We start from the raw sequence: 72,089 nt of genomic DNA on the forward strand, positions 1-72,089 counted from the left end.
GGATTGAAATAGCTTTCGAATCAAGTTTTCTAGTCGACTCCACATGAATGTTATTAGTTTTCCCAGCTTGATTGAGTAAGGAATAAAAAAATTGCTCTGTGTGTGCTTTAACCTCATCTAAATTCTCAATAAGATTATTATTTTTGTCTCTGCATTTGCTGATACGGTTAACAGCCCTTCGAGTAGCAATTGAAGCATAGAAAAATTTAGTATTGGAATCTCCTAGTGTAAGCCAATGCTGTCGAGACTTCTGCTTTACAAAACTTTCCTCCTGTTTTAAGGCTTGCATGAAGTTATTTCTGGCTTCTGTCTCTTTGTAGATAATATTCTCATCATTTGGCTGAAGTTGCAGCTCATGTTGCAATGACATTAGTTCCTTCCTGCAAAATTGAACTGTGGTGGTAATATTGCCAAAGGTATTTGTATTCCACTCCTTTAGTGCTGCTTTACCGGCTTTGAGCTTTTGACATAAGATGTAAGGGGGGGATCCATGCAAATTAACATTCCAAGCAGATCTGATAACATCAAGAAATTGAGGATGAGTACTCCACATGTTAAAGAATCTAAACGGTTTCTTGCCTCTTGGTGTCGCTTTGTCTGCGTGTATATACATTAAAGAATGGTCAGAAAACAAAGGAGCACCATACTCAAGAAGTGAATCTGGGTAAACTGTTAACCATTCATGATTAATCAAACACCTATCAAGTCGAGCCATTATTTTTCTGTTAGCAGCACCTTGATTACTCCAGGAGAGCCAATTACCCACAGATTTCATATCAAACAAAGCTGCAGTGTCAATGTAATCATTAAAACTTTGAAGCTGGCTTTCTGAAAGTTGTCTACCCCCCTCTTTTTCATTTGTGTACCGAACAGTATTAAAGTCTCCCAGAACAATCCAAGGTACATTGAGACAGCCATTTGCAATATTAGTTAGGTCAGACCAAAGAGTATTTCTTTCTTGTATACTATTTGAAGCATATATACCAATGAAATTGAATTGACAGCCATTCTTTTTGTCCTCTACCTTAAGTTGAATGAATTGATCAGTAGCAGAAATAAACCAAGCATTAATAGAGTTAGGATGCCATAAGACCCATATTCTACCAAAAGTTTCATTTGAGTCATTGGTAAACAGTTCTGCATCTGGCCATATTAAATATTTTTGAGCTTGAACGCGCGATTATTTAATTTTTGTTTCTACTAGAATAACAATATCAAATGCGGCAGACTTGATTATTCTGTTGAGCTCCCGACATTTCTCCGGCTTATTAAGTCCGCGAACATTCCAACATGTTATCTTCATCAGTAATAAAGAAATGAAAAGGTGGTAAGGTATTCATCCTACGACTTTGGATGGATTGTACCATCCTTTTTCTTATCCTTCGGTTTTGTATTTTCCTCCCGCACAATATCCTTACCTTTTATGGCTTTATTTCTATATTTATCCACTTCATCTACAGCTTGCAGATTTTTAAACTTTAAAATACCTTGAATCATGTGGTCTTGATTGGCAGGGTTTGTTGAAGCATGATAAGATTGTTGCAGCACAATTTCCTGGATAGTACTTGTTGGAGTAGCTTGGCTAGAGAGGTTTGTTGGGGCATGAGTTTGTTGAGACAGAATATCCTTGTTGGCGATGTTTGTTGTGGCCTGAGTTTGTTGAGGAAGAATATCCTTGCTGGCAAGATTTGTTTGGGCCTGAGTTTCTTGAGTTATTGTGGACGGATCCAATGATATTGGAAGAGATGAAGTTCCTGACTTATGTTTCTCCTGTCCACTAGTACCAAGGGAAACCTCTGTTGTGGAAGGCTCCGACATTATAGGAAGAGATATAATTTTGGATTTGTCCTTCTGTCTGCGATGCTGTCCTTGCGAGTCGGAATGCTCAATAGTCTTCGCCACCATCGGTGCTACTGCCATTAGAGAAGACTCGCTTTGTTGCGGAGGCGCTTGACGTGGTCGATAGACCTTTGTGATTTGTTTTGGAGTTTGCTGACAAGCTCCATTTGCATGACCAAAAGATAAGCAATGTTGACATCGTTGTGGCTTCCAGGAATATGAGACATGTACCTTCCGAGTGTTCCCGTCAAGATCACGATAGAAAACCTCATTTGGAAGATCTTCGTCAGAAGAAACCAGTACACATGCTCGTGCAAATGCTAATCTCGTCTGAGCAGCTGTTGCTTTGTCGATGTAGAGTGGCTGTCCCAGAGTGCTGCATAACTTTGCAATAAAACATCGACTCCAAAGATGTAGAGGAAGACCTTGAAAGGATACCCATAATGGAATAGACTGTAGGCTATCTAACTCCAAACGGACATCAGGAGACCAGCGTCGTAGGATCATTGGATGGCCGCGAATAGTCCAGAATCCTTCGAGGACTCGTTGTAAATCTTCTTCAGAGTATAGCTTGCAAACAAAGAATCCGTTCTCCAGCATATGAAGATCAAATGATGATATTCCCCATCGAGTTTTGATAAATGAGGATAGTGGGAAATAAGATGTTTTGAGACCTACCACATAGCCAACAATTGCCATAGACCATGTCTCAATAAGCTCTGCTGAATCAGCAGTCTCGTATACATCAATCTTCTTATCAGCCTGAACTTCTGGAGTAAAGAATTCCAAGCTTAGATCCGGACTTCCAACCGGAGCCTTGAAGAGGCTAGTCCAAGGCCTAGGGTCATTGGAAATGAGGGCAGGCTGCCGCGATCTAGAGCGCAACCTACTTCGATGCTGTTTCGTCGAAGGAGTTTCTCTCTAGAGAGGATATGGAGGAGGAGCCAATTGAGGGGTAACGGTAGGGAGTCTTACCATCGTATCAACCCTCCCGCCACCGTCGCCAGCCCTAGGGGCCGTCGCTGCCATGTTTGATCCCTCTTCTGGTCGCGGTTATAGAATCATCTCCATAGGGAAAAGCCACCATCGCAGTATATCAGATCGCCGCTACAGTATCATCGCCCTAGGGAGATCTGGTCGCCGCTATAGTATCGTCGCCCTTGGGGAGAAGCCGACGCTGCAGGAGATCCGATCACCACTGTAGTAAGGGAGATCAGATCGTTGCTATACTATCGTCGCCCGTGGGAGAAAGCCAACGCTGCAGGAGTCAGATCGCCCTAGGGAGATCTCGTCGCCGCTACAGTGTCTTTGCCGCTACAGTACCGTCGCTGCTACAGTGTCGTCGCCGCCGCTACAGTACGTTGCCCTTGGGAAACAATCAACGCTGTAGGAAATTAGATCGCCGCTATAGCGTCATCGCCTGTCGCCCGTGGGAGAAAGCCAACGCTACAGGAGTTAGATCGCCCTAGGGAGATCTGGCCGCCGCTACAGTGGTCACCCTAGATCTGTTCGCCGCTACAGTGGTCGCCCTAGAACTGGTCGCCGCTACAGTGTCGTCGCCGCTGTAGGAGTCAGATCGCCCTAGGGAGATATGGCCGCCGCTATAGTGTCGTCGCCGCTACAGTGGTCGCCCTAGATCTGGCCGCCGCTACAGTGTCGTCGCTGCTACAATGGTCGCCCTCCTGCTTTGACTTCCAGTGGCCGCTACAGTGGTCGCCCTAAATCCAACCACTTTGACTTCCATTGCTGATAATAAAGAATGCTTTCTGCTCAATGCGTCAGCAACGACATTTTGAACACCAGATTTGTGCTTGATTGTAAAGTTGTAAGATTGTAAGAACTCCACCCAAGCTGCATGGCTCTTGTTTAGCTTGTGCTGGTGATTAATGAACTTTAATGCCTCATGATCAGAATATAGAACAAATGGCTTGGCGAGAAGATATTGACTCCAATGAGACAAAGCTCAATAAATCGCATAAAACTCCTTATCATAAGTAGAGTATTTCTTTCTTGTTTCATTCAGCTTTTCACTAAAAAATGCAATGGGCCTTCCGTCTTGACTCAAAACAGCACCAATTCCCACATTAGATGCATCACATTCAACTTCAAACACATTATCAAAATTTGGTAGAACTAAGATAGGAGCCTCAGTAACCTTTCTTTTCAAAAGCTCAAAAGCATCGTTAGCCTCACTTGTCCAATTGAATTTGCACATTTCAGACATTCGGTGATTGGAGCGACAATAGAGCTGAAACCCTTGATAAATCTTCTGTAAAACGAAGTTAAGCCATGGAAACTCCTCACATCATGCAACGAAGTAGGTGTTGGCCAACTGAGAATAGCCTCTACCTTACTTTGATCCATCATGATTCCATTTTTTGAAACAACATAACCCAGAAACACCACACTAGAAGTAAAGAAATCACACTTCTTTAGATTAGCATAAAGCTTTTGATGCCTCAAAATAAGAAAGATCTCTTTTAGATGATTCATATGCTCCTCTTCGCTCTTGCTGTACACCAATATATCGTCAAAATAAACTACAACAAATATTCCAATGCATGGCTTAAGTATGTGATTCATAAATCTCATGAAGGTGCTAGGAGCATTAGATAGCCCAAATGGCATAACCAACCATTCATATAAGCCTTCTCTAGTTTTAAATGATGTTTTCCACTCATCTCCGGGCCTCATTCTTATCTGATGATAGTCACTCCTCAAATCAATTTTTGAGAAAATACAAGCACCACACAATTGATCAAGTAAATCATCTAACCTTGGAATAGGAAAGCGATAGTCCACTGTGATTTTGTTGATAGTGCGACTGTCCACGCACATTCTCCAAGAACCATCCTTCTTAGGCACTAACAAAGCAGGAACTGCACAAGGACGCATGCTCTCCCGGATTAACCCTTTTTTAACCAATTCAACTTGCCTTTGAAGTTCTTCATGCTCCCTGGGACTCATTCTATATGCTGCCTTATTAGGTAAAACAGCCCCCGGAATAAGATCAATGTGATGCTGGATATCTCTCAAGGGTGGAAGGCCATGTGGAATCTCTTATGGTATAACATCTTCAAACTCTTCCAAGATTTGTTTCATGATTTCTGGTGTCTCCTTGTGTTGTTCATTTTCTTCAACTACTAGTAGAGCCATAACATGACCACCCTTGTCTAATTCATCTTTGCATTCACCATAGGACATAAAAGTGCTAACTTTCTTTTTTGGTGCACTGATTTTGGATGGTTGTAATGGAGCTAAAATAATTTTCTTTTCATTCACCTTAAAAGAATAAGTATGTTTGTAGCCGTAATACAACACCCTTCTATCATAATGCCAAGGTCTTCCCAATAGCAAATGACAAGCATCCATAGGAGCAACATCACACCATACTTCATCTTTATAATACTTGCCAATAGAAAATGAAACTAAACATCTTTTGGTTACATTGATGTCATTTCCTTTTTGCAGCCAACATAACTGGTATGGATGCGGATGAGGGATGGTGTCCAACTTTAGCTTCTGTACCATCTCCAAAGATACCACATTCTCAAAGCTGCCGCTGTCGATGATTACCAAGCATACTTTGCCAAGAGAAGTGCATTTAGTGTGAAACACATTTTTTCTCACCCAACTTTCATCGTCGGCCACATATGACACTTGTAAACTACGTTGTAGTACAATAGACAAACCATGATCAGTATAAGTAATCTCTTCCTCATCATAATCGTATTTTGGTTCGTCATCTGTTTCATCTTCTCCTCCATCACTATGATCTTCAACCAAAGTTACAATCCTCCTATTTGGACAATCTAATGCGATATGCCCAAAACCATGACATTTGAAGCATTTTCGGCCACTTGGGGTAGAAGAATTAGGTGTTTTTTTGTTGCCAGCAGATTCTTCACCCTTTTCTTGCACCTTTGATATCACCTTGCTTTGGGCAATAGGCTTGGAACTTCCTCCTTTTGTGTAGCCTTCTTTTGAGCCATACCGAAAACTCTTTTCAAACTTCTGTTGCTTTTCAACTTTTAATGCCAACTTGCTCACATCATTCAATGACCAATATGGCTATAGCTGAATAACTTTAGCAATCTCATACGGTAGACCTCCCAAGTATCTTGCAATTGTTTGCTCTTCCGGCTCCACAAGTTCTCCTTTTAACATCAAATTATCAAATTCTGCAATATACTCCTCCACACTAAGATCTTTTTGCGTGAAATCATGTATTTTGAGAAAGATCTCTTGCCTATAATTATGAGGTAAATATTTTCTCTTTAGCTCCCTTTTCATTTTCTCCCATGTAACGATCTTACTATTCCCCTCACGTTCTCTTTGTTTCTTCAGATTTTCCCACCCAAAAGATGCATTCCGCCTAAAATTGAGTGTCACAAGTTTGACCTTCTTTTATTCTGGTGGTTCATGAAAATTGAAAATTCTTTCTACTGTATTAAGCCAATCGATAAAGTCATCAACATTTATTTTGCCTTCAAATTCTAGAATATCAAATCTAGGGTTATATTTATTCTGTCACTCGTCTTGGACTTCATTTCTTCTCCGACATCTTCTCGACTCCCTTGGAAGAGGTGTATCATCATCAGGAGTAAACTCTCGAGCTTCATTTTCATGTTTGTTATATCTACTTTAAAGTTCATTGATTATCTCATTTTTTTCTTGTAGGCTATGCAGTAATTTTCGTAGCTACAGCCTCAACGACTCAGCGTCAAATTCGTGGTCGCTACCTTCACCAACTACATCTTTTCCATTCCGCCTTGCCATGATCTCTAGCCTTTAGCTCTGATACCAAACTGATACCGGGGAGGGTAAAAATGCAGATGGATTTCGAAAGAACACCAATCGAATAGTTGTACAGATAGAAAATATCACAGAAGGCAATGAACGAACTCTTGAAGAAACTTCGGTAAAACGAAAAATAGCTCACCACCAAGTTTAAAATCAAAAGGGATACATAAAGATCACCACCCTAATGACAATAAACAAGGATACAGAATTGAAAGCAAAAGACTCACCACTCAAGGACACATCCAAGAGATACAGAGTTCAAAAGAGCACTCCAAGAGAGCTTCTGCCAATATTCTTAGTTTTCTAAAATCTTTTCTAAACCCTAAACCCTAAAATAAATACTAGTGCATGAAACAACCATTCATGCATAGGAAATTTCGAAATTAAGTGCTTTACAGCTGCCAACCAACTCCATTAATGAATTCCTTAGCCATGAAGAAAAGCACCATGATACAACTTTACAACTGCCAACCATCTTCATTAATGTATTCCTTTGTGCTGGGAATATGCTGATGAGATGTCTTATCTGAGTTGGCTGAGTTGAAGATTATGTAGCAATATTGTTGGCTGAACAAAATATCATATTATCAGTATGATCCATATAAGCATATTATAGCAAATTAGATACTCCCGTGTCATGATCATTCAATCAAGAAAGTCCGAAAATTAATTTTAACAAGTTCAATCATTCGGACATATTTTTGCCATAGTTTTTCAAATACAATCATGAAGATAAGACATGCTCATCATCATGGTAGTACGATAGCAAGTTTACAATATACAAGCTAGCAAAAAATTTTCAACATTTTAAGACACTCAAGCTAGCAATTTTCTCTTTGAGATATGCACATTAGCAACTCTTTCTCCCCTTATGTCATTGGCAAAAAGAAGGGAAGACCCTTTACATTAATTTCTAAATCATGACAAAGGTAGGTTTCAATCTTATTTGTGCATCATTATGTTTTCAAATTCGAATATGCACAACTTCAAAAACCTTATATTTCATTCATGCATGATATTGAATAAATCAATCAATATTATGAGCATATTATACATGATAATTAAATTTTTAACTATTTATCAATATTTTGATCATGATACCAAACATTCATCATTTAGAGTATTCATGACATTAAATCAACATTTATAATACATCATTTTAGAAACAACTCATAGCATTTTAAATCATGATTTACATCATATGCAATACATTACATCATAATTAAAAAGCTCAAGTATTGCATGCATCATTGCAAATCATAAATGCTTCATATCATGATGGTATCAATTTTGTCAAATTATATCCTACCAAGCATGATCATAACTTTTCATTTGTATACATCAAAATAAATTAATGAATATTTCATGTATTCATATCATCACATAAGGAATATCAAGAAGAATTGGTAATGAGATTTACGAATCATGTAGACAAATTATGAATATTAATAGACATATTATGATTCTTTTTAGATAACTCAAATAGCAAAAATAAAGAATCATAGTAAGTTATTTTGATTTATAAAAAGAATTCTTAAGTTATAATTCCAAGAAATCACGATTCATTTCAATAAATTTCAATAAGAACACAAAGTAGGTGATCTTGATTCATAAATGATTTCAAGTTATAAATCATGGGAAATTAATATCATGATTTCGATAAAACCCATTAAATTCAAATCATCAAAATCTCAACATTACTTTCAAGAGATTCAAAATGGCATAGATAATTTTATTAATCTCTTAGTGAAAAAGTCAATAAGGTAGAGAAAAATAAATTTTCAAGAAAAATACTTTTCTCTTTTTAGTTGTTTTAATTCATATGATTTTATTTCATCTATGCCAAACATGTAGCATGTTTTAAAATCGAAAGTGCAAGTTTTATTATGACAAAGATCAATAAGGCACTTTCATTACCGTGAAAATAAAAAATCGCAAGATTCATCATCCATAATTATAAAACCAATAAACACGATTTTTTAAAATCTCATACATAGAATAAAATCATGGTATCAAAACATCATTATATCATCAAGCATGATTTCATATTTTCAATCAAAATCATTTTGTTTGTTTATCATAAAATATGTATTTTTCATGATTATTATCAGAACTACTAGCATGATCATAAATTTTGTATTTTCATCATATATATATATATATTTTTTTTAAACATGTAATTTTCAAAAATTAATTCTATACTAAAAAAGAAAATGCATTATGAAGAGCATCATGTAATTTCGAAATAAATTAAGGGGGTTTTGATTACCTCATCGTTGAATGTCGTTAAGGCGTAGTTTGCCACCTCGTCTTTCTTGATTTTCTCCTCGTATTCGGAGGTGCTCGATACATCCCACTTTATGTTCTTCTTCTTTGGCCTCTTCCTTCGTTCAAGTTTATTATTTATTTTAAATTTTTGTTTAATAAACTTATTAAGATTTAGTGTTCGAAGTTCGAGTTCATCATTGTCCTTATCACTTGAGTCATCGCTCAAGTGGTATTCATTTGTCCGGAGTTCCAAATCCTTCCTGTTCTTTGGAAGGTGATTTTGTTCATCATGTTCATCATGTGCATTGTGCACTCATTTCATATGTCATCAAAGAATCAATTAGTTCTTCAAGTGGTAAGTTGTTTAAGATTTTAGCTTCTTGTATTGTAGTTACTTTTGAATCCCACTTCTTAGAAAGAGAACGCAAAATCTTGTTTACGAGTTCAAAATCCGAAAAATATTTTCCAAGAGCTCTTAAACTATTGACGACATCCGTGAAATGGGTGTACATGTCGCCTATAGTTTCGCTTGGTTGCATTCGAAAAAGCTCAAAATCATGCAATAAAATGTTAACTTTCGAGTCTTTGACTCTACTAGTTCCCTCGTGCGTGATTTCAAGTGTTTGCCAAATGTCAAAAGCCGTTTCGCACGTAGAAATCCGATTGAACTCATTTTTGTCCAAAGCGTAAAATAAGGCATTCATAGCCTTTGCGTTTAAAGAAAAATACTTCTTCTCCAAATCCGACCATTCGTTCATCGGTTTAGAGGGAAGTTGAAAACCATTTTCAACGATATTCGATAAATCCAAATTCATAGAAATCAAGAAAACTCTTATTCGAGTTTTCCAATAAGTGTAGTCTGTCCCATTAAACATGGGTGGACGTGTAATAGAATGACCCTCTTGGTTTCCGGCATATGCCATCTCTCTTGGGTTTTAATCCGTTTGAGAGTTAACCCCGCTCTGATACCAATTGTTAGGATCAAGAGCACTAAGAGGGGGGGGGGTTTGAATTAGTGCAGCGGAAAACCTTCTGTGATTAAAATCGAAAACTGCTTTCGTTCTATAGAAGTGATTTTGGTAAGAAAGTCGATTCATAAATCACTTCAACTTTTGACAAGGAGAGATGCAGCAAAGATATGAACACAGTTTGCAGTTATGATGGAAATCAGAATATAAGCGCAAACTGAAATACGACGTTCGTACGATAAAACTGATTTACGTCTTAAACCTCGATTCGGAAAGCACTAAACTTTGAAACATGTTCATAAAAACAAAGAAGGCAGTAAGCTATTGAGGAGGTTTGCAGTAAAGATAAGATACTCAAAGTAAATGCAAACCGAGATTTAGAGTGGTTCGGTCAATCTTGACCTACTCCACTTTTGGCTTCCTCCACCGACGAGGTCACCGACGTCAACTAGAGGCCTTCCTTCAATAGGCGAAGGCCAACCACCCTTTTACAGTTTCACTCCTTTTGACGGGCTTAGGAGACAACCCTTACAGAATTTTCTTTCCTCTCTTTATAGCTCAGAACTTAGAAGAAAAGAGGGAGAAGGACTTTTGGCCTTTACAACAATTTTGAGCTCTAAAAATCACAGAACAAGATCAAGATTTCGGAGTGTATTCTGTGTTCTTTCAATGCTGAATGGGTGGGGTATTTATAGGCCCCAACCCAGTTCAAATTTGGAGCTCAAAACTGTCAATTCCCGGAATTCCGGGATCAGGCGGTTGCACCTCCTGACTGGAGCGGTTGCACCGCTTGGCAGAGCTCGAAGACTGAGCCTCTGGGTGGTGCTACCTCCTGTCAGGGGCGGTTGCACCTCCTGCCAGAGCTCGAAGACTGAGCTCAGGCGGTGCCACCACCTGACTGAGGCGGTTGCACCTCCTGCCAGAGCTCGAAGACCGAGCTCAGGCGGTGCCACCTCCTATCAGGGGAGGTTGCACCGCCTAGTCTCGCTCGGAGACTGAGCCCAAGCGGTGCCACCTCCCGGCTAGGGCGGTTGCACCGCCCAGTCTCACTTGGGGACTTAGCCCAAGCGGTGCCACCTCCTGGCTTGGGCGGTTGCACCTCTCAACAGAAATCAGGGTACGAATGGGTTGATCCATTCGGCCCAATTTAGGTTTTTCAGGGGCCCAATTGCCCCAAGATTAAGTTAATGGGATCACCTCCCATTTCCAACTTAATCATTGTGCTAACTATGATTTTTCCTAAGACATTTACTGTAACTTGCTTCGGTGCGACGATCCACTTAGCGAGTTCCGACGAGCTGCTTTGGCAAGCTCATGGACTTCTCGGATTTGTTCCCGCAGAACCTCCGACGACTATCTGAACTTCCGTCGAACTCTCGAACTCCCAACGTGATCATTGTCTTGACTCCGTCGCAACTCTTGTTGCATGTCTTTCTTCCATCGTAGTTAATCCTGCACACTTAAAACAAAATTTCGATCGAGACAATTAATCCTAAGCAATTAACCAAGTTGTCCGGCATGTCATTGGTCCCTCGACGCTTCATCCGATTCTTCGGCGCATCATCCTCTCCTGCAGCCTATTGCCCAATCGGCTAGTTGACTCCGCAACTCCGATATCCTTGGCACAATACCCGCTCTTCTTGGCCCGATGCCCAAGTCCACAGCCCGAAGCCTTCTGTCAATACGTCGACCGATCTACCGGCCCGACGTCCAATCTTCTGACATGTTCCTCCGGCACAACATGATTTTTCTGCTTTAATTGTCTCATCCTGATCGAAGCATCTTGCGTTACTCAAAACGCAGATTAAATCATAAACATATATCAAGTAGTTTCATCATCAAAATACGAGATTCAACAGCAGCTTGGGTGGAGTTTTTACAATCTTACAACTTTACAATCAGGCACAAATCTGGTGTTCAAAATGTAGTTGTTGACGCATTGAGCAGAAAGCATTCTTTATTATCAGCAATGGAAGTCAAAGTAGTTGGATTTGAAACATTCAAAGATCTATATGAGAATGATGTGGATTTTGGTTCGATATGGCAGAATTGTAAATCAGGTTCCTTTCAATAATTTTTTTATCTTTGATGGTTTTATTTTTCGAGCTAATGCTTTGTGTGTTCCATCTTGTTCTTTGAAACAAGTAATTCTAGCTGAAGCTCATGGTGGTGTTTTGGGAGGACATTTTGGTCGGGACAAGACTGTAGCTCTTGTTCAATCAACTTTCTACTGGCCTAAAATGTTCAGAGATATGGATAGACATGTGAAGCAATGCTGATTGTGTCATTTGGCAAAAACAAAAAGTCAAAATTCTGGTTTGTACACTCCATTGCCAGTGACAAATGCTCCATGGGAGGATGTGAGTCTTGATTTCGTTTTGGGACTGCGAAGAACTCAAAGGAACAAGGATTCTATCATGGTTGTTGTTGATAGATTTTCAAAAATGTCTCACTTTGTTCCATGCAATAAATCAAATGATGCATCTCATATTACTGCTTCATATTTTAAAGAGATTGTTAAATTGCATGGTATTCCAAGAACTATGGTGTCTGATCGAGATTCAAAATTTGTTAGTCATTTTTGGAGAACTCTTTGGAGGAAGCTGGGTACTTCTTTGAATTTCAGCAGCTTGCATCATCCACAAACCGATGGGAAAACTGAGGTAACAAACCGAAGCTTGGGAAATTTGCTTAGAAGCAATGTTGGCAAGAATATTAAGCAATGGGATGCCATTCTTCCACAAATTGAGTTTGCCTACAATCGTTCTATGCATCATAGTATTGGTAAGTGTCCTTTTGAGGTAGTTTATGGTGCTAATCCTGCTGGTCCTTTGGACTTAATCCCTCCTTCTACAACAAAGCAATTTAGTGGAGATGTTGATGAAAGAGCTAAGCAGATAAAGAAGCTGCATGAGGGTGTGAAAGCAACCATTGAGACACAAAATAAGAGGTACGGGCAAGCTGCTAACAAACACAGAAAACTTGTGGAGTTTAATGCAGGTGATTTGGTCTGGATTCATCTAAGGAAGGAGAGGTTTCCGCCGAGAAAATTTGGAAAACTGAAACCTAAGGCTGATGGTCCATTCTAGGTGCTTAAGAGAATTGACAAAAATGCTTATGAGATTGAGCTACCTAAAGATTACGGAGTATCCCCAACATTTAATGTGGCTGATTTAAGTCCTTTTTATAATCATGATGACGAAACAAACAAGAACTTGAGGACAAGTCTTTTTCAACCAGGGGAGATTGACACGGGAGTGTCTAATTAGCTACAATCTTCTCATATGGACCATACTGATAATATGATATTTTTTTCAGCCAACAATATTGCTACATAATCTTCAACTCAACCTACTCATATAAGACAGCTCATCAACATATTCCCTGCACAAAGGAGTACATTAATAGAGTTGGTTGGCAGCTGTAAAGCTGTATCATGGTGCTTTTCTTCATGGCTTAGGAATACATTAATGAAGTTGGTTGGTAGCTGTAAAGCACTTAATTTCGAAATTTCCTATGCATGAAGGGTTGTTTCATGCACTAGTATTTATTTTGGGGTTTAGGGCTTTGAAAAGACTTTAGAAAACTGAGGATATTGGCAAAAGCTCTCTTGGAGTGCTCTTTTGAACTCTGTATCTCTTGGATGTATCCTTGAGTGGTGAGTCTTTTGCTTTCAGTTCTGTATCCTTGTTTATTGTCATTAGGGTTGTGATCTTTCTGTTCCCTTTTGATTTTAAACTTGGTGGTGAGCTATTTTTTGTTTTATCGAAGTTTCTTCAAGAGTTCGTTCATTGCCTTCTATGATATTTTCTATCTATACAACTATTCTATTGGTGTTTTTTCGAAATCCATTCTGCATTTTTACCCTCCCCGTTATCACTAACTCCTAATAGGATTCTTACTCAAGACTCCTACTTCTAACCAACTCCTAATAGGACTACTACTTAAGACTCCTATTCCCTTACAACTCCTAATTCTTCTCTAAGAAATAACCTCTTAACCCTAGCCGGCCTCTTCACCTCTTTAATAAGAGTCGGCTTAGGTAGGTTTTACATGAATGTCCCTCTCAATTAGGACTCTCCTAGCTAGAGTCCTAACAGGCTCACTAGTTATAGGAAGAGGAGTATACAATCCATGAGGCATTACTTTAGATTTCGCTTGTTTACAAGTAATGCATTTCTCACATAATCTCTCAACATCTTTTTTGATGTGCGGCCAAAAGAAATGATCTTTTTTTTATAAGTAAAATAAATTGATTTTGTGTAAAGTTTCTACAAATAGCTTTGTCTATATAAGTTATAGACGAAGCTAGGTAACTCGTAGAGTACTCATGCGGTAGTTATGACTACACATGCTGTAGACTATAACTCTTAACTGTGGCCAACAAAAAAAATTTAAAGTCCAGATATGCCAAGATTTCCTGTGGGTATAGCTTTTGACATCATGCCCAAGATCTTTAGCTAATAGCAAAATTGAATTTGATAAAAATATATTTTTCTCTCTGTGTAAGGTGCTCCATTTTGAGATCGTTCTCTATACATGATCTTGAGTCTCTAATAATCTCTGTCAAGAGCTGAGCATTGTTTGTGTGTTGACACTCAAAGATTCTGCTACATCTTTCCTTCCACATCCACTAAATAGCGCATCTGAATATAACCTTTGTCAATTGTGTAAGAGGCCCTTTTCTTGAAAAACATTGCATGAGGTCAGCTAATTCTTAATGCAAGTTTGGTTGCGGCATTCTATTGAGTTCGAATCGATGGAGAATCTCCTTCCATATCCATTTAGTATAGTCACAAGCAAAATAGAGATGGTCAACAGTTTCTTCTTGTTGCATGCAAAGGGAGCATCGGTTAACATGATGGATACCTCTTATTTTCATATTGTCTATTGTAGGTAGTTTATTCAGAAGGGTCTGCCATGTACATAAGGGATGTCTCTGTGATCCCGGTCGATCCCATGTCCAACTGCTTGGGAGTCACTTGTTATTTCTTTGCCTAATTTGATTCCATGCGGATGTGACACTAAATTTACCATTATCATGAAGCTAAATAAGTACATCTGAAGGGTTGTTCCTGATTGGAATATCTGTGATAGTCGGCCAAAGTGATAACATTTCAGGAGAAATAGGAGTAGGGAGACACCAGGTACCATTAGCAATGAACTCGGAAACCTTCCAATCTTTGGGAGCCCCAAGGTCTTTTCATATTCTGTCACCATATAATTGAAATATACTTTTCCCATTCACCCAAGGATCGTACCACATATTAGTATTGGTTCCAGTAGAGATTGCATAAGAAATGTGTTTGATTAGCCAATTCCTTGCCTTTAAAATTCCTTTCCAAGCTATAGAGTGGTATGTTCTTGTTGAAATTTCCCAAATCGATTCCATTGTGACCATAAGGAACATTTGTTTTGCAAAAGGTCCCACAATTGCTCTACCAAATATGCTTTATTCCAATCTCTAGTATTTCTCAGGTTCACCCCCCCTTCATCTTTCGGTTTGCAGATGCTGTCCCAATTTACCATATGCATTGTCTTATGTCAAAAGCTCAAAGCCTGTAAAGCAGCACTAAAGGAGTGGAATACAAATACCTTTGGCAATATTACCACCACAGTTCAATTTTGCAGGAAGGAACTAATGTCATTGCAACATGAGCTGCAACTTCAACCAAATGATGAGAATATTATCTACAAAGAGACAGAAGCCAGAAATAACTTCATGCAAGCCTTAAAACAGGAGGAAAGTTTTGTAAAGCAGAAGTCTCGACAGCATTGGCTTACACTAGGAGATTCCAATACTAAATTTTTCTATGCTTCAATTGCTACTCGAAGGGTTGTTAACCGTATCAGCAAATGCAGAGACAAAGATGATAATCTTATTGAGAATTTAGATGAGGTTAAAGCACACACAGAGCAATTTTTTTATTCCTTACTCAATCAAGCTGGGAAAACTAATAACATTCATGTGGAGCCGACTAGAAAACTTGATTCGGAAGCTATTTCAATCCTCAATGCCCCAATTACTGACGACAAAATTGTATGTGTTGTCTTTAAGTCACCAAAGCACAAAAGCCCAGGTCCAGATGGATTTCTAGCTGAATTTTACCAAACTGCTTGGTCTATTATTGGAAATGATGTGATCAAGGCTTGCCAACATTTTTTCTCTTTAGGTCATATTCTTAGAGAGATGAATTGCACCTTTATTTCTTTAATTCCGAAGAATGCAGGGGCTGATTCACTAGAGAACTATCGACCCATATCATTATGCAACTTTATTTACAAGATCATCTCCAAAGTATTAGCAAATAGAATGGAAAAGGTAATACACAAGATCATTAGCCCAAATCAAGCTGCTTTCATTAAAGGGAGAAGTATACATCATAACATTTTGCTTGCTAATTACTTGGTCAAAGATTTGCATTCAGAAGCAAAAGGTACAAAAATATGTTTTAAAGCTGATTTACGGAAATCCTTTGATTCAGTTAATAGGAAATTTATCTATAAGATGCTCCTCGATATGAACTTCCCACAGCAATGGGTTAATTGGATTCAATCTTGCCTGGAAACTCCAAAGTTTTCGATACTCTTTAATGGCTCACCTATTGGTTTTTTTGGGAGCACGAATGGCATCCGACAAGGTGATCCACTCTCTCCGTATCCGACAAGGTGATCTTCTTGGAAAAATAGGCTTCTATCAAAAGCAGGATGACTCGAACTCATCCGTTCTGTATTGCACTCCTACTCTATATATTGGTGTAATGCATTTCGTCTGCCTGCTGGACTTCTCCAAGATATTGAACGGTTATTAATGATCTTCTTTTGGAATGGCACAAATGATAAGGCAATGCATATGATAAATTGGGATAGCATTTGCAAACCGAAAGATGAAGGGGGGCTAAACTTGAGAAATACTAGAGATTGGAATCAAGCATGCCTGGTAAAACAATTGTGGGATCTTTTGCAAAACAAATGTTCCGTATGGTCACAATGGGTTTCTGCTAGGTATCTTTCAAAGGAATCAATTTGGGAAATTTCAACAAGAACATACCACTCTGCAGCTTAGAAAGGAATTTTAAAGGCAAGGAATTGTCTAATCAAACACATTTCTTATGCAATCTCTTCTGGAACTAGTACTAATATGTGGTACGATCCTTGGGTGAATGGGAAGAGTATATTTCAATTATATGACGACAGAATACGAAAATATCTTGGGGCTCCCAAAGATTGGAAGGTTTCCGAGTTCATTGCTAATGGTACCTGGTGTCTCCCTAATCCTATTTCTCCCGAAATGTTATCACTTTGGCCGACTATCATAGCTATTCCAATCAGGAACAACTCTTCAGATATACTTATTTGGCCTCATGACAATGGCAAATTTAGTGCCACATCCGCATGGAATCAAATTAGGCAAAGAAATAACAAGTGGGTCCCAAGCAATTGGACATGGGATCGACCGGGATCACAAAGACACTCTTTATATACATGGCAGGCCCTTCACAATAAACTACCTACAATAGACAATATGAAAAGAAAAGGTATCTATCATGTTAACCGATGCTCCCTTTGTTTGCAACAAGAAGAAACTATTGACCACCTCTATTTTGCTTGTAATTATACAAAATGGATATGAAAGGAGATTCTCTAGCGATTTAAACTCAATAGACTGCCGCAACCAAACTTGCACCAAGAACTAGGCGACCTTATGCATTGTTTCTCAAGAAAAGGGCCACTTACACAACTGGCAAAGGTTACTTTCAGATGCGCTATTTGGTGGATGTGGAAGGAGAGATGTAATAGAATCTTTGAATGTCAACACACAAACAATGCTCAGCTCTTGAAAGAGATTATTAGAGACTCAAGATCCTGTATGGAGCATGATCTCAAAACCGAGCACTTCACCCGAAGAGAAAAAGATATTTTTATCAAATTTAATTTTGCTATTAGCTAAAGATCTTGGGAATGATACCAAATAATGTACCCACAGGTAGTTATAGTCTACAGCATGTGTAGTCATAACTATCGTATTCGCACTCTATGAGTTACTTGGCTTTGTCTATGACTTGTATAGATAAAGCTATTTGTAGAAACTTTACACATAATCAATTTACTTTTACTTACCAAAAAAAAATATCATTTGCGCCATTCCAGAAGAAGTTTATTAATAACCGTTCAATATCTTGGAGAAGTCTAATGGGCAGAAGAAATGCATTAGACCAATATATAGAGTAAGAGTACAACACAGAACGGATGAGTTCAAGTCGTCCTGCTTTTGAAAGAAGCCTATTTTTCCAGGAGGAAATTCTATTCTTTATTTTTTGCAGGATAGGTTGACAGTGGGTTTTATGAATGCCAGTGGATATGAGTGGGAGACCAAGATATGTAACTGGCAGATTTCCCTCACTAACCCCTAGGGTTTGTGCAATAACATTTTTGTCCTCAATGCAAGGGCTCATGTAGACTTTACTTTTCGCATAATTTAACTGAAGGCTAGAAACTATACCAAAATCATTAAGAATAGTAGCCAAGTTTCTTACTGAAGTTAAATCATTCTGAAGAAAGATAAGAAGATCATCTGCAAAGATTATATGTGAAATATGAATAGGGCCAGCATGGGGTACCTTAATACTGCCATCAGATACCGCATCTTCCAATATATAGCTAAGTCCTTCCATTGCAATTGTAAACAGATATGGTGAGAGTGGATCGCCTTGTCGGATGCCATTCTTGCTCCCAAAAAAACCAATAGGTGAGCCGTTGAAGAGTATTGAAAACTTTAGAGTTTCTAAGCAACATTGAATCCAATTAACCCATTGCTGAGGGAAGTTCATACCGTGGAGCATCTTATAGATAAAGTTCCTATTAACTGAGTCAAAGGCTTTTCGTAGATCAGCTTTAAAATAGATTTTTGTCCCTTTTGCTTTTGAGTGCAAATCCTTGACCAAGTCATTAGCAAGCAGAATATTATGATGTATACTTCTCCCTTTGATGAAAGCAGCCTGATTTGGACTAATTATCTTGTGTATTACCTTTTGCAATCTATCTGCTAACAGTTTTGAGATGATCTTGTAAATAAAGTTGCATAAAGATATGGGTCGATAGTTCTCTAGTGAATCAGCCCTTGCATTCTTGGGAATTAAATAAATAAAAGTACAATTCATCTCTCTAAGAATATGACCTGAAGAGAAAAAAAGTTGGCAAGCTTTAATCATATCATTACCAATAATAGACCATGTAATTTGGTAAAATTCAGTAGGAAATCCGTCTGGACTAGGGCTTTTGTGCTTTGGTGACTTAAAGACAACTCTTACTATTTCGTCATCTGTAATCGGGGCATTGAGGATAGAAATGGCACTCGAATCAAGCTTTCTAGTTGGCTCCACATGAATATTATTAGGTTGCTCCGCTTGGTTGAGTAAGAAATAAAACAATTGCGCAGTGTATGCTTTAACCTCATCTAAATTCTCAATAAGATTGTTATCTTTGTCTCTGCATTTCCTAATGCGGTTAACGACTCTTCGAGTAGCAATGGAAACATAAAAAAACTTAGTATTGGAATCCCCTAAAGTAAGCCAATGCTGTCGAGACTTCTGTTTTACAAAATTTTTCTCCTGCTTTAAGGCTTGCGTGAAGTTATTTCTAGCTTCTGTCTCTTTTTCGATAAGATTCTCATTGTGGGGCTGAAGTTGCAGCTCATGTTGCATTGCTATTAGTTCCTTTCTGCAAAATTGAACTCGGGTGGTAATATTGCCAAAGGTATTTGTATTCCACTCCTTAAGTGCTGCTTTGCAGGCTTTGAGTTTTTGACATAAGATGTAAGGGGGGGATCCATGCACATTAACATTCCAAGCTGATCTGATAACATCAAGGAACTGTGGATGAGTACTCCACATGTTGAAAAATCTAAACGGTTTCTTGCCTTTTGGTGTTGCTTTATCTACGTGTATGTACATTAAAGAATGATCAGAAAACAATGGAGCATCATACTCAAGAAGTTAATCAGGGTAAACTATTAATCATTCTTGATTAATCAGACATCTATCGAGTCGAGCCATTATTTTTCTGTTAGCAGCACCTTGATTACTCTAGGAGAGCCAATTACCCACTGATTTCATATCAGTCAATGCAGCAGTATCTATGTAATCATTAAAACTCTGAAGCTGACTTTCTGAAAGCTGTCTACCCCCCACTTTTTCATTTGTGTACCGAACAGTATTAAAGTCACCAAGAACAATCCAAGGTACATTAAGACAGCCATCTGCAATGTTAGTTAGATCAGACCACAGTGTATTTCTTTCTTGCATACTGTTTGAAGCATATATACTAGTGAAATTGAATTGACAGCCATTCTTTTTGTCCTCTACCTTAAGATGAATGAATTGATCAGTAGCTGAAATAAACCAAGCATTAATAGAGTTAGGATGCCAGAAGACCCATATTCTACCAAAAGTTTCATTTGAGTCATTGGTAAACAGTTCTGCGTCCGGCCATATTAAATTCTTTTGAGCTTGAACGCGCGATTGTTTAATTTTTGTTTTCACTATAATAACAATATCACATGCGGCAGACTTGATTATTCTATTGAGCTCCCGACATTTCTCAGTCTTATTAAGTCCACGAACATTCCAGCATGTTATCTTCATCAGTAATAAACAAATGAAAAAGGAGGTAAGGTATTCATCCTACGACTTTAGATGGACTGTACCATCCTTTTTCTTATCCTTTGGTTTGTATTTTCCTCCCGCACAATATCCTTACCTTTTATAGCTTTATTCCTATATTTATCCACTTCATCTACAGCTTGCAGATGTTTAAACTTTAAAATACCTTGAAACATGTGGTCTTAATTGGTAGGGTTTGTTGAAGCATGATAAGATTGTTGCGGCACAATATCCTGGTTAGTACTTGTTGGAGCAGCCTGGCTAGAGAGGTTTGTTAGGGCATGAGTTTGTTGAGATAGAATATCCTTGTTGGCGATGTTTGTTGCGGCTTGAGTTTGTTGAGGAAGAATATCCTTGTTGGCGAGATTTGTTTGGCCCTGAGTTCGTTGAACTATTGTGGACGGATCCGAAGATATTGGAAGAGATGAAGTTCCTGACTTATGCTTCTCCTGTCCACTAGTACCATGGGAAACTTCGGTTGTGGAAGGCTTAGACATTATAGGAAGAGGTAAAGTTTTGGATTTGTCCTTCTGTCCGCGGTGCTGTCCTTGCGAGTCGGAATACTCAATAGTCTTCGCCACCATCGGTGCTACTACCATTAGAGAAGACTCGCTTTGTTGCTGAGGCGCTTGACGTGGTTGATAGACCTTTGTGATCGGTTTTGGAGTTTGCTGACAAGCTCCATTTGCATGACCAAAAGATAAGCAATGCTGACATAGTTGTGGCTTCCAGGAATATGAGACATGTACCTTCCGTGTGTTCCCGTCAAGATCACGATAGAAAACCTCATTTAGAAGATCTTCGTCGGAAGAAACTAGTACACATGCTCGTGCTAATGCTAATCTCGTCTGAGCTGCTGTTGCTTTGTCGATGTAGAGTGGCTGTCCTAGAGTACTGCATAACTTTGCAATAAAACATCGACTCCAAAGATGTAAAGGAAGACCTTGAAAGGATACCCATAATGGAATAGACTGTAGGCTATTTAACTCCAAACGGACATCAGGAGACCAGCGTCGTAGAATCATTAGATGGCCGCGAATAGTCCAGAATCCTTCAAGGACCCGTTGCAAATCTTCTTCAGAGTATAGCTTGCAAACAAAGAATCTGTTCTCCAGCATATGAAGATCAAATGACGATATTCCCCATCGAGTTTTGATAAATGAGGATAGTAGGAAATAAGATGTTTTGAGACCGACCACATAGCCAATAATCGCCATAGACCATGTCTCAATAAGCTCTGTTAAATCAGCAGTCTCGTATATAGCAATCTTCTTATCAGCCTGAACTTCTGGAGTAAAGAATTCCAAGCTTAGATCCGGACTTCCAACTGGAGCCTTGAAGAGGCTAGTGCAAGGCCGAGGGTTATTGGAAATGAGAGCAGGCTGCCGCGATCTAGAGCGCGACCTACTGCGATGCTGCTTCGTCGAAGGAGTTTCTTTCTGGAGAGGATATGGTGGAGGAGCAGATTGAGGGGTAACGGTAATGGTAGGGAGTCTTGCCATCGTATCAACCCTCCCGCCACCATCGCTAGCCCTAGGGGCCGTCGCTGCCATGTTTGATCCCTCTTCTGGTCACCGTTACAGAATCGTTGCCATAGGGAAAAGCCACCGCCACAGTATATCAGATTGCCGCTACATTACCGTCGCCCTTGGGGAGAAGCCGACGCTGTAGGAGATCCGATCACCACTATAGTAAGGGAGATCAGATCGTTGCTACAGTACCGTCGCCCATGGGAGAAAGCCAACGCTGCTGGAGTTAGATCGCCCTAGGGAGATCTCGTCGTCGCTACAGTACCGTCACCCTAGATTTGGTCGCTGCTACAGTGTCGTCGTCGCCGCTATAGTACCGTCGTCCTTGGTAGATCTGATCGCCGCTACAGTGTTGTCGCCCGTCGCCCGTGGGAGAAAGCCGACGCTGCAAGAGTCAGATCGCCATAGGGAGATCTAGTCGCCACTACAGTGTCGTCGCCACTACAATACCATCGCCCTAGATCTGGCTGCCGCTACAGTGTCATCGCCCATCGCCCGTGGGAGAAAGCCGACGCTGCAGGAGTCAGATCGCCCTAGGGTGATCTGGTCGCCACTACAGTGTCGTCGCCGCTACAGTACCGTCGCCCTAGATCTAGTCGCCGCTATAGTGTCATCGCCGTCGCTACAGTACCGTCGCCCTTGGGAGATCTGATCGCCGCTACAGTATCGTCGCCCGTCGCCCGTGGGAGAAAGCCGACGTTGCAGGAGTCAGATCGCCCTAGGGAGATCTGGTCGCCGCTACAGTGTCGTCGTCGCTATAGTACCATCGCCCTAGATCTGGTCGTCGCTCCAAGATTGCTAACTTGCATATTTCTAGAAGTAAAAGTGCTATCTTACCTATCGCAAAGAAAAGCAAATATGCCAACTTGCATATCTTTGAATTTGCTATCTTGTATGTTGTACAACTTGCATATCTAAAACTTGATAGCTTGAATGTTCTAAGAATGATGTAACACTTGCTAAATTTTCTAGCTTCAAAACTGCATAATGATAAAACTTGATATTCTGTTTTTCATGCAATGAGTTAAACTTATATTCTAAACACAATAATAGTTGGACTTCTCCTTTTTGTTGATGACAAAGGGGGAGAAGTATGATGTTATGCATAAGTTTATGCATAAGTTCATAATGATGTGTTCCAAGTATTCATGATGAATATTGCAATGAATTGAATTCAGTTTGAATTCAAAGTTCTATCAATATGGCATATTGATAGGGGGAGTTTGTTTAAACTCCGAGAGTTTAGAATAACTCCGTCATCAAGTAGTTGTCAACATCAAAAAAGGGGAGATTGTTGAATCTCATATTTTGATGATGAAATTACTTGATATGCATTTATATTTTAATCTACGTTTTGAGTGACACAGGATGCTTCAATCAGGATGAGATAATTAAAGCAGGAAAAATCATGTTGTGCCGGAGGAACATGTCAGAAGATTGGACGTCGGGCCGATGGATCGGTTGACGTATCGACAGAAGGCTTCGGGCCGTGGACTTGGGCATCAGGCCAAGAAGAGCGGGTATTGCGCCAAAGATATCGGAGTTGCGGAGTCAACTAGTCGATTGGGCAATAGGCCGCAGGAGAGGATGATGCGCCGAAGAATCGGACGAAGCGTCGAGGGACCAATGACATGCCAGAAAACTTAGTTAATTGCTTAGGATTAATTGTCTCGATCAAAGTTTTGTTTTAAGTGTGCAGGATTAACCACGATGAAAGTAAGACATTCAGCAGGAGTTGAGCCGGAGTTAAAGACTATGATCATGTTGGGAGTTCGAGAGCTCGACGGAAGTCCGAACGGTCATCGGAGGTTCTGCAGGAGCAAATCCGAGAAGTCCAGGAGCTTACCAAAAGAAGCTCATTGGAACTCGCCAAGTGGATCGTCACAAGTCCAGGAGTTTGTCGGAAGTCCGCAGGAGCATCACCGAGGGTTCATCGGATGATCGCCAGAAGCTCGTCGAAAGAAGCGATTGACGCGCCGGAGCAAGTTACAGTAAATGTCTTAAGAAATTTGTAGTTAGCACAATAATTAAGTTAGAAATGGGAGGTGATCCCATTAACTTAATCTTGGGGTAATTGGGCCCTTGACAGACCCAAATTCGACCGAATGGATCAGCCCATTCGGACCCAGATTACTTGGCCAGAGGTGGCACTGCCTGGGTCGGCGGTGGCACCGCTTGGGTCGACGGTGGCACCGCCTAGGGCTCAGTCTTCGAGCTCTGGTTGGGCGGTGCAACCGCCTTTGACAGAGGTGCAACTGCTTGAGCTCGATCTCCGAGCTCTGGCTGGGCGATGCAACCACCCTAGTCAGGCAGTGGCATTGCCTGAGCTCGGTCTCCGAGCTATGGTAGGAGGCGCAACCGCCCTTGACAGGAGGTGACACTGCCTAGAGGCTCAGTCTTCGAGCTCTACCAGGCTATGCAACCGCCCCAGTCAGGCTGTGCAACCGCCCTAGTCAGGCGGTGCAACCGCCAGACCCCGGAATTCCAGAGGATGACAGTTTTGAGCTCGAAATTCAAATTGGGTTGGGGCCTATAAATACCCCACCCTTTCAGCAATGAAAGGGTAACCCAAAGGCACCGAAAGCTTGATCTTACTCTGTGATTTTAGAGCTCAAAAGTGTTGTAAAGTCTAGAAGTTCTCCTCCCTCTTTTCTTCCAAGTTTTGATCTTTCAAGAGAGGAGAGAAAAGTTTGTAAGGGTTGTCTCCTAAGCCCGTCAAAAGGAGTGAAACTATAAAAGGGTGGTTGGCCTTCGCCTATTGAAGGAAGGCTTCTAGTGGACATCGGTGACCTCGTCGGTGGAGGAAGCCAAAAGTGGATGTAGGTCAAGATTGATCAAACCACTCTAAATCTCGGTTTGCATTTACTTTGAGCATATTATCTTTACTGCAAAACTCCTCAATAGCTTACTGCCTTCTGTGCATTTATGATCGTGTTTCAAAGTTCAGTATTTTTAGAATCGGCGTTTAGACGTAAATCAGTTTTATCGTACGAACATCATATTTCAGTTTGCTCTTACATTCTGATTTCCATCATAACTGTAAATTGCCTTCATAGATTCATTTTAATTGCATCTCGCTTGATCATAAGTTAAAGTGATTTACGAATCGGCTTTTCTATCGAATTCGATTTTATCGTACGAATGTAGTTTTAATCGTCGAAAGTTTTCTGCTGCACTAATTCACCCCCCCCCCTCTCTTAGTGCTCCTGATCCTAACAATTTGTTCTTACGGTCAAGAAAATCATATACGTCCTTGATACAATGATGCCTATGCCCGAGGAAAGGGCAAGTGAGGATGAGACCACTTGCTATGTGAAGTTCATAGATGACTTCACTTTTGTTTAGTGTTACATGTTAGGCTCCATGACTCCTAAGTTACAGAGAAAACATGGAAAGATAGATGATAGATCCATTCTCCTACATGTTTGTAAAGCTAGTCAAAGGTGCCCTATAAGCCAATCACATGAGTAATGACACGTGTGAATTGACACAGACTTTTTGCTTATTATTCGGTATTTTATCACTTTATATTTCATGTTACTTGAACATATTGTGATGTCCATGGATCTCTGCAATGGGAATCAGATCGTGATGAGATAACAATAATGAGACCGATTCGTCTATAAACATAAATCATAAATAATCCCAGTCATAGGTTACTCAAGAGGGACATCGAGATAACCAGATAGACTGGTATGTTGTATACCCATCCATATGTTGGATGCAGCTAGTCTCGTCATTGCTCGTGTGGGGACATTAGGGATACAGTACAAGTACTCATTGGAGAATGAGTTCACTGATTTATCTGCTTATGAAATGCTGGATGGTTGATGATGCCTTATTATCAAACAGTAATTCCATAGTGCTAGTGGTGTATCTAATCCTTAAACCTGAGATATCAAGAATGTCCTATATGAGTACTCCACTCTTTGATATCAGACTTATAGCCTGTTGGTTCCAGATCTAGTGCAGTCGATCATTGGGAGTAGCCAACTGTTAGGACTCTAGCTTGGAGAGTCCTAATTGAGAGGGACATTCATGTAAAAATGTTAGGACTCTAGCTAAGAGAGTCCTAATTGAGAGTGACATTCTGTTAGAACTCTAACTAGGAGAGTCCTAATTGAGAGGGGCATTCATGTAGGAGGTTTTTTCTTAGGGAAGAAATAGGAGTTGCAAGGGAATAGGAGTCTTGAGTAGGAGTCTTATTAGGAGTTGGTTAGAAGTAAGAGTCTTAAGTAGGAGTCCTATTAGGAGTTAGGGTTTAGAAGCCCTATAAATAGTCATGTATTCGTTCTCTTTTGATAAGTAATAGATGAATCTTTTCTGCAGCCTTTGAGCAGCAACTTGGAGGGAGGAACCCCTATAGAGTTCCAAAGAGGCCGATCCCCTAAAGAGATTAACCCCAAGTTTAGAATCTGCAAGGGTTCTAACACCTGGTATCAGAGCAGCGTTCTTGGTGTCTCGCTGCCCTTCCACAGCCATCCATCAACCCTCCACAACCGCCCAAAGCAATTCCCACAATTGCTTAAAAGATCGTCGCCGAATTCTGCCATCATCTCCACCACCGCGGATCATCCTTTGATCTCCCCGTGAATTGCAACAGGTTCTGGTTTCCTACCTTACTGCTACTGCAATTTAGTTATCCTTATTCGAAAATCCAAAAAAAAAAACTTTTCCTATATTGCTGCATAAACCTTTCGTCACAAAGTTTTCATCTCTACGACGAAAGATACATTGCAGAATTCCAGCCGCATAGTACCATCTTTTTGATCTTGCTACTGTGCTTTTTCTATCCAAATTTCTATGAAACTTTTATGACATCTTTGACCCTTCCTAACAGTAGATTTCCCTTTGGTTTCATAAAAAAAGTCTCAATATAAACCACTGATCTTTTATGTCCAATCTGCTATACCTAAAAATTTGTGCTGTAGAAAATTTCAACCGCATATTGTTGCCTTAACCCATCTATTTATAATCTTTTTTGAATGAAATTTCTTATACACTTCATAGATCATCTTGGCTTCCATCTAAGATTGATCTATTAAGAAATTCATCTCTAAAAACGATTTTATGTTGCTGCAAATTTTCGTCGTAACCTGCTGAAATTTTTCGACGAGAATTCTACAATCGAAACTTGCACCAATTTCCTTGCTGTTATACTGCCGAAATTTTCTTGATTCAATTAGATATCCTTGCTGTCATATAAACTGTGATTTTGCTATCAATTCCCTCCTTAATTCTCTCATGTTTTTGGTGGAAATTACGTCGAGAAACCGTTGTTTCTTCGACGACAATTCTACTCTTACAAGATAGCACATACTTGCTGCAACCTCCACTGATTTCTATCAAACCTTTGCTACCATCTACCATAGATCCAAAACATTCATACATAGCCCTAAAACTCCACTAGACCACACACTCAAACTGCACCCAAAACAGTCACAAAACAAGCCTAAATCGTAGCCTACATCCATCGATCCACCAATCCTTTCGACCATCACTTCTCTCAATTATACATGCCTTTAACCTGACGACAAAAGAGAGATCTTAACATCATAGATTTGGAGGCATATACTATGACATCTAAGTAGGCAATCAATGCTAAATTCAAAGCCTTGGAGGCGCGAATGGAGGATAAGATTTGGACGCTCTTTACCGAACTCAGATTGGGCCGACCACTAAGCCCGAAAATATCATATCACGGAGAGAGCTTTGCCCAATCACACCAGGCTCGAAGAGATGAGTTCCAAGGGAGAGGAGGCTCTATGACTTAACCCAACTATCCATGCATGAGAGTGGACTTCCCAAGATGGGAAGAAGGAGACCCGATTGGTTGGATCTTGCACGCGGAGCGATATTTTCAGTACCACAAAACCGCGGATGCATCTATGGTGAAAATTGCAGCTATACATCTTGAAGGGGATGCTATAGAGTGGTTTGACTAGTTTGAACATACTTATGGAGTCCTTTCATGGAAAAATTCAAAGAAGGACTGCTGATCCGCTTCAGACCAACCGATTACGAGAATATTGATGGACAACTAGCAAAGATCTGACAAACTTCCACCATTCAGGAGTACCAAACTAGGTTTGAAAGGTTATCTAATCAAACTCATGATTGGTCTCAAAAATAGCTATTGAGGACCTTCATTGAGGGCTTGAAGCCGGAGATCCGAGGAGAAGTTAAAGCGCGACAACCGTATACGCTGATGGCAGCCATCTCTTTCGCACGACATTAAGAGGAGCAATTGAACCATGAAGCTCGGAGGACTAGGTTCGCTCCTCAACCAGTAATATTGAAGCCCTCAGCCCCCCCTACTATCAACCAAGTCCCTACACCGAAGAGGTTAACAAGAGAAGAGCTTCGGGAGCGATATGCGAAGGGGTTATGTTGGCATTGTGACGAGCCGTGGAGCCGTGAGCACCTCTGTAGTAAAGGGAGACTTCTTATGATTGAACCAATAGAAGAAGAGGTCATTGAACATCCAGAAGAGAGCCTTGAACATGAAGAAGAAGATACAGAAGAAGAGCCACAACCGACTGAAGTTACGATACATGCACTAGCCAGCTACTCAAACCCGGAAACGATGAAATTTGGAGGCCTTCTCAAACAATAACCGATCACTGTTCTCATCGACACGGGTAGTTCTAATAACTTTATAAACAGTAAGGTTACTATTCAGAAGACCTTACCTATTGAGAATTGTAGCAGGTTTGACGTTAAGGTCGTCGACGGACGGATTTTGAATTGTGATCATAGGCGCCCGCAGGAGAAACTATTGCTGCAGGACCAAGAGATAATTGCAGATTTCTTCCTTGTCCCTCCTGATGATCATAAGGCCATGTTCATAATTAAATGGTTGACGAAATTAGGTGATATTTCTTGGAATTTTATGCAACTAATTATGAAATTTTACAGTAAGGAGAAACAGGTGATACTGAACGGGAAACATGGGGGTGACATAACGACGATTTGCACACAACAAATGGAGAAGGTTTTGCATAAAGCATGCAGCAGATTTTTTATACAACTTGAGCAGCAAACTAAGGGAGAGCCAATACAATTTGAAGATCCAAACCTACTTCCTTTGCTTGCTGAATTTTCAGATATATTTGACGAACCGTACAACCTACCTCTTACCCGTCGGCATGATCATTATATAATGATTCTTTCAGGCAAACCTCCAGCAAATACTCGGCCATATCAATATCTATATCTCCAGAAGGATGAAATAGAAAGGATTGTAAAAGAAATGCTCAAAACAGGAGTTATTCGGCCAAGTTGCAACCTCTATTCTTCACCGGTGCTACTTGTACGCAAGAAGGACAGAACATGGCGAATATGAGTTGATTATCGAGCTCTCAATGGCATAACCATCAAGGACAAATGCCTTATTCCAATAGAAGATGAATTACTAGATGAAAGGGAGCACAAATCATTACAAAGCTGGATCTTTGATCCGGGTATCATCAAATATGAGTGTGCGAAGAAGACATACCGAAAACCACCTTTTGAACACACAACAACCATTACGAATTTTTGTTTTCTTTAACAGAAGGTGGAATATCTTGGGCATATCATATCAGAGGAAGGTGTGATAGTGGACCCCTTCAAAATTGAAGCAATGCAAAACTGGCCTACCCTGAGGAACGTAAAATTGCTACATGGCTTTCTGGGTTTAACAGGCTACTACTGTAAGTTCGTGAAAAACTATGGCGAGATCAGTGCACCACTTACTTCCTTACTGAAAAAAGATGTCTTCTAATGGTCGGACAGAGCCTCCGCTGCCTTCGACAAACTTAAGGCAGCCATGACGACGATGCCGGTGCTAACACTACCAGATTTTAACCGACCCTTCATTATTGAGGCCGACGCATCTGGAGTCAGATTTGGAGCCATTCTCATGCAAGATGATCGACCACTCGCATACACTAGCAACGTATTATCTCCCTCCCATCAAAATAAGTCAACATATGATAAGGAGATGCTCGCCATTGTGCGCGTAGCAACGAGGTGGAGACCCGACTTGATTGGTCGACGATTTCAAAATAAAACCGACCATAAAAGCCTCAAGTACTTTTTGGAGCGAAAGATACCATCCCCTGAGCAGCAAAAATGGGTAACAAAACTTCTTGGATTTTATTTTGAAATAACTTACAAAAAGGGGAAAGAGAATGTTCTTGCAGATTCGCTTTCGCAGCTACCCAAGCAAGTTGAAGTTTCGGCCGTTTCACTTCCGACCAGCGACTTCCTTAAGGATATTAAGATGGAATGGCAGGAAGATTCAAATACTAGTAAGATTATAAAAAAATTGGAGGAAGCACCAAGCCCCATGGCTCATTACAATTGGGACTCAAAAAGAATTACACTATAAGGGACGCATTGTGCTTGTGACAAATTCTACTTGCATCTTCAAGAGCAGATTTTGGACAAAGTTATTCCATATGCAGGGTACTAAATTGAAAAGGAGTACGACATATCACCCACAAACCAACAGCCAGCCGGAAGTTTTAAACAGGTGCTTGGAGACAGCCCAAAGCCACCCACCAAATATGACTACCCAAAGAGAACTCCAGACCCAGCCAAGTGCCATTATTGATCGACGGATCGTGACTCGACGACGATGACCCACTAATGAAGTGCTAATACAGTGGGCGAACCTACCAATAGAAGATGCCACTTGGGAGAACTATGACGACTTGAGGATCAAATTTCCAAAATTCACGAATCATCAGCCTCGAGGACAAGGCTGATTTGAAGAGGGCGGCGGGTCTGTTAGGACTCTAGCTTGGAGAGTCCTAATTGAGAGGGACATTCATGTAAAAATGTTAGGACTCTAGCTAGGAGAGTCCTAATTGAGAGGGACATTCTGTTAGGACTCTAACTAGGAGAGTCCTAATTGAGACGGGCATTCATGTAGGAGGTTTTTTCTTAGAGAAGAAATAGGAGTTGCAAGGGAATAGGAGTCTTGAGTAGGAGTCTTATTAGGAGTTGGTTAGAAGTAAGAGTCTTAAGTAGGAGTCCTATCAGGAGTTAGGGTTTAGAAGCCCTATAAATAGCCATGTATTCCTTCTCTTTTGATAAGCAATAGATGAATCTTTTTTGCAGCCTTTGAGCAGCAACTTGGAGGGAGGAACCCCTATAGAGTTCCAAGGAGGCCGATCCCCTGAAGAGATCAACCCCAAGTTTAGAATCTGCAAGGGTTCTAACACCAACCTTACAAGTACTATTGAGTGTCGATAGAGGATCATCTACTCTCGGTGTCATGAGAGGAATATCCCATGTATTCTTGCTCAGACAAATCCCTAGCCAGGGTCATTCGATTAAGAGAGAAAGAGTTCTCCGGGAGAATCCGATTAGAGCGAGACTTAAGTAGAAACCGTATGGGTTGTTGAATCTCGGATTTTGATGATGAAATTGTTATGAACAAGTTGGCACTAAGAGGGGGGGTGGGGGTGGGGTGAACTAGTGCAGTGGTAAAAACGTTAGTTTATGAAAATCTTTTTGTATGACAAAACTAATTTCGGAAATGCTTAACTTTGAAAGCAATAAGAAGAGCATAGCAAGTAATGAGAAGGCAGTTTGCAGTTTAAAGTAAATTGCACAAATGAAAGGCAAACCAGATTTTTATAGTGGTTCGGTCATCGTGACCTACATCCACTCCACCGATAGAAGTGTATTTATAGGCTTCAAGTTGATTCAAACTTGGAGTCTAAAAAGGTCTCATCCTAGGTTTCCTGGGTACTGATGGTACCATCACTATTCCTGGGTGGTACTACCACTACAGGATCTGCTACTAGGCGGTACCACCGCCGAACAAGGGCAGTACCACCGCTTGCAGCATTACTGCCGGTAGTAACACCACCCAGCCTGGGCGGTACCACCGCCCAGATTTCCTAGGGTGATGTTTCCCAAACGGTGCCACCACCAGCCAGGTTTTCAGCACCTTGGTTGGGCCTTGAATCTGACCCATACCAGCCCAACTTCGGGCCCAGTTGGCCCCTAATAGAGTTGATGGGATTAGCTCCCAATCCCAACTCTAATTATGTGCTAACTAAGATTCCTAAGACATGTTCTAAGCAAGATAAGTCCAGTTTCTTTTGGCAATCTTCTGGCGAACTTCCGATGATCTCTCGGTAATGTTCCGGCGGACTTCTGGTAAGCTCCTGGACTTCTCGATGATCTCCTTGGCGAGTTCTAACGAGCTTCTTTGGCAAGCTCTATGACTTCTCTGTCAATTCTGGCTGAACTTTTGATGAACATTCGGACTACCGATGAACTCTCGAACTCCCAATGAAATCACGTTCTTGACTCCGGGTCTTCATTTTGTTTTATGCCTTGTTATCGTAGTTAATCTTGTATATATAAAAACATACTTTGATCTAGACAATTATTACTATGCATGAATCATGTTGTCCAGCATGTCATTTGTCCATCGACGCTTCGTCCAATTCTTCAGCGCATCGTCATCTCTTGCGGCCTATTGCCCAATCGATCATTTGATCCCTGCAACTCCGATATCGTTGGCATAATATTTGCTCTTCTTGGCCCAATGCCCGAATTCATGGCCCGAAGCCTTTTGTCGATATGTCGATTGATCCTCTGGCCCGACATCCAATCTTCTGACAAGTTTTCCTCCGGCCCAACATGATTCTTCCTGCTTTAATTGTCTCTCCCTGATTGAAGCATCTTGTATCACTTAAAATGCAGATCAAATTATAAATACTATCAATTGGTTTAATCATTAAAATCTGAAATTCAATAATCTCCCCCTTTTTGTTGATGACAACCAATTGATGACGGAGTTAACCTTAACTCCATGAGTTTAAACAATCTCCCCCTATCAATATATCATATGGATAGAATATTGAATTTAAGTTGAATTTAAGTCATTATAAATTTCATCATGAATATTTACAACACGTCATCATGCATAACATGATCAAATTTCTCCCCCCTTTTCATCTACAAAAAGGAGAAGTGTAACTTTCAAGTGTTTGGATATAATGCCAAATCATGAATATTTACAACACGTCATTATGCATAACATGTTCAAAGTTCTCCCCCTTTGTCATCAACAAAAAGGAGAAGTGTAACTTTCAAGTGTTTTGATATAATGTCAAATCATCGTATACTAAACATAATCTTCAATTTTAACACCATGCAAGCTAGCAATAATTTTACAACATTTTAAAACATGCAAGCTAGCAATTTTGAGATGTTCAAGAAAGCAACTCTTGCTTCTCGAAATATAAGTTTTGCTAGATATGAAAGTTAACATTTTTTGCTTATTGAGATAGACAAGATATTACTTCTTTGTGATGTTCAAGATAGCAAGTTCTACATCATGCAAGCTAGTGAGTCTTACAACATTTTAGAACATGAATAATCACCAAATCATCATAAAGTTTAATGATGTGCAAAATTACAAATTTTGCAACTTTGCATTTGTGCGTCTTGAGATTTGCAAGATCTTCTTGCTTCTATTTTGAGATGAGCAAGCTAGCAAGTTTACTTCTTTTGCAATGTGCAAGTTTCCAAATTTTGCATCTTGAGCTAGCAATTTTTCTCCCCCTTTGTCATTATCAAAAAGAAGGGATGAATACAGTTTTGTATCTCTTTTTTCCTTTACAATAATTTTCAAATCATGACAAAAGATGAATAATCAAAGATGAAAAATCAAGTTATGAATGTCAAAACAATTTTTTATCATGAATATTTTATCATTGCATGCATCATTATCATAAGTTAAAGTATTGCATACATAATATCAAATTATCATTCATAATTACATTAATGTTTCAATCGTTATTTCAATATGTTTGTGCATCATTATAGTTTCAATTTACAACATGCATCGTTTTAAAACTTTACATATCATCCATACTCTTGCATTATACTAAAAATAAATTAATCATCATATCATACATGATACTCATAAGCTAATAAATTTATATCATTTTAGAGCATCAAAACAATATCATGAGTATTTCATGCATTCATATCATCACATTCATTTCATCACATAAAGAATATCAAAAAATGGAGCACCTTACACAGAGAGAAAAAGATATTTTTATCAAATTCAATTTTGCTATTAGCTAAAGATCTTGGGCATGATGTCAAAAGCTATACCCATAGGAAATCTTGGCATATCTGGACTTTAAATTTTATTTGTTGGCCACAGTTAAGAGTTATAGTCTACAGCATGTGTAGTCATAACTACTGCATGAGTACTCTACGAGTTACCTAGCTTCGTCTATAACTTGTATAGACAAAGCTATTTGCAGAAACTTGACAAAAAATTAATTTACTTTTACTTATCAAAAAAAAAATCAAAAAATTAATTGGATGATGAGATATACACTAAATGAATACAAGGGAGTTTCAAAAGATGAAAGAAAAATCAAGTTATATATAACATGTTCCAAACTTCAAAGCACATCATCTCAAGTTGTGAGTATAAAAAAAATCATGGAAACAATGTAATTCATTTGGACAAATATTATTATTTTTTTTATAAGTACAAATATCTGATGCCACAAATACCTTTCTCGACCTTTTGGCTAAGATCAAGTGTAGTATCTGTTCTTATCAGTTTAATATCTGATGCCACAAATATTTTTTTTTGATAACTCATTTAGACAAATATTCTCATTAATAAACTGCAAGAAATCATTCGAGAATAAAAAGTGAGGGATCTTGATTCAATTAAGGAAAATATCAAGATTTGATTCCAAGAATCCAAGATCATGAGTTCAATAATACTTCTTTTTAACATATAGCAAGTAGAATAATAGGAGATCAAATAGTAAAAGATCTTCAAAAGAAATTTTAAGTCATGAATTCCTAAAAAGATATTCTCTTTAGTAAATTACAAAAGGAAACATAGGAGAAAAAGATTTCAATTCAAGCATAAGAAATTTTATGATTCAAATTCAAATCTCAAGTAATTATGAGGAATCAAAATCATAATATAGGTAAAGACTCATTCAAATTCAAATGATCAAAATCATCAAAATCTTTTCAAGAAAAATTTAATGAAGACAACGTAAATAGATTCTCATGAGAACTCGATTCATACATAATGTCTCAATTTTTCATGAATGTCATAAGACATGATTTATTTCAACAAATCTCTTCTTTTTATAAATAGCAAAAAGAAACATAAGAGATCAAATGATATAATATCTTGATTCATGCATAAGAAATCTCGAGTTATAAATCTCGAAAAATCAAGATAAAGCTCATTTAAATTCAAATCATCAAATCAAAATCATTTTCAAGAGATTCTAAGAATAAAGATAGGTTCATTGGTCTCTCCTTTTTGAAAAGTCGATAAAGTAGAGAAATTTTTTTTTTTTTTTTCAAGGAGAAAGCTCTCTTCTTTTTAGTGATTCAATTCATAAGATTGATTTCATACATCTATGTTCTTTTCTTTCAAATCCATGCATCATTCATTAACACCAAAAAAGAAACTTTCAAAAGATCGCAAAAAACTATCATGCATATGTTCGAAATATAAACTTGTTAAGCATGCTTTCAAATCATCATTACATTTTCCTTAAGACATCAAGCATGGTTTGAATCAAAATCGAAAATACACATGATTTCTTCTTGAAAAACATACATAGTATTATTATTAGATTTAAATATAATATTTTTTTCCTTTAACATAGAACATATAATTTTCATTATCATTTTCAAAATTACCAGAAAGATAAGCATGATCCCAATTTTTTATATTTTCATTATATTATTAAACATGCAAATTTCAAGAAAAATAATTAAATTAATTTAAAAATAACTCATTAAAATCATCATGTGATTTCGAAATAAATTAAGGGAGTTTTGTTTACCTCATCGTCAAAAGCCATTAAGGCGTAGTTTGACACTTCGCCTTTGTTGATTTTCTCCTCGTCTTTGGATGAGCTCGATTCATCCCAAAGTTCTTCCCTCTTCTTGCGTTCATAGCAAGTAGTTGCATTCTTTTTGTTCTTTAATTTTTGTTTCATGAACTTTGAACTTTTTAAATTTCATAGTGATGAGTTCAAGCTCATGTTAGGACTCTAGCTTAAAGAGTCCTAATTGAGAGGGACATTCTGTTAGGACTCTAGCTAGGAGAGTCCTAATTGAGAGGGGCATTCATGTAGGAGGTATTTTCTTAGAGAAGAATTAGGAGTTGTAAGGGAATAGGAGTCTTGACTAGGAGTCATATTAGGAGTTGGTTAGAAGTAAGAGTCTTAAGTAGGAGTCCTATTAGGAGTTAGGGTTTAGAAGCCCTATAAATAGCCATGTATTCCTTCTATTTTCTTAAGCAATAGATGAATCTTTTCTACAGCCTTTGAGCAGCAACTTGGAGGGAGGAACCCCTATAGAGTTCTAAGGAGGCCGGTCCCCTAAAGATATCAACCCCAAGTTTAGAATCTGTAAGGGTTCTAATACCTGGTATCAGAGCAACGTTCTTGGCATCTCGTTGCTCTTCCACAGCCATCCATCAACCCTCCAAAACCGCCCAAAGCAATTCCCACAATTGCTTAAGAGATCGTTGCCAAATTCCGCCGTCATCTCCACCACCACGGATCATCCTTTGATCTCCCCGTGAATTGCAACAGGTTATGGTTTTCTACCTTACTGCTGCTGCAATTTAGTTATCCTTATTTAAAAATCTCAAAAAAAATATTCCTATATTACTGCATAAACTTTTCGTCATAAAGTTTTCATCTCTACGACGAAAGATACATTGCAGAATTCCAAACGTATAGCACCGTCTGATTGATCTTGCTACTGTGTTTTTTCTATCCAAATCTCTACAAAATTTTTATGACATCTTTGACATTTCCTAACAGCAGATTTCCTTTGGTTTTGTCAAAAAATTCTCAATATAAACCATTGATATTTTACATCTAATCTACTATACTTGAAAATCTGCATTGTAAATTTTCAGCCACATAGCACTGTTTGTTTGATCTTGATACTACGTTGTTTCTATCCAAATCTCTACGAAATTTTTATGATAGCTTTGACACTTCATAACAGTGGATTTCCCTTTGGTTTCATCAAAAAATTCTCAATATAAACCACTGATATTTTACGTCCAATTTGCTATACCTAAAAATCTGTGCTGTAGAAAATTTCAGCTGCATATTTGCAATCTTATTGAATGAAATTTCTTATACACTTCATAGATCATCTTGGCTTCCATCTAAGATTGATCTAATAAGAAATTCATCTCTAAAAATGATTTTATGTTGCTGTAAATTTTCGTCGTAACCCATTAAAATTTTTCGACAAGAATTCTACAATCGCAACTTGCACCAATTTCCTTGCTGTTATACTGCCGAAATTTTCTTGATTACATTAGATATCCTTGCTGTCATATAAACTATGATTTTTTTATCAATTCCCTCATCAATTCTCTCAAGTTTTTGGTGAAAATTACGTCGAGAAACCGTTGTTTCTTCGACGATAATTCTACTCTTACGAGACAACACATACTTGCTGCAACTTCCACTGATTTCTATCAAACCTTTGCTACCATCTACCATATATCTAAAACATTCATCCACAGCCCTAAAACTACACCAAATCACACCCCCAAACTGCATCCAAAATAGCCACAAAACAATCCTAAACCGTAGCCTACATCCACCAATCCACCAACCCTTTCGACCATTACCTCTCTGAACAAATACATGCCTTTAACCTGACAACAAAAGAGAGATCTTAACATCACAGATTTGGCGGCATATACTATGACATCTGAGGAAGTAATCAATGCCAAATTTGAAGCCTTCGAGGTGCGAATGGAGGATAAGATTCGGACGCTCTTTACCGAACTCAGATTGGGCCGACCACTAAGCTCGAAGAAATCACATCAAGGAGAGAGCTTTGCCCAATCGCACCAAGCCCGAAGATATGACTTCCAAGAGAGGGGAAGCTCTATGACCAACCCCAACTATCCTTGCATGAGAGTGGACTTCCTTAGATGGGAAGAAGGAGACCCGATTGGTTGGATCTCGCGCGCGGAGCGATATTTTCGGTACCATAAAATCGCAGATGCATCTATGGTGAAAATTACAGCTATACATCTTGAAGGGGATGCTATATAGTGGTTTGACTGGTTTGAATATACTTATGGAGTCCTTTCACGGCGACAATTCAAAGAAGGACTACTGATTCGCTTTAGACCAACCAATTACGAGAATATTGACGGACAACTAGCAAAGATCCGACAAACCTCTACCATTCAGGAGTACCAAACCAGGTTTGAAAGGTTATCTAATCAAACTCATGATTGGTCTCAAAAATAACTATTGAGGACCTTCATTGAGGGCTTGAAGCCGGAGATCCGAGGAGAAGTTAAAGCACGACAACCGTATACGCTTATGGTAGCCATCTCTTTCGCACGACATCAAGAGGAGCAATTGAACCATGAAGCTCGGAGGACTAGGGTCACTCCTCAACCAGTAATATTGAAGCCCTCAGCCCCCCCTACTGTCGATCAAGTCCCTACACCAAAGAGGTTAACAAAAGAAGAGCTTCGGGAGCGATATGCAAAGGGGTTATGTTGGCATTGTGACGAGCCGTGGAGTCGTGAGCATCGCTGTAGTAAAGGAGGACTTCTTATGATTGAACCGATAGAAGAAGAGGTCATTGAACATTCAGAAGAGAGCTTTGAACATGAAGAAAAAGATGCAGAAGAAGAGCCACAATCGACCAAAGTTACGGTACATACACTAGCTGGCTACTCAAACCCACAAACGATGAAAGTTGGAGGCCTTCTCAAACAACAACCGATCACTGTTCTCATCGACACGGGCAGCACTAATAACTTCCTAAATAGTAAGGTTGCTGTCCATATGAATTTACCTATTGAGAATTGCAGCAGGTTTGTCATTAAGGTCGCCAACGGACGGATTTTGAAGTGTGATCATAGGTGCCCGCAGATGAAACTATTGCTGCAGGACCAAGAGATAATTGCAGATTTCTTCCTCCTCCCTCTTGATGATCATGAGGCCATACTCAGAATTAAATGGTTGATGACATTAGGTGATATTTCTTGAAATTTTATGCAACTATTTATAAAATTTTACAGTAAGAAGAAACAGGTGATACTGCATGGGAAACGTGAGGGCGACATAACGATGATTTGCACACAACAAATGGAGAAGGTTTTGCATAAAGCATGCAGGGGCTTTTTTGTACAACTTGAGTAGCAAATTAAAGGAGAGCCAATAGAATTTGAAGATCCAAACCTATTTCCTTTGCTTGCTGAATTTTCAGATATATTTGACGAGCCGCACAACCTACCTCTTACTCGTCGGCATGATCATTCTATAATGATTTTTCCAGTCAAATCTCCAGCAAATACTCAGTCATATCGGTATTCACATCTCCAGAAGGATGAAATAGAAAGGATTTTAAAAGAGATGCTTGAAACAGGAGTTATTCGGCCAAGTTACAACCTCTACTTTTCACCAGTGCTACTTGTACGCAAGAAGGACGGAACATAGCGAATATGCATTGATTATCGAGCTCTCAATGGCATAACCATCAAGAAAAAATACCTTATTCCAATAGCAGATGAATTGCTAGATGAAAGGGAGCACAAATCTTCACAAAGCTGGACCTTCGATCCAGGTATTATCAAATACGAGTGTATGAAGAAGTCATACCGAAAATCACCTTTCGAACACACAACGGCCACTACGAATTTTTACTTTCTTCAACAAAAGGTGAAATATCTTGGGCATATCATATAAGAGGAAGGTGTGACAGTGGACCCTTTCAAAATTGGAGCAATGCAAAATTAGCTGACCCCGAGGAACATAAAATTGCTACATGGCTTTTTGGGTTTAATAGGCTACTACCGTAAGTTCGTGAAAAACTATGGAAAGATCAGTGCACCACTTACTTCCTTACTAGAAAAAGATGTCTTCCAATGGTCGGACAGAGTCTCCACTACCTTCGACAAACTTAAGGCAGCCATAACGACGACGCCGGTGCTAGCGCTACCAAATTTCAACCGACCCTTCATCATTAAGGCTGATGCATCTGGAGACAGAATGGGAGACGTTCTCATGCAAGATGGTCGACCACTCACATACATTAGCAAGACATTGTCTCCCCCCTATCAAAACATGTTAACATATGATAAGGAGATGCTCGCCATTGTGCACGCAGCAATGAGGTGGAGATCGTGCTTGATCAGGCGATACTTTCAAATCAAGACCGACTATAAAAGCCTAAAATATCTCTTGGAGCAGAAGATATCTTCCCCCGAGCAGCAAAAATGGGTAACAAAACTTCTTCGATTTGATTATGAAATAACTTACAAAAGGTGGAAAGAGAATGTTGTTGCAGATGCGCTTTCGCAGCTACCTGAGCAAGCTGAATTTTCGGTCATTTTACTTCCAACCAGCGACTTCTTTGAGGATATTAAGATGGAATGGCAGGAAGATTCGGAGACCAATAAGATCAAAAAAAAATTAGAGGAAGCACCAAGCTCCGTGGCTCATTACAATCGGGACTCAAAAGAATTATGTTATAAGGGACGCATTGTGCTTGTGATAAATACTACTTGCATCTTCAAGAGCAGATTTTGGATAAGGTTTTCCATATGCAGGGTACTAAATTGAAATGGAGTACGATATATCACCCATAAACCAACAGCCAGAGGAAGTTTTAAATAGGTGCTTGGAGACAACCCAAAGCTACCCACCAAATATGACTACCCAAAAAGAACTCTAGACTCAACCAAGTGCCATTATTGATCGACGGATCGTGACTCGACGACGACGACCCACTAATGAAGTGCTAATACAGTGGGCGAACCTACCAATAGAAGATGCCACTTGGGAGAACTATGACGACTTGAAGATCAAATTCCCAGAATTCATGAATCATCCGCCTCGAGGACAAGGCTGATTTGAAGAGGGCGGGTCTGTTAGGACTCTAGCTTGGAGAGTCCTAATTGAGAGGGACATTCATGTAAAACTGTTAGGACTCTAGCTAGGAGAGTCCTAATTGAGAGGGACATTCTGTTAGGACTCTAGCTAGGAGAGTCCTAATTGAGAGGGGCATTCATGTAGGAGGTGTTTTCTTATAGAAGAATTAGGAGTTGTAAGGGAATAGGAGTCTTGACTAGGAGTCCTATTAGGAGTTGGTTAGAAGTAAGAGTCTTAAGTAGGAGTCATATTAGGAGTTAGGGTTTAGAAGCCCTATAAATAGCCATGTATTCCTTTTCTTTTCTTAAGTAATAGATGAATCTTTTCTACAGCCTTTGAGCAGCAACTTGGAGGGAGGAACCCCTATAGAGTTCCAAGGAGGCCGATCCCCTAAAGAGATCAACCCCAAGTTTAGAATCTGCAAGGGTTCTAACAGCTCACCATCACTTGAGCTTATGTTCGAGTGGTCTTCAATTGTTCTTAGTCCGAAATCCTTCCTATTCTTTGGAAGGTGGTTCTCAAGTTTTTCATTTGCTTTGCACGTCATTTCATAGGTTATTAGAGATTCGATAAGTTCTTCGATAAAAAAAGTATTCAAATTTTTTTATTCTTGAATAGCCTTTTTTTTTTAAGCCCAAATTTTAGAAAGCGATCATAAAATCTTGTTAACGAGTTCAAAATTAGAATAGCATTTGCCAAGAGCTTTTAAACCATTGACGACATCTGTAAAACGGGTGTACATGTCAACAACGCTTTCGCTCGGCTTCATTCAAAAAAGCTCAAAATCATGCATTAAAAGATTAACTTTAGAATCTTTAACTCTAGTAGTGCCTTTGTGTGTGATCTCAAGAGTATGCCAAATATCGAAAGTCGTTTCGCACATAGAAACATGATTAAATTCATTTTTGTCTAAGGTGCAAAACAAAGCATTCATAGCTTTCGCATTTAAAGAAAAAGTCTTCTTCTCCAAATCATTCCAATGGTTCATTGGAAGAGAAGACATTCAAAAATCGTTTTCAACAATACTCCATAAATTTAAATCTAACGAAAGGAAGAGAACTCTCATTCGAGTTTTCTAATATGTATAGTCCGTCCTATTGAACAAGGGAGGACGAATGAGAGAGTGACCCTCTTGAAAGCCGAAAAGAGTCATTTCTCTTAGGTGTTAAACCAAATGAGAAATCATGAGGCTCTGATACCAACTAGGAACGAGTCGGCACTAAGAGGGGGGGGTGAATTAGTACAGTGGTAAAAACGTCGGTTTAAGAAAATCTCTTTCGTATAATAAAACCGATTTCGGAATGCTTAACTTTAAAAGCAATAAGAAGAGCGTAGCAAGTAATGAGAAGGCAGTTTGCAGTTTAAAGTAAATTACACAAATGAAAGGCAAATCAGATTTTTATAATGGTTCGGTCATCGTGACCTACAACCACCACTCCGCCGATTCCTCTTCCGTCGAGGCCACCAGCATCCACTATTGGTCTTCTTTCAATAGGCAAAGACCAACCACCTTTTACAACTCGATTCTCCTTTTGCCGGGTTTAGGAGATAACCCTTACACCCCCACTTACTCCTCTCTCAAACTATTTTAACACTTAGAACTTTGAGAGGAGTTCACATATAATTGAAACAGACTTTTCTTTCCTTTTTTGCTATCAGTTGTGTGTTTATTTAACTAGGGATGAGAGGGGTATTTATAAGCTTCATGCTGATTCAAACTTGGAGCCTAAAAAGGTCTTATCCCAAGTTTCCTGGGTACTAGCGGTAACACCATCGTTCCTAGGTGGTACTACCATCGCAGGATCTGCTATTGGGCGGTACCACCATCGAACAGAGGCAGTACCACCGTTGGCAGCATTACTGCCAGCAGTCCCACTACCCATCTTGGGCGGTACCACCGCCCAGATTTCTTGGGGTGATGTTTCCCAAGCGGTGCCTCCCAATCCCTAGTTGGGCCTTGAATCTAGCCCAAACTAGCTCAACATCAGGCTTAGTTGGCCCCTAACAAAGTTGATGGGATTACCTCCCAATCCCAACTCTAATTATGTGCTAACTACAATTCCTAAGACATATTCTAAGTAAGATAAGTTTGGTTTCTTCCGGCGAGCTTCTGGCGATCTTCCGACGAACTTTCGACGATCTCTCGGCAATGTTCCCGCGGACTCCTAGTATGCTCCTGGACTTCACAACGATCTTTTTGGTGAGTTCCAATGAGCTTCTTTGGCAAGCTCCAGGACTTCTTGGTCAATTCCAGCAGAACTTCTGACGAACGTTCGGACTTCCGACGAACTCTCGAACTCCCAACGAAATTACGTTCTTGACTCCAGGACTTCATTTTGCTTTATGCCTTGCTATTGTAGTTAATCCTGCATACATCAAAACATACTTCGATCTAGACAATTATTACTAAGCATGAATCATGTCGTCCGACATGTCATTGGTCCATCGACGCTTCATCTGATTCTTTGGCACATCGTCCTCTCTTGCGGCCTATTGCCCAATCGGCCAGTTGACCGCCGTAACTCCGATATACTTAGCACAATATCTGCTCTTCTTGGCCCGATGCCCAAATCCATGGCCTAAAGCTGTCTATCGATACGTCAACCGATCCTCCACCCCGACGTCGAATCTTCTGACATATTTTCCTTTGGCCCAACATGATTCTTCCTGCTTTAATTGTCTCTCCCTAATCAAAGCATCTTACGTCATTCAAAACATAGATTAAATCATAAGTGACATAGGAAGCTTCGATCAGGAAGAGACAATTAAAGCAGGAAGAATAATGTTGGGCTTAAGTGGAACATATCAGAAGATTGAACGTCAAGCCAAAGGATTGATCTACGTATCGGCAGAAGACTTCAGGTCATGGGTTCGGGCATTGGGCCAAGAAGAGCGGAAATTGCGCTAAGGAAATCAAAGTTGCGGAGGTCAACTAGTCGATTGACCAATTGGCCGCAAGAGAGGACGATGCGCTGAAGATTCGAACGAAGCACCGATGAACTAATGGCATGCTAGAAAAAATTTGATTTAACTTTATAAAAATTGTCTAGATTGAAGTAGGTTTTAGATGTAATTAGGTTGGAATTGAGCCAACTCAATTATATGCCAATTGGGCCCTAGTTTGGGCTGTGTTGGGCCAAGTGAAAGGCCCAAACAATGACCCAATAGGTAGAACCGTTGGTGGCACATAATCTCTCAAGTGGTGGTACCGCTAGATTAGGCGGTGGTACCGCCGAGTGGCAAGGTGTCAATATTCGGACTCTAGCTAGGAGAGTCCTAATTGAGAGGGACATTCATGTAAAACCTGCCTAAGCCGACCCCTATTAAAGAGGTGAAGAGGCTGGCTAGGGTTAGGAGGTTGTTTCTTGGAGAAAAATTAGGAGTTGTAAAGGAATAGGAGTCTTGAGTATGAGTCCTATTAGGAGTTGGTTGAAAGTAGGAGTCTTGAGTATGAGTCATATTCGGAGTTAGGGTTTAGAAGCCCGATAAATAGCCATATATTCCTCCACTTTTGATAAGAAATAGATGAATCTTTTCTGCAGCCTTTAAGCAGCAACTTGGAGGGAGGAACCCCTATAGAGTTCCAAGGAGGCCGATCCCCTAAAGAGATCAACCCCAAGTTTAGAATCTATTGTTGAATCTCAGATTTTGATGATGAAACTAATTGATTGTGTTTAGATGTTTAACTGCATTTTGAGTGATGTAGGTCTACTCGATCAGGATTAGACAGTTGACGCAGGAGGAATTGACGTTGCGCCGGAGGAGACCACGTAAGGATATTGGACGGCAGAAGGCTTCGGACGTCGGGCATCGGGCCAAGGAGAGTGGAATTGCGCCAAAGATTTTGGGGTTGCGGAGGTCAACCACCGATTGGGCAACAAGCCGCAAGAGAGGACGATACGCTGAAGAATCAGACGAAGCGGCAACTAATGACGTGTCGGGCAATAGAATGTCAATTCGCGTTGTAATAATTGTCTAGATCGGAGTAGATTTTTGGCTTGTGTGTGCAGGATTAACTACGATAACGATGAAGACATAAAGCGAAACAAAGTGTCGGAGTCAAGCGCGAAGGATTCGTTGCAAGTTCAAGAGTTCGACGGAAGTCCGAAGGTTCATTGGGAATGCTGTTGGAACTAGCCGAGAATGAGTAGGGAGCTTGCCGAAGGGTTTTTCGGAAGCTCGTCGGAAGGTTCATTGAAAGTTCATGGAGCTCACCAAGAAAGATCGGAGCTTGCCGAAGAAGCTCGTTGGAACTCGCCAGGATCAAATCGTGAAGTCTAGGAGCTTGCCGGGAGTTCGCATAATGGTTTCCGAGAGTTTATCGGAAGACCGTCGGAAGTTTGCCGGAATCTCGCCGAAAGAAGACTTGACTTGCGGACTTTGTAATAGCTTAGGAAATGTCCTTAAATTCATATTTAGCATGTTAATTAGGGTTAGGATTAGGTGTTAATCCTATAACCCAAGTAGGAGCCAATTGGGCCCGAGTTCGGACTAGTTTGGGCCAAGTTTGGAGCCCAACCAGTGAGCTAAAATAGTGTAGGCGGTGGCACTGCCGGATTAAGCGGTGGCACCGCCCAGAACCCGAGAACCGAGTGGTGGCAACACCGCTGGACTGAGCGGTGGCACCGCCCAGCACTTGAGAGGTTCGGTGGTGGCACCGCCGGACTGGGCGGTTGCACCGCCAGTACACTGTCAGTGTCAGACACCGATAGGCGGTGGCACCGCCAGCCTCGAAAACCCAAGAGAATTCAAAATTTGGAGCCCAAATTTGAATCCTCTTGGGGCCTATAAATACCTCTCAATTCTCAATAGAGAAGACAACCTTTGAGAAGCAAGAGATTGAGACAAAAGTCTTAGAAAAGTCTTTAGCAAGTTTTTGTTTTCAATAGCTTGAGTGTTCACCTCCCTCTTTCTCTTTGAAAATTTGTAAGAGTGTGAACCACTTTTAAAAGGTTGTAAGAGGGGTATTTGTCCTTCCCCTTCAAAGTGATTTGCTAGTGGAAGTTGGGAGCCTCATTGAAGAAGGCTTCGTAAGTGGATGTAGGTCATTTTGACCGAACCATTTTAAAATGGTGTGTTCCTTAAATGTGTGAGTTCTTACTTTTTTGAAACCATTATTTACATAGCAGCAAGCTTTCGGTTTTCATCTTCTCACTTTACTCGAGCTACTTTCTCCAAGTCATTGACGAATTGAAATATCTACTTATTTACGAAATCGTTTTAAACTTACGAGTTTTAATCCGCTGCACTAATTCACCCCCCCCCCCCCCCCTCTTGGTGTCGCTCCGATCCTAACAATTGGTATCAGAGCCCGGTATTTCTCATTTCAGATTTACACACAAGAGAAATTGCTCTTCATGGCTTTCAAGAGGGCTTATCGGTTGTTCGTCCACCGTTGTTTAATGGATTGTACTACACTTATTGGAAAACTCGAATGAGAGTTTTCTTAATTTCTATGAATATGGATTTATGGAATATTGTTGAAAATGGTTTTCAACTTCCCTCTAAATGTTAGGATCAAGAGCACTAAGAGGGGGGGGGGTGAATTAGTGCAGCGGAAATCTTTCAGCGATTAAAAACGAAAGCTGTGTTCGTTTGATAAAAACTATATTGATGCAAAAGCTGATTCTAAGAATACTTATGATTAAGTGCAGTTTATGTCTAAACACAGTTTGCGTCTAAGCGCAGTTTGCGTCTAAATGCAGTTTGCGTCTAAATGCAGATTGCGTCTAAGCGCAGTTTGCGTCTAAGATCAGATTGCGTCTAAGCGCAGTGCAGTTTGTGTCTAAACGTAGTTTTACGTCTAAACACAGTTTTACGTCTAAACGTAGTTTTACGTCTAAATGCAGTTTGCGTCTAAACGCAGTTTTACATCTAAACGTAGTTTTACGTCTAAACTCAGTTTGCGTCTAAACGCAGTTTTACGTCTAAACGTAGTTTTACGTTTAAAAGTAGTTTACGTCTAAAACACTGTTTTACGTTTAAACACAGTTTGCACAATTTACGTCAAAAACACAATTTTACGTATAAACGTAGTTTTACGTCTAAACGCAGTTTGCGTCTAAACGCAGTTTGCGTCTAAACGCAGTTTTACGTCTAAACGTAGTTTTAAAGGGATCTGAACTTAGAAACTTCGTTCGTAAAAGCGCAGAAGACAGTTTTGCAGAATCAAAACGTAAACGTAAACTATAACGTATGAAAACATCGATTTACGTCTGAATGCAGATTCGGAAAGATCAGTACTTAGAAACTTGTTCGTAAAGGCGCAGAGAGCAGTAGCTATGTAGGAGGTTTGCAGTAATGATAAGTACTCAAAATAAATACAAACCAGAGATTTAGAGTGGTTCGGTCAGTCTTGACCTACTCCACTTTCGGCTTCCTCCACCGACGAGGTCACCGACGTCAACTAGAGGCCTTCCTTCAATAGGCGAAGGCCAACTGCCCTTTTACAGATTCACTCCTTTTGATGGGCTCAGGAGACAACCCTTACAGAAGTTTTCTCTCCTCTCTTTACAACTCAAACTTGAAGAATAGAAAGAGGAGAACTAGCAGTTTTGAGCTCTAAAACACAGAAAGATAGCAAGATTTCGAGTGTGTGTCTGTATCTTTTCAGTGCTGAATGGGTGGCGTATTTATAGGCCCCAACCCAATTCAAATTTGGAGCTCAAAACGATCAAATCCCGGAATTCCGGGATCAGGTAGTTGCACCTCCTGACTGGAGAGGTTGCACCGCCTGGCAGAGCTCGAAGACTGAGCTCAGGCGGTTGCACCTCTCTGTCAGGGGCGGTTGCACCTCCTGAGTCTGGCTCGGAGACTGAGTCCCAAGCGGTGCCACCTCTTGACTGAGGCAGTTGCACCTCTCTGCCAGAGCTCGAAGACCGAGCTCAGGCGGTGCCACCTCTCTGTCAGGGAGGTTGCACCGCCCAGTCTAGCTCGAAGACTGAGCTCAGGCGGTGCCACCTCCTGGCTGGGGAGGTTGCACCGCCCAGTCTCGCTGGGAGGCTTAGCCTAGGCGGTGCCACCTCCTGGCTGGGGCGGTGCCACCTCTTTCACTATTTCAGCTCACTTGGTTTGGCTCCAAACTTGGCCCAAACTAGTCCGACCTTGGGCCTAATTGGCCCCTACTTGGGTTATAGGATTAACACCTAATCCTAACCCTAATTAATGTGCTAACTATGATTTTAAAGACATTTTCTAAGCTATTACAAAGTCCGCAAGTCAAGACTTCTTCTGGCGAGGTTCCGGCAAACTTCCGGCGGTCTTCCGATGAACTCTCGGAAACCATTCTGCGGACTCCCGGCAAGCTCCTAGACTTCACGATTTGTTCTTTGCGAGTTCCAACGAGCTTCTTCGGCAAGCTCCGATCTTTCTCGGCGAGCTCCGCAAACTCCCAACGAACCTTCCGGCGAGCTTCCGAAAAACCCTTCGGCAAGCTCCCAACTCATTCTCGGCTAGTTCCGGTAGCATTCCCGACGAACCTTCGGACTTCCGTCGAACTCTCGAACTCGCAACGAGCCTTCGCGCTTGACTCCGACACTTTGTTTCGCTTTATGTCTTCATCGTTATCATAGTTAATCCTGCACAATTAAAACAAAACTTCGATCGAGACAATTAATCCTAAGCAATTAACCAAGTTGTCCGGCATGTCATTGGTCCCTCGACGCTTCGTCTGATTCTTCGGCGCATCGTCCTCTCCTGCGGCCTATTGCCCAATCGGCCAGTTGACTCCGCAACTCCGATATCCTTGGCACAATAATCGCTCTTCTTGGCCCGATGCCTGAGTCCACTGCCCGAAGCCTTCTGTCGATACGTCGACCGATCTACCGGCCCGACGTCCAATCTTCTGACATGTTCCTCCGGCACAACATGATTTTCCTGCTTTAATTGTCTCATCCTGATCAAAGCATCCTGCGTCACTCAAAACGCATATTAAATCATAAACATATATCAAGTAGTTTCATTATCAAAATACGAGATTCAACACTAAACTGATGAACGAATGGTCGGATTTGGAAAAGTATTTTTCTTTAAATGCAAAGGCTATGAATGCCTTATTTTGTGCTTTAGACAAAAATGAGTTCAATCGGATTTCTACGTGCAAAATGGCTTTTTGATATTTGGTGAACACTTTGAAATCACACGTTGGGAACTAGTAGAGTCAAAGACTCAAAAGTTACCATTTTATTGCATGTTTTTGAGCTTTTTCGAATGCAACCAAGCGAGACTATAGGGGACATGTAAACCCGTTTCATGGATGTCGTCAATAATGACATGGGAGTGTCTAATTTGCTACAATCTATTCATATGGACCATGTTAATAATATGATATTTTTCTTCAGCTAATAATATTGTCACATTATCTTCAACTCAGCCTACTCAGATAAGACAGCTCATCAGCATATTCCTAGCACAAAAAAATACATTAATGGAGTACATATATCACATATAATCTTTGCAAATGATCTTCTTATCTTTCTTCAGAATGATTTAACTTCAATAAGAAACCTGGCTACTATTCTGAATGATTTTGGTATAGTTTTTGGCCTTCAGTTAAATCATGCGAAAAGTAAAGTCTACATGAGCCATTGCATTGAGGACAAAAATGTTATTGCACATACCCTAGGGGTTAGTGAGGGAAATATGCCAGTTACATATCTTGGTCTCCCACTTATATCCACTGGCATTCACAAAACCCACTGTTAGCCTATCCTGCAAAAAATAAAGAATAGAATTTCCTCCTAGAAAAATAGGCTTCTTTCAAAAGCAAGACGACTTGAACTCATCCGTTCGGTGTTGTACTCTTACTCTATATATTGGTCTAATGTATTTCTTCTGCCTATTGGACTTCTCCAAGATATTGAGCGGTTATTAATAAACTTCTTCTAGAATGGCACAAATGATAAGACAATACATATGGTAAATTGGGACAGCATCTGAAAACCGAAAGATGAAGGGGGGCTGAACTTGAGAAATACTAGAGATTGGAAAAAAACATGTTTGGTAAAGCAATTGTGGGACCTTTTGCAAAACAAATGTTTCTTATGGTCACAATGGGTTTCTGCTAGGTATCTTTCAAAGGAATCGATTTGGAAAATTTTAACAAGAACATACCACTCTACAGCCTGGAAAAGAATTTTAAAGGCAAGGAATTGGCTAATTAAACACATTTCTTATGCAATCTCTATTGGAACTAATACTAATATATGGTACGATCCTTGGGTGAATGGGAAAAGTATATTTCAATTATATGGTGACAGAATACGAAAAGACCTTGGGGCTCCCAAAGATTGGAAGGTTTCCGAGTTCATTGCTAATGGTACCTGGTGTCTCCCTACTCCTATTTCTCCTGAAATGTTATCACTTTGATCGACTATCACAGCTATTCCAATCAGGAACAACCCTTCAGATGTACTTATTTGGCTTCATGACAATGGTAAATTTAGTGCCACATCCGCATGGAATCAAATTAGGCAAAGAAATAACAAGTGGCTCCCAAGCAGTTGGACATGGGATCGACCGGGATCACAGAGACATTCCTTATATACATGGCAGGCCCTTCTGAATAAACTACCTACAATAAACAATATGAAAAGAAGAGGTATCCATCATGTTAACCGATGCTCCCTTTGCATGCAACAAGAAGAAACTGTTGACCATCTCTATTTTGCTTGTGACTATACTAAATGGATATGGAAGGAGATTCTCCAGCGATTCTAACTCAATAGAATGCCGCAACCAAACTTGCATCAAGAATTAGCTAACATCATGCAATGTTTTTCAAGAAAAGCGCCTCTTACACAATTGACAAAGGTTATATTCAAATGCGCTATTTGGTGGATGTGGAAGGAAAGATGTAGCAGAATCTTTGAGTGTCAAAACACAAACAATGCTCAGCTCTTGATAAAGATTATTGGAGACTCAAGATCATGTATGGAGAACGATCTCAAAATGGAGCACCTTACACAGAGAGAAAAAGATATTTTTATCAAATTCAATTTTGCTATTAGCTAAAGATCTTGGGCATGATGTCAAAAGCTATACCCACAGGAAATCTTGGCATATCTGGACTTTAAATTTTATTTGTTGGTCACAGTTAAGAGTTATAGTCTACAGTATGTGTAGTCATAACTACCGCTTGAGTACTCTATGAGTTACCTAGCTTCGTCTATAACTTGTATAGACAAAGCTATTTGTAGAAACTTTACACAAAATCAATTTACTTTTACTTATAAAAAAAAATTCTTTTATTAAAAATTCCAAATGCCTTAGAAATAGAAGAATAGCCAAGCAAAATCCCTTCATCAGATTTTGCATTAAATTTTCCTAAGACATCTTTTTCATTCAAGATAAAACATTTACACCCGAAAACTTTAAAATATGAAACATTGGGTTTTTTGTTGTTCCACATCTAAAAGGAATTTTGGAAAGTAATAGTCTTACTAGAACCCTATTCATGATATAGCATGCCGATATTTACGGCTTTAGCCCAAAAATATTTGGATATGCTATGTTCGTTTAACATGGTTCTTGCCATTTCTTGTAAGTTTATATTTTTTCTTTCTACTACTCCATTTTGTTAAGGATTTCTTGGAGTAGAGAAATTATGGTTGTATCCATTAGATTCACAAAAATCTTGGAAATCACGATTTTGAAATTCATCACCGTGATCACTTCGAATTGATAAAATCAAAAAATCCTTTTTAATTTGAACAAGTTTACAAAACTTAGAAAAATACCTAAAGCATTCACTTTTGTATGGTAAGAAGTAAGTCCAAGTGTATCTACCATAATCATCCACGATGACAAAGGTGTATTTGCTACCTACTATGCTTGATATAGCAATTGGTCCGAATAAGTCTATATGGATCAATTGGAATGGTCTAGAGGTGCTTACTTGGTTCTTTGGTTTGAAACCCTAAGGTTTTATCATAAAAGAAATAGAAGAAAAGGGGATGAAGTAATCAATCAATGAAATATTATTCCAGTTTGTTATGACAAACCCTGGGAGGTCGATCCCCTCAAAACGATCAAGGAGGCTGATCCCCTCGAAGTGATCAAGGAGGCCGATCCTCTCGAAGTGATCATCCCCTTTTCTTCCATTTCTTTGATGATAAAACCTTAGGGTTCTATCATTTGGTATCAGAGCCTTATCATTTCTTTCATTTCTTTTACGATGAGACTTTAGGGTCTTATCAAAATGTATTGATTCTAAAAAATATTTGTTTCGATTCAATCAATTTCGGAAAGAAATTGAACTTGAAAGCTTTTGTAAGTGCAAAGAGAAGGTTAAGGAAGTTTGCAGTAATGTAAATTACACAAATAGAAAAACAAACCAGAATTTAGAGTGGTTTAGTCATTGTGACCTAAATCCACTTCCGATTCCTCCTCTGTCGAGGTCATCGGCATCCACTAATGGTCTTCCTTCAATAGGTCTTTTTTCAATAGGTGAAGATCAATCACCTCTTTATAGCGCTTTCTCCTTTTCACAGGTTTAGGAGATAACCCTTACAAGTCTCATACCTCTTTTGAATGATCTCAACAATTAGAAAGGGAGGAGGACTCTAGCACTTTTATAACATTTTAACAGTTCAAAGATTCAAGATTATGCTAATACTTTTATGCCCTTTCATGCAGAAAAAGGTGGGGTATTTATAGGCCCTAATGGCTTTAAAATTAGAGCCAAAAAGTGTCACATCCCTGGATTTCTAGGTACTGACAGTACCACCACCATTACTGGGTGGTACTACCACTTGCAGTCTAACACTGGACAGTACCATCGTCTAGTCTGGACGGTACGACCGCTTGACTGAGCTCAGAGATGGAGCTTTAGCGGTATCACTGCCTGATATGGTGGTACCACCGTTGGCAGCATTAAATACTGATGGTACCACCGCCCAGACCTCTTGGGAGACTGGGTCACCAGGTAGTACCCTCGCCGGTCGTGGTTTTAGGTGCTGAATGGGCTATTCAATCCGACCTAATTCAGCCTATTTTGGGCTGAGTTGACCCCTAACTAAGTTAGTGGGATTACCTCCCAATCCTAACTCAACTGAAGTTCTAACTACAATAATTAAGATATTTTAACAAAGCATTCCTGTTCTGGTACGTCAATTGTTCTTCCGGTGAGCTTTCGGCGATCTTCGGGCGAACTTCCGATGATCTCTTGGCAATGTTCCGATGGACTCCCGGCATGCTCCTGGACTTTATGACGATCTTCTTGGTGAGTTCTGATGAGCTTCTTTGGCAATCTCTTGGACTTCTTGGTCAGTTCGGGCAGAACTTCCGACGAACGTCCGAATTTTCGACAAACACTCGAACTCCCAACGAAGTCTCGATCTTGACTCCAGCTCATCATCTGCTTCATGTCTTACTACTATCGTAGTTAATTATTAGAACCCTTGCAGATTCTAAACTTTGGGTTGATCTCTTTAGGGGATCGGCCTCCTTGGAACTCTATAGGGGTTCCTCCCTCCAAGTTGCTGCTCAAAGGCTGCAGAAAAGATTCATCTATTTCTTATCAAAAGAGGAGGGATATATGCCTATTTATAGGGTTTCTAAATCCTAACTCCCAATAGGACTCCTATTCAAGACTCCTATTCAAGACTCTTACTTCTAACCAACTCCTAATAGGACTTCTACTCAAGACTTCTATTCCTTTACAACTCCTAATTCTTCTCTAAGAAACAACCTCCTAACCCTAGCCGGCCTCTTCACCTCTTTAATAGAGATCGGCTTAGGTAGGTTTTACATGAATGTCCCTCTCAATTAGGACTCTCCTAGCTAGAGTCCTAACATTAATCTTGTACACTTTTCTCAACATATAGATTAGATCATACAATTTACCAATTGATTTCATCATCAAAATCTGAGATTTAACTGTACTCTACCCGACCTACATAAAGTCAAAACTTGTGTGTTGTGTATATGAACAAACTCCAGCTATGGAATAGTGCTTGAGCTAGGTTCTCCAATCTTGCTCAACTCTATCATGCTTCCATTGTCACCAACAAGAATGTGTTCCATCTCAAGGAACACTACTCTCTTGACTACAAAGACCTTTTGGTCCTCGGGTTGATAGAAATAATACCCATTAGTTTCCTTGGGATATCCCGCGAATATGCATCGTTTTATCCTGTATTTCAGTTTGTCGAGGTTGTGTTTTTCGACGTAGGTCGGGTAGCCACAAATATTAACAACCTTAAGATCGAGCTTCTTCCCTTTCCATATCTCATATGTGCTAGTTATAGGTGCCCAACAAGCCAATCATGTGAGTGTTGACATGTGTGACTAAGCATGAAGTCTTTATGCTTATTATATTATGGAATTTTATCACTTTATATTCCCTGTTGCTTGAATATATCACAATATATTCAAGCAACAGGGAATATAAAGTGATAAAATTCCATAATATAATAAGTATAAAGACTTCATGCTTAGTCACACATGCCAACACTCACATGATTGGCTTGTTGGGCACTTATAACTAGCGACGATACTATAGCGGCGACCAGATCTCCCTAGGGCGATGGTACTGTAGCGGCGATCTGATATATTACGGCGGTGGCTTTTCCCTATGGCGACGATTCTGTAGCGACGACCAGAAGAGGGATCAAACATGGCAGCGACGGCCCCTAGGGCTGGCGATGGTGGCAGGAGGGTTGATACGATGGCAAGACTCCCTACCGTTACCCCTCAATCTGCTCCTCCACCATATCCTCTCTAGAGAGAAACTCCTTCGACGAAGCAACATCGAAGTAGGTCACGCTCTAGATCGCGGCAGCCTGCTCTCATTTCCAGTGACCCTCGGCATTGGACTAGCCTCTTCAAGGCTCCAATTGGAAGTCCGGATCTAAGCTTGGAATTCTTTACTCCAGAAGTTCAGGCTTATAAGAAGATTGCTATATACGAGACTGCTGATTCAGCAGAGCTTATTGAGACATGGTCTATGGCGATTGTTGGTTATGTGGTAGGTCTCAAAACATCTTATTTCCCACTATCCTCATTTATCAAAACTCGATTGGGAATATCTTCATTTGATCTTCATATGCTGGAGAACGGATTCTTTGTTTGCAAGCTATACTCTGAAGAAGATTTGCAACGGGTCCTTGAAGGATTCTGGACTATTCGCGGCCATCCAATGATTCTACGACGCTGGTCTCCTGATGTCCGTTTGGAGTTAGATAGCCTACAGTCTATTCCATTATGGGTATCATTTCAAGGTCTTCCTCTACATCTTTGGAGTCGACGTTTTATTGCAAAGTTATGCAGCACTTTGGGACAGCCACTCTACATCGACAAAGCAACAGCAGCTCTAACGAGATTAGCATTTGCACGAGCATGTGTACTGGTTTCTTCCGATGAAGATCTTCCAAATGAGGTTTTCTATCATGATCTTGACGGGAACACTCGGAAGGTACATGTCTCATATTCCTGGAAGCCACAACGATGTCAGCATTACTTATCTTTCGGTCATGCAAATGGAGCTTGTCAGCAAACTCCAAAACCGATCACAAAGGTCTATCGACCACGTCAAGCGCCTCTGCAACAAAGCGAGTCTTCTCTAATGGCAGTAGCACCGATGGTGGCGAAGGCTATTGAGCATTCCGACTCGCATGGACAACACCGCGGACAGAAGGACAAATCCAAAACTTTACCTCTTCCTATAATGTCTGAGCCTTCTACAACACAAGTTTCCCATGGTACTAGTGGACAGGAGAAGCACAAGTCAGGAACTTCATCTCTTCCAATATCTTCGGATCCGTCCACAATAGCTCAACGAACTCAAGCCCAAACAAATCTCGCCAACAAGGATATTCTTCTTCAACAAACTCAAGTCGCAACAAACATCGCCAACAAGGATATTCTGTCTCAACAAACTCATGCCCCAACAAACCTCTCTAGTCAGGCTGCTCCAACAAGTACTAACCAGGATATTGTGTCGTAACAATCTTATCATGCTTCAATAAACCTTGCCAATCAAGACCACATGATTCAAGGTATTTTAGATATTGTGCGGGAGGAAAATACAAAACCAAAGGATAAGAAAAAGGATGGTACAATCCATCTAAAGTCGTAGGATGAATACCTTATCACCTTTTTCATTTGTTTATTACTGATGAAGATAACATGCTGGAATGTTCGTGGACTTAATAAGACTGAGAAATGTCAGGAGCTCAATAGAATAATCAAGTTTGTCGTATGTGATATTGTTATTATAGTGGAAATTAAAATTAAACAATCATGCGTTCAAGCTCAAAAGAATTTAATATGGCCGGACGCAGAACTGTTTACCAATAACTCAAATGAAACTTTTGGTAGAATATGGGTCTTATGGCATCCTAACTCTATTAATGCTTGGTTTATTTCTGCTACTGATCAATTCATCAATCTTAAGGTAGAGGACAAAAAGAATGACTGTCAATTCAATTTCACTGGTATATATGCTTCAAATAGTATGCAAGAAAGAAATACACTGTGGTCTGATCTAACTAACATTGCATATGGTTGTCTTAATGTACCTTGGATTGTTCTTAGTGACTTTAATACTGTTCGGTACACAAATGAAAAAGTGGGGGGTAGACAGCTTTCAAAAAGTTAGCTTCATAGTTTTAATGATTACATAGATACTACTGCATTGACTGATATGAAATCAGTGGGTAATTGGCTCTCCTGGATTAATCAAGGTGCTGCTAACAGAAAAATAATGGCTCGACTCGATAGATGTCTGATTAATCAAGAATGGTTAATAGTTTACCCAGATTCACTTCTAGAGTATGATGCTCCATTGTTTTCTGATCATTCTTGAATGTACATACACGTAGATAAAGCAACACCAAAAGGCAAGAAACCATTTAGATTCTTCAACATGTGGAGTACTCATCCTCAGTTCCTTGATGTTATCATATCAGCTTGGAATGTTAATGTGCATGGATCCCCCTCTTACATCTTATGTCAAAAACTCAAAGCCTACAAAGCAGCACTTAAGGAGTGGAATACAAATACCTTTGGCAATATTACCACCCGAGTTCAATTTTGCAGAAAGGAACTAATAGCAATGCAACATGAGCTGCAACTTCAGCCCCATGATGAGAATCTTATCGAAAAAGAGACAGAAGCTAGAAATAACTTCATGCAAGCCTTAAAGCAGGAGGAAAGTTTTGCAAAACAGAAGTCTCGACAGCATTGGCTTACTATAGGGGATTCCAATACTAAGTTTTTTTTATGCTTCCATTGCTACTCGAAGAGCCGTTAACCGCATCGGGAAATGCAGAGATAAAGATAACAATCTTATTGAGAATTTAGATGAGGTTAAAGCATACACTGAGCAATCTTTTTATTCCTTACTCAACCAAGCGGGGCAACCTAATAATATTCATGTGGAGCCAACTAGAAAGCTTGATTCGAGTGCCATTTCTATCCTCAATGCCACAATTACAGATGACGAAATAGTAAGAGTTGTCTTTAAGTCACCAAAGCACAAAATCCCTAGTCCAGACGGATTTCTTGCTGAATTTTACCAAATTATATGGTCTATTATTGGTAATGATGTGATTAAAGCTTGCCAACATTTTTTCTCTTCAGGTCATATTCTTAGAGAGATGAATTGCACTTTCATTTCTTTAATTCCTAAGAATGCAGGGGCTGATTCACTAGAGAACTATCAACCCATATCTTTATGCAACTTTATTTACAAGATCATCTCCAAACTGTTAGCAGATAGATTGCAAAAGGTAATACACAAGATAATTAGTCCAAATCAGGCTGCTTTCATCAAAGGGAGAAGTATACATCATAATATTCTGCTTGCTAATGACTTAGTCAAGGGTCTGCACTCAAAAGCAAAAGGGACAAAAATCTGTTTTAAAGCTGATCTACGAAAAGCCTTTGACTCATATAATAGGAACTTTATCTATAAGATGCTCCACGGTATGAACTTCCCTCAGCAATGGGTTAATTGGATTCAATGTTGCTTAGAAACTCCAAAGTTTTCAATACTCTTCAACGGCTCACCTGTTGGTTTTTTTGGGAGCAAGAATGGTATCCGACAAGGTCATCCACTCTCTCCATATCTCTTTACTATTGCAATGGAAGGACTTAGCTATATGTTGGAATATGCGATCTCTAATGGCAGTATTAAGGTACCCCATGCTGGCCCTATTCATATATCACATATATTCTTTGCAGATGATCTTCTTCTCTTTCTTCAGAATGATTTAACTTCAGTAAGAAACCCGGCTACTATTCTGAATGATTTTGGCATAGTTTTTGGCCTTCAGTTAAATCATACGAAAAGTAAAGTCTACATGAGCCCTTGCATTGAGGACAAAAATGTTATTGCGCATACCCTAGGGGTTAGTGAGGGAAATCTGCCAGTTAAATATCTTGGTCTTGTTGGGAATCTTGGGGGTGACATCACATGCGCAGCAGAAGAACAAGAAAACAAAATCCCCGATTCCCAAAAAGATGTTCGTCGTCGTGCGAAGATTGGTGCGCAAAATCCGTAAACTTAAAACTGCGTATAGAGTAGATTGTGTTACCTAGGGAGATCGTATATCCCTGTTTCCTTGCAGATCCTTAGGAGAGGATGAAGGAGGTCAAGCGTCCTCCTCTCTAGCGGTGATCCACATAGTAGAGTTGCGACGACGCTCCTCAAAACTCCAGGCCTGCTCTGAGGTGGAGAGGGAGAGGAGAATAGGAAAGGTGCTAGTCATAGGTGCCCAGCAAGCCAATCACGTGAGTGATGGCACGTGTGACTTGATACATAATCTTTTTGCTTATTATATTTTGGCGTATATCACTTTATAACAATTGCATATGTGTATATATATTTTGTGATGTCCTTGGATTTGTGCAATGGGAATCGGATCGTGATGAGATCACGATAATGAGATCGATTCACCTTTAAACACATATCCTAAATAATCCCGGTCATAGGTTACTCGAGAAGGACATCGTGATAACCGGATAGACTGGTGTGCTGTATACCCGTCCATATGATGGATGCAGCTGGTCTCATAGCTGCTCGTGTAGGGACACTAGGGATACAGTACAGGTGCTCATTGGAGAATGAGTTCACTGATTGATCCGCTTACGGAATGCTGGATGGTTGATGATGCCTTATTGTCAGACAGCGATTCCGTAGTCCTAGTAGTGTATCTGGTCCTTAGTCTTGAGACACCAAGGATGTCCTGTATGAGTGCTCCACTCTTTGATACCAGACTTATAGGTTTGGCTGTTCCCAGATCTAGTACAGCTGGTCATTGGGAGTGGTAGTCGACCTTACGAGGGCTATTGAGTGTCAATAGAGGATCATCCACTCTCAGCGTCATGAGAGGAATATCCTATGTGTTCTTGCTCAGACAAATCCCTGGCCAGGGTCATTCGGGTTGAGAGAGAAAGAGTTCTCCGGGAGAATCCGATTAGAGCGAGACTCGAGTAGAAACCGTATGGGTCTGACAACACCATGCTCGATATACGGTCTCTGAGATATTAGATGGATGAGGGACTATAGGTACATGGTAACTGAGGACAGACAGGTCCAATGGATTGGATTCCCCTGTATCGTCTGGGGACTACGACGTAGTGGCCTAGTACGTCCGTAGTCGATGAGTCGAGTGAATTATTATAGAGATAATAATTCACTGAGTTAGAAGGAGTTCTGACAGGTATGACTCACGGCCAGCTTGATATTGGGCCTAGAGGGTCACACACATATGGTAGGCATTGCGATGAGTAGAGGTTCGGATATGAGATATCCGACGGAGCCATTGTCTTATTGGATGCAGATCCAATACCCACTAGGGAAGGACCCATTAAGGTTTGACACGGGATCTCTATAAATAGGAGGGATTCACAGCCTCATAGGCTAGAGTCTTTGCTTGCCTTTCCTATTCTCATCTCCCTCTCCACCTCAAAGTAGGCCTGCAGTTTTGAGGAGCGTCGTCGCAACCCTACTGTGTGGATCACCGCTAGAGAGGAGGACGCTTGATCTCCCAACAGTGGTATCAGAGCCAGGTTGTTCGTGCGAATGATTGGTTTTGAACTGCGTGTATTGCGTTTAGGAAGAATTTTGACGTCAAAATCGTTGACGCAAAAGCGAGGAAGGGCAGCAACAGTTGCTGCCCTCGATCTGCATGCTTGCAGCCACCTGTAGCGGCAGCCGCAACCGCAGCCAGGCAGCACAGCGCTGGCGCATGCGCAAGCGCTGTGCCTGCAGCAGCCGACCGGCGGTCTGCTTGCAGCAGGCTTGCTGCTGGCGGGGCTGGCAGCCCACGGGCAGAGGCGAAACCCCCCCCCCCCCCCCACAGGGGCGGCCGCCCGGCGGGACAGCACCGCCTGCGGAGGCAGCGACGCTCGAAGGGGGCGCCCACCCGCAACGGCATCGCCGCCAGCGGGCGTGCCGCCTGCAGGCGAGGGCAGTGCCCTCGCCCCGCCGCACAGGCTGCCGCCGGCAGGGTGGCGGCGGCGGCAGCAGCGAAAAGGGGAAAGGGCATTAGGGTTTTCTGGGAAAAAGACAATTTTGCCTCTCGGAATTTGAGAAATTCCAGTTTCTGTCTTTTGTCCAAATTACGAAAATACCCTTAGGAATTGAGAAATTCCCTATATATCCCTGATTTCAGAAAATATTAATTAATTAAAAGGTTTAGTTGATTATTATTTTTATTATTATCTAGTAGTCCTACATGATGATGATTATTTATACATGTGATGTATGATGTGTGGACGGATGATCATGGATCGTGTGATGTGTGTATTTGTGATTATTATTATTGAGGTCTGCGAACCTCTATTATATTTCTCGTTTATTGTCGGGCCTGCGTGCCTATGATTAAGTTGTAATCACATGAGGAGGCGCAGCGGGAGCGTGGATGCGATAGCGGGACCCACGAGACGAACGATCGTGATGCATGGAGATGCATCAAGATGCCGACGAAACTGACGAGGACGAGATGGACGATCACAGGGCATGAAGATGCACCGTTGCACACATAGATCTTGATGTGAGTGATTAGGCCTACTGGCTCGGGCCTAATCATATTAGGTTGTGGTCCATGATCATCTGGTGTGATTGCTTATACACATACTAGATATGTATATATATTTGCATGCGATGTAGATATATATTAAATATGTATATGTGTGACATGTCATATTAGGAGACCAAATTATAGAAACATCTCTCGATAATATTAAGTCGGTAAACGTGAGGCAATTAGATTGACCCACGTGGCCTTCCATCGTTATGAGTAGGAACCGATTCCCGGTGTAGGTTGAGTTGGTCGAGTCCCTCGAGACTCACCTATATCGCGATTCGCTATCTTGCTTACGACATAGAGATGTCACCGGTGACCTGAGGACATGGTATGCTTGGTCGAGTCCCTCGAGGGTGTATCATCAAATCAGACTCATCTTGTAACGAAGGTGTTGACTTAACCGAGCATCATGGTTGGTCGAGTCCCTCGAGGCCATGGTGATTCGGAGGCCGAACAGGACGGGAATCATAAGGAGTTGTGATCGGCAAGAGTTGCCTACCTTTTAGGCTTAGTGTGATTGGTCGAGTCCCTCGAGGTTACACTAAGACGCTGATTGGATCCTGATCCCCACTAGAAGTCTGCCGGAGACTTCCGTTTCACGTGCTGAGGGTGTCGCGTGACTCGTTAGTAAAATAGTGGGAGCATATTAAGATAGAAGTCCATATCTTGATAGTTTATTTCTTGCAAAATCTGCATGTTATTCATTTCTGCTACATCTTTATTTTCAGAAAATGTCGTTTTCAAATCCCTTACGTGGCATACTTGATGTCAACCGCCTCATTGGTCCAAATTATACGGATTGGCTCCGTAACTTGAGAATTGTTCTCACAGCGGAGAAAATCGTGTACGTCCTTGATACAGTGATGCCTACGCCCGAAGAAGGGGCAAGCGAGGATGAGATCGCTCGCTACGTGAAGTACATTGATGACTCCACTCTTGCTCAGTGCTATATGTTGGGCTCTATGACTCCAGAGTTACAGAGACAACATGAAAAAATGGATGCCAGATCCATTCTCCTACATGTCCGCAAATTGTTTGAGGAACAGGGAAGGACTCAATGATATAAGATATCCAAGAGCCTTTTCCTCGCTAGGATGACTGAGGGGATACCGGTTCAGAACCATGTCCTAAAGATGATTGAGTGGATAGAGAAACTCACAGGTCTAGGAATGGTCCTAGAGGATAACTTGTGTGTGGACATTTGCTTCAGTCCCTACCAGATTCCTTTTCACAGTTCATAATGAATTTTAATATGAACAAGCTTGAGGTGACTCTCCCAGAGCTCCTCAATATGGTGAGGGAGGCAGAGTACTATTAAGAAAGAGAAGCCAGTTCTCTACACTGGTGAGACTAGAAAGAAAAGGAAAGCAGAAAGGTCCCTTAAGAAGGGAAAGGGCAAGGGCAAACAAGGTAAAGCAAAGGTTGCTAAGAAAGACCCAACAAAGGACAAAGGCCAGTGCTTCTACTGTGGTAAAGATGGGCACTGGAAGAGAAACTGTAAAGAGTACCTTGCTGAAAGGGCGAAACAAAAGCTTGATGAAGCTTCAGGTACATTCATGATCAGTCTCCATTTGTTAGAATCTTGTGATAACACATGGGTATTGGATACCGGTAGTGCTTATCATATATGCAATTCGTTGCAGGTTCTGACAAGGCCTAGGAGACTTGAAAGAGGCAAGATGGACCTCAAGATGGGTAATGGAGCAAAAGTTGCTGTATTAGCTGTTGGCGAGGTCGCCCTACATCTGCCTAGTGGAGCTTTTATTGCATTAGATGCATGTTATTTTGTTCCATCTATTATCAAAAACATTATCTCCATTTCATGTTTAACAGTTAGTGGATATAAATTTGTTTTTGAGAACAATGGTTGTTCGATATTATTAGATGATAAGATTATCACGAAAGGAACATTGCATAATGGTTTATTTATGTTAGACACCACTCCACATATCATGAATGTAAATGTGTCCAAAAGGAAACAAGATGAGTTGAACAGTGCATACCAATGGCATTGTAGGCTAGGTCACATCCATGAAAGAAGGATTCAAAAGTTGCTAAATGATGGATATCTAGATCCATTCGACTATGTGTCTTATGCAACTTGTGAGCCTTGCATTCGTGGAAAATTGACCAACTCACCATTTAGTGGAACTGGAGAGAGAGCCACTGAGTTATTGGAACTCATACATAGTGATGTATGTGGATCCATGTCAACTCATGCCATTGGAGGTTACTCCTACTTCATTACATTTACTGATGATTTCTCAAGGTATGGATATGTGTACTTAATGAAGTACAAGTCCGAGGCCTTTGAGAAATTCAGAGAGTATAAGAATGAGGTGGAGAACCAGACTAGAAAGAGTATCAAAACTCTTCGATCAGATCGAGGAGGTGGGTACTTAAGTACAGAGTTTACTCAGTTCCTCAAGGACCATGGGATATTATCCCAATGGACACCTCCTTACACACCTCAGCTAAATGGTGTCTCTGAAAGGAGAAATCGTACGTTATTAGATATGGTACGGTCCATGATGAGTTTCGCTGACCTACTTCTAGGGATATGCCCTAGAGACCACAGCTTACCTACTGAACAGAGTTCCAACTAAGTCGGTAGTGTCTACACCATATGAGATATGGAAAGGGAAGAAGCCTGATCTTAAGGTTGTTACGATTTGGGGCTGCCCTGCCCACGTTAAAAGACACAACCCCGATAAGTTAGAATCAAGGACAAAGCGATGCAAATTTGTGGGATACCCCAAGGAAACTTGTGGGTATTACTTCTATTATCTCGAGGACCAAAAGGTCTTTGTAGCTAAGAGAGTAGTGTTCCTTGAGAAGGAACACATTCTTGGCGGAGACAGTGGGAGAATGATGAGTTGAGCGAAGTTAGAGAACCAAGCTCAAGCACCACTCTACAGCCCGAGTCTGTTCAGGTACCTAATACACAAGTTTCAACTTTACGCAGGTCTGATAGAGTATCTCATCCTCCTGAGAGATATGTGGGACATATTAGAGGAGAGGATGTTGAGGATATTGATCCTCAGACCTACGAGGAGGCTATTATGAGTATAGACTTTGGGAAGTGGTAAGAAGCCATGAATTCTGAGATGGATTCTATGTACTCCAATAAGGTTTGGAACCTAGTTGATGCGCCCGAAGGTATTGTACCCATCGGTTGCAAATGGATCTTTAAGAAAAAGATCGGAGTAGATGGAAAGGTAGAGACCTATAAAGCAAGGCTAGTGGCTAAAGGGTATCGTCAAAGGCAAGGTGTTGACTACGACGAAACCTTCTCACCCGTAGCAATGCTAAAATCCATCAGAATTCTATTGGCTATTGCTGTTGAATCTCGGATTTTGATGATGAAGTCAATTGTCATTTGTTGTCTAATCTATGTGTCGAGATAAGTGTGCAGGATTAACTATGATGAAAGTTAGACAAGCAGCAGGAGTTGCGCCGGAGTCAAGTTCATGATCACGTTGGGAGTTCGAGAGTTCGACGGAAGTTCGGACGGTCGTCGGAGGTTCTACGAGAACAGATCCGAGAAGTCCAGAAGCTTGCCAAGCGAAGCTCGTCGGAACTCGCCAAGTGGATCATCGCAAAGTCCAGGAGTTTGCCGGAAGTCCGCAGGAGCATCACCGAGGGTTCATCGGATGATCGACGGAAGTTCGCCGGAAACTCGCCGGAAGAAGCGATTGACGCACCGAAGCAAAGCTGCAGAAATTGTCTTAGATCTAATCGTAGTTAGCACGTTGATTAAGTTGGAAAATGGGAGGTGATCCCATTCGCTTAATCTTGGGGCAATTGGGCCCCTGAAAGACTGAAATTGGGCCGAATGGAGCTAACCATTCGGACCCTGATTGCACCAGGAGGTGCAACCGCCTAGGCCAGGAGGTGGCACCGCCTGGTCTAAGCCTCCCAGCGAGACTGGGCGGTGCAACCTCCCCAGCCAGGAGGTGGCACCGCCTGAGCTCAGTCTTCGAGCAAGACTGGGCGGTGCAACCTCCCTGACAGAGAGGTGGCACCGCCTGAGCTCGGTCTTCGAGCTCTGGCAGAGAGGTGCAACCGCCTCAGTCAAGAGGTGGCACCGCCTGGGCTCAGTCTTTGAGCTCTGCCAGGCGGTGCAACCTCTCCAGTCAGGAGGTGCAACCGCCTGATCCCGAAATTCCGAGATTTGATCGTTTTGAGCTCCAAATTTGAATTGGGTTGGGGCCTATAAATACCCCACCCATTCAGCACTGAAAAGATACAGACCTACACCGAATTCTTGATCTTTTCTGTGATTCTAAGAGCTCAAATTTGTGTAAAGTCCTAAAGTTCTCCTCTTTCTGTTCTTCAAGTCTTGAGTTGTAAAGAGAGGAGAGAAAGGTCCTGTAAGGGTTGTCTCCTGAGCCCATCAAAAGGAGTGAATCTGTAAAAGGGCAGTTGGCCTTCGCCTATTGAAGGAAGGCCTCTAGTTGACGTCGGTGACCTCGTCGGTGGAGGAAGCCAAAAGTGGAGTAGGTCAAGACTGACCGAACCACTCTAAATCTCTGGTTTGCGTTTACTTTGAGCACTTTATCATTACTGCAAACCTCCTACATAGCTACTGCTCTCTGCGCCTTTACGAACAAGTTTCTAAGTGCTGATCCTTCCGAATCTGCATTCAAGACTTAAATCGGTGTTTTCATACATTACAGTTTACGATTACGTTTTGTAACTGCAAACTGTCTTCTGCGCTTTTACGAACGAGTTTCTTTGCAGTTGACATTTACGTTTTGATTCCATTTATAACTGCAAACTGTCTTCTGCAATTTTACGAACGAGTTTCAAGGTTTAGACGAAAATCTGCATTTAGACGTAAAACTGCATTTAGACGTAAATCGGCTTTCCTCGTACAATTCATCATATTTCAGTTTACGTTTACGTCTTGATTTCAATTGCATACTGCCTTCTGCGAGTCTACAAACGAGTTTCAAAGTTCAGACGTAAATCTGAGTTTAGACGTAAATCTGCGTTTAGACGTAATTCTGCGTTTAGACGTAAATCTGCTTTTTACAGATTACTTTTTGAGCTGTACAATAGCAGCACACTGTCTTTATACTTCTGCTTAAACTGCTTTTGATCTAAACAAGTGATTTACGCAATCTGAGCTTAAATGTAAACTGCGCTTAGACACAAACTGTGTTTAGACGCAAACTGTGCTTAGACGCAATCTGCGCTTAGACGCAAACTGCACTTAGACGCAATCTGAGCTTAGACGCACTCTGCATTTAGACGCAAACTGCGTTTAGACGCAAACTGTGTTTAGACGTAAACTGCACTTAATCATAAGTAATCTTAGAATCGGCTTTTGCATCAAAATAGTTTTTATCGAACGAACGCAGCTTTCGTTCTTAATCGCTGAAAGATTTCCGCTGCACTAATTCACCCCCTCCCCTCTTAGTGCTCTCGATCCTAACAATTGGTATCAGAGCAAGGTTAACTCTCTAACGGATTAAAACCCAAGAGAAATGGCATACGCCGGAAACCAAGAGGGGCATTCTATTACGCGTCCACCCATGTTCAGTGGGATGGACTATACCTACTGGAAGACCCGAATGAGGATCTTTCTTATTTCTATGGATTTTGAACTGTGGAATCTGTTGAATCTCGGATTTTGATGATATAATCAATTGGTGGGTTAATTGATCTAATCCATATTATTGAGTTAAGTGTGCAGGATTAACTACGATAACCAGCAAACATAAAGCAAGGATACCGGAGTCGAGCTCGATGGACGTTTAAGAGACCGAAGAATCATCGGAGATGCTGCCGGAACCATCCGAGAAGAAATCAGGAACGTGTCGGAAGTTCGCCGAAGAAATCGTCGGAGGCTCGCGGAGATCACCGAGAAGGCTCGGCTACTCGTTAAAGTCATCACAAAGATTGGGAGCTTGCAGGGAGTCCGTCGGAAGAAGTTCGTCGGAAAGTTCGCCGGAACAAGACTCGACGTTCGCGGTTGAAAATTTGCTTAGGATGTTTTTGTGTTATGTAGTTCACTTGTAATTAGGATTAGGATTAAGAGATAATCCTATATCCTGGTTAGGGGCCAACTGGGCCCAAAGTCAGATTTGGTTTGGGCTAAAATTAAGCCAAACCAATGAATCGGAGAGCCAGGCGGTGGCACCGCCTGGCTGGGCGGTGAAACCGCCCAGCACCCGAGAGCTGGGCGGTGACACCTCCTTGGCTGGGCGGTTGCACCGTCCAGCACCCGAGTGCTGGGCGGTTGCACCGTCCAGCACCCGAGTGCTGGGCGGTGGCACCGCCTGGCTGGGCGGTGGAACCTCCAGCACCGGGAACCCTAAGAGAATTCAAATTTTGGAGCCCAAAATTTGAATCCTCTTGAGGCCTATAAATACCCCTCAAATCTCAGCTGAGGTTACAACTTTTGAGAAGCATTTTGATTGAGAGAAAAGTCTTAGAAAGTCTTAGCAAGTCTTGTTTTCAATTTGCTAGAGAGTTCTCCTCCTCCTTTCTTATTGAAAATTTGTAAGAGGTTGAGCTGCTTGTAAAAGGTTGTAAGAGGGGTGTTTACCCTTCCATTTCAAGAGACTTGCTAGTGGAAGGTGGGAGCCTCATCGAAGAGGGGCCTCGCAAGTGGAGTAGGTCATTTGACCGAACCACTCTAAAAATCGGCGTAATCTCTGGTTTGCTTTTTATTATTGTCATTTATATTACTGCAAATCTTCTTACTGCTTTAGTTCCTCATTACTCTTGCTGCGCAACTTTAAGAATACGCCTTCAAGTTAAATTTCTCATGTTTCGTTCTTAACGTACGTAAGATTTTGATTAAAATCGAAGTTTTAATCCGCTGCACTAATTCACCCCCCCCTCTTAATGCCGCTCCGATCCTAACAAGTGGTATCAGAGCAAGGTTATCTCTCATATTTGGTTTAATACCCAAGAGAGATGGCTTACTCCGGCATGCAAGAGGGCCATTCTATTGCACGACCACCTTTGTTTAATGGGTCGGATTACACATATTGGAAGACTCGCATGAGAATCTTCCTCATCTCTATGGACTTTGAGCTTTGGTCTATTGTCGAGAATGGATTTCAAAAATCTTCTCTTCCGATGAGCGAATGGGATGAATCGGAGAAAAAGGTTTTTGCTTTAAATGCAAAGGCTATGAATGCCTTGTTTTGTGCACTAGACAAAAACGAATTTAATCGTGTTTCAATGTGTGATTCGGCTTTTGATATTTGGAGAACTCTTGAGGTCACTCATGAAGGCACTAGCCAAGTGAAAGAGTCCAAAATCAACATCCTTGTGCACTCTTACGAACTTTTCCGAATGAAACCAAGTGAGTCCATCGGAGACATGTACACCCGGTTTACGGATGTCATCAATGGACTCAAAGCTCTTGGTAAAGATTTTACTAACTTTGAACTAGTAACTAAAATCTTAAGATCCCTCCCTAAAAGTTGGGATCCAAAAGTTACGGCCATTCAAGAGGCCAAAGACCTTAAAGCATTCCCTCTTGAAGAACTCATTGGGTCTCTAATGACCTACGAAATGACATGTCAAGCTCATGACGAGCTCGAGAACCCCCTTCCAAAGAACAGGAAGGATATGGCACTCAAATCACAAGAAGACCACTTGAAAGGAACATCAAGTGATGAGGACAGTGACAATGACATTGCACTTTTGACTCAAAAATTTAAAAAATATTTAAGAAAGAACAGATTTAAGAATAATACAAAAAATAAATTTGAACAAAAGAAGGACCAAGTGATTTGCTATGAATGCAAAAGACCGGGACACTATAAGAACGATTGTCCTCAAGCCAAAAAGAGAACATCAAAGAAGAAGGCATTCAAGGCAACGTGGGATGATTCAAGCGCATCCGAAGAAGAGGAGTCCAACACCGAGCAAGTTGCTCATTACGCACTAATGGCGTTAGGAGAAGAGGTATGTGATTTATTTAATGAAGATTTATCTTTTGAAGAACTATCTATCGCTTTTCATGAATTATTTGATGAATGTAGAACTGTTAGCAAGAAGTTAAGTATCTTAAAGAAAGAGCATGCTTTGCTACAAGATAAGTTTGATAGTCTTCAAACTCCTCCATGCTCTAAGTGTGAGCACTTAGAAGCAATAAAAAATAAAAATTTGTTTCTTAAGGAAACCTTAAACAAGTTTAAGGTTGGTAGCAAAGGATTAGATATGATCCTTACACACAAGGGTCACATCGCAAATAGAAATGGAATTGGATTTGTAAAAGGATTACATCAAAATCCTACCACTTTCATAAAAGGACCTACATTACATGTTTCCTCTTATATGAAATGCAACTTTTGTTGCAAATCCGGACATATTGCCTACAAATGCCCATTTAGGAAAATTAGTTCACAAAAATTAATATGGGTTCCTAAAGGAACTATAAAGAATTCAATCATAAATAACAAAGTTAGTGGGTCAATTTTTGAGGCACCCAAAATCAAATGGGTACCTAAAAATCATCCTCTTTTGTAGATAAACCCACAAGCTAGGAGCAAGAGATGGTATCTCGATAGTGGATGCTCAAGACATATGACTGGAGATCCATCTCATTTCTCTATGCTCACTAGCAAAGAAGAAGGGTACGTTACCTTCGGAGACAACAACAAGGGCAAAATCATTGGCAAGGGAACTATTGGTAACAAATTTAATTTTTCCATTGATGATGTCTTACTAGTTGATGGATTGAAACATAATCTCTTGAGTATTAGTCAACTATGCGATAAAGTTTACATCGTTAGATTTGAATCAAATATGTGCATTATTGAAAAACCAAATCATAACATGACTATGATTGCTTTAAAACAAAATAATGTCTATACCATCAATCTTGATGAACTAAGTAATGAAATGTGCTTCTCCGTCGTAAATGATGATGCTTGGCTTTGGCATAGGAGATTAGGCCATGCAAGCATGAAAACAATATCTAAGATCTCATCTCAAGAATTAGTACGAGGAATTCCAAATATAAAGTTTATTAAGGGCAAAGTATGCGATGCATGTCAACTAGGCAAACAAATAAAAACAAGCTTCAAACCAAAAAATCAAATTAGCACTACTAGACCATTACAATTGATCCATTTGGACCTATTTGGACCAATTGATACAACAAGTCTAGGTGGAAGCAAATATGTTTTTGTGATTGTGGATGACTACTCTAGATACACTTGGACCTATTTCTTAGCTCACAAAAGTGATTGCTTCAAGTGTTTCTCTAAATTTTGTAAACTCACTCAAAACGAAAAAGGCTTCATGATTTCATCAATTCGGAGTGATCACGGTGGTGAATTCCAAAACCGTGACTTTCAAAATTTTTGCGAAAGTAATGGGTACAATCACAACTTCTCAACTCCAAGAAATCCTCAACAAAATGGAGTAGTTGAAAGGAAAAATAGAAACCTACAAGAAATGGCAAGAACTATGTTGAATGAACATAGTTTACCTAAGTACTTTTGGGCCGAAGCCGTAAATACGGCTTGCTACATCATGAATAGAGTCCTAATAAGGCCATCCTTATCCAAAACTCCCTATGAATTATGGAATAACAAAAAACCAAACATCTCCTATTTTAAAGTTTTTGGTTGTAAATGCTTTATTATAAATGAAAGGGATGCTTTAGGAAAATTTGATGCTAAATCCGATGAAGGCATCTTTCTTGGTTATTCTTCCGTTTCTAAAGCTTTTCGGGTTTTTAATAAAAGAACTTTAGTAATTGAAGAGTCCATTCATGTAGTTTTTAATGAAGTTTCCGATTTAAAGAAAAATGATTTTGATGATGATCTTGGTTTTGATAATTTGAATTTAAATGAACCCCCTCCTCAAAATAGCCATTTGAATGCATCTTCTTCCGAAATTTCTTTACCAAAAGAATGGAAGTATGTAGATGCTCATCCAAAAGAGCAAATTATAGGAGATACATCAAAAGGGGTTCAAACTCGTTCTTCTTTCAAAAATTTCTGTGCTAACGCCGCTTTCCTTTCTCAAATTGAACCTAAATGCATTGACGAAGCCTTAAATGATGATTTTTGGATCATTGCAATGCAAGAAGAATTGAACCAATTTGAGAGGAATGAGGTATGGAAGCTTGTTCCTAGACCAAGTGACCACTTAGTCATAGGTACTAAGTGGGTCTTTAGAAACAAGCAAGACGAAAATGGTATCGTGGTTAGAAACAAGGCTAGATTAGTGGCCAAAGGTTTCAACCAAGAAGAAGGTATCGATTACGAAGAAACCTTCGCTCCCGTGGCTCGATTAGAAGCCATAAGGATGCTCCTTGCCTATGCTAGTAGTAATAATTTTAAACTATTTCAAATGGATGTTAAAAGTGCTTTCTTGAATGGTTTTATTTCCGAAGAAGTATTTATCGAACAACCTCCCGGATTTGAAAATTCTCTTCTTCCTAATCATGTATTCAAATTGACTAAAGCTCTCTATGGCTTAAAACAAGCTCCTAGAGCTTGGTATGAAAGGCTTAGTTCCTTTCTTATTTTAAATAATTTTACCAAAGGCAAGGTTGATACTACATTGTTTATTAAACATTTTGAAAATAATTTTCTTATTGTGCAAATTTATGTTGACGATATTGTGTTTGGCTCTTCGGATGAATCACTATGTGAATCATTTGCCAAATGTATGAGTCTTGAATTTGAAATGAGTTTAATGGGTGAATTAACTTTCTTTTTGGGATTACAAATCAAACAACTTAGTGATGGTATATTTCTTAACCAATCCAAATATACATTAGAATTGTTAAAACGATTTAACATGGATAATTCAAAAGCAATAAACACCCCTATGAGTACTGCGACTAAGTTAGATATGGATGAAAATGGTGAAAGTTTCGATCAAAAAACATATAGGGGAATGATAGGTAGTCTACTCTACCTCACTGCGACTAGACCGGATATTATGTTTAGTGTAGGACTTTGCGCTAGGTTTCAATCTAATCCTAAATTATCTCATCTTAAGAGTGTTAAAAGAATATTTAAGTATCTTAAAAGAACTCCAGATTTAGGAT

General features: G+C 40.4%; 1 pseudogene; it reads left to right on the forward strand.

The window, feature by feature from the left end:
- The first annotated feature begins 34,613 nt into the window (after positions 1–34,613).
- Positions 34,614–34,709, forward strand: LOC135647796 (U2 spliceosomal RNA; annotated as a pseudogene).
- The last annotated feature ends 37,380 nt before the right edge of the window (positions 34,710–72,089 follow it).

Source organism: Musa acuminata, chromosome BXJ3-8 (assembly GCF_036884655.1).
Source record: "Musa acuminata AAA Group cultivar baxijiao chromosome BXJ3-8, Cavendish_Baxijiao_AAA, whole genome shotgun sequence".
Lineage (NCBI taxonomy): Eukaryota > Viridiplantae > Streptophyta > Magnoliopsida > Zingiberales > Musaceae > Musa > Musa acuminata.